The 60,643-nt window shown below is 46.0% G+C and overlaps 2 protein-coding genes across 2 annotated transcripts; one reads left to right on the top strand and one right to left on the bottom strand.

Annotated features, from left to right (window-relative positions):
• Window positions 1-4,475: 4,475 nt before the first annotated feature.
• LOC123391768 (intraflagellar transport protein 172 homolog) lies at window positions 4,476-27,727 on the bottom strand. Its single transcript, XM_045079267.1, is given in 33 exon segments — window positions 4,476-5,571; window positions 6,450-6,592; window positions 6,910-7,026; window positions 7,111-7,246; window positions 7,374-7,471; window positions 8,059-8,148; window positions 8,695-8,745; window positions 8,748-8,826; window positions 8,828-8,906; window positions 9,086-9,164; window positions 9,345-9,593; window positions 10,415-10,507; window positions 10,795-10,843; window positions 10,845-10,871; window positions 12,248-12,355; window positions 12,522-12,658; window positions 15,682-15,849; window positions 16,682-16,713; window positions 16,716-16,796; window positions 20,342-20,424; window positions 20,600-20,703; window positions 20,920-20,974; window positions 21,340-21,500; window positions 22,837-22,932; window positions 23,330-23,453; window positions 24,344-24,555; window positions 25,601-25,685; window positions 25,898-25,980; window positions 26,192-26,260; window positions 26,775-26,814; window positions 27,250-27,362; window positions 27,585-27,634; window positions 27,637-27,727. Coding segments are annotated over 33 exon segments (3,315 nt in total). The 5' UTR covers window positions 27,704-27,727; the 3' UTR covers window positions 4,476-5,414.
• A 2,726-nt stretch (window positions 27,728-30,453) lies between these two features.
• LOC123391792 lies at window positions 30,454-60,216 on the top strand. Its single transcript, XM_045079332.1, is given in 23 exon segments — window positions 30,454-30,484; window positions 30,876-31,009; window positions 32,727-32,882; window positions 33,052-33,120; window positions 33,722-33,793; window positions 34,160-34,200; window positions 34,202-34,231; window positions 34,582-34,648; window positions 34,832-34,885; window positions 35,845-35,939; window positions 37,544-37,616; window positions 37,698-37,912; window positions 38,149-38,246; window positions 38,791-38,867; window positions 39,251-39,347; window positions 39,530-39,627; window positions 39,725-39,746; window positions 39,749-39,807; window positions 55,151-55,193; window positions 55,855-55,909; window positions 56,122-56,217; window positions 56,743-57,149; window positions 57,152-60,216. Coding segments are annotated over 23 exon segments (5,154 nt in total).
• The last annotated feature ends 427 nt before the right edge of the window (window positions 60,217-60,643 follow it).

Below are 60,643 nucleotides of genomic sequence, written 5' to 3'. Positions count from 1 at the left end.
CATGAGGGGTGTCTTTTAGGTTCTTGCCAATTTTTTCAGCAGGCGAAACTTAACTCCTTGCTGTGGATTGGGAAAACTAAGTCCTTAAGAACCAAGGCCTGGCTCCCCTCTTTGGGGAGGGCAAACGATCGTTGCTTTCCCGGAAGGATATATAGTGTAAATTCCTCAGTGTCACCTTGATACATAATTAATAAAATTTCTTAGTACATATATATGTAAAAATAGCTTTTTTGTCAAATACACTTTTCAGTCAGGCATAACTATAAACAGCAAAATGCATACATCTTAAATGTACAGTTTGATGAGTTTTGATAAATTTATACACCTATTAACTAGCACCCCCAGTCAAGCTTATAATACTGCCATAGTCCTAGAGAGTTCCTTCATGATCCTTTCCAGTCTGTTCTCCTCCCACCCAGAGGCAATCTCTATTCTGATGTCTACAGTCATGGATTAATTTTGCCTCGTTTGAACCTTATAAAAATAGAATTATACATCCATTGGGAGATGAATGGAAAAAAATATGATGTGATATACATCTCCAATGGAATATTATTCGGCCATAAAAAAGATTGAAATCTTGCCATTTGCAACAGCACAGGTGGATCAGGAAGAGTATAATGCTAAGCAAAATAAGCCAGTCAGAGAATGACAAATTCCATACGATTTCACTCATATGTGCCATTTAAGAAACAAAACAAAGGAACAAAAGAAAAAAATGAGAAAGACAAACCAAAATACAGACTCTTAGCTAGAGAAAACAGATGGTTACCAGAAGGGAGGTGGGTGGGAGGAAGAATGAAATAGGTGAAGGAGATTAAGAGTATACTATCTTTATTCTTTTGAAGATTTTTTTTTTAAGATTTTATTTATTTATTTGACAGAGAGAGATCACAAGTAGGCAGAGAAGCAGGAAGAGAGAGAGGAGGAAGCTGGCTCTCTGCTGAGCAGAGAGCCCGATGCGGGGCTTGATCCCAGGACCCTGGGATCACGACCTGAGCAGAAGGCAGAGGCTTCAACCCACTGAGTCACCCAGGCGCCCCTGAAGATTATTTTTTTTAAAGTAATCTTTATACCCAACACGGCGGTCAAACCTATAATCCCAAGATCAAGTGTGGCACACTCTACCAACTGAGCCAGCCAGGCACCATAAGAGTATCTTGATGAGCTCCGAGTAATCTATAGAACTGTTGAGTCACTGTATTATATACCTGAAACTGAACATAACACTGTATGTTAACTATGCAGGAGTTAAAATTTAAGAAATAAAAAAAAATTTTCCTTTTTGCATATTGCATTTCAAAAAGTCAGTTATTTTTTATAGTTAAAATGTATATAAAGTGTCTATAAAATGTAAGATAAAGTTTCAAGATGTTAATTGTAAATGATACGTTGTTGATGTGGAACCCTGTTTCCATTGGAAATATGCCTGGCCATGTGCTATGTATGTTTAATTTTAGTAGATGATACCAAACATACTCTAAAGTAATTCTACCAATTCATACTTCCATTAGTAGAGTATGAGAATTCTAGTTTCTCCACATTCTTCTTAACACTTGACAATGACCATCTTTTTAATTTTAGCTACTCTAGGTAGTATGTTTGGCATTACGTTGTGGTTTTTAATGTGCATTTCCATGTTTACTAATGATATCGAGAAACTTCTTATGTTTCTTGGTCATTTGAAAATCCTCTTTTGTGACCTTCCTGTTCAATGTTTGGGCCTATTTTTAACAGTTGCATTGTCAATCTTTTACTTACTAATTTGTAGGAACTCTTTGTGTGTGTGTGTGTGTAGGCACTCTTTAAATATTATGGACATGAATTGTGTGTCAGATATAGGTACTAAAAATAAATTTTCCCACTGTGGCTTATCTTTTCACTCACAGTGGTGTGCTAATGAACAGAAGTTCTTAAATTTAATGAAATCCAATGTATCAGTTTTTGCTTTTATGCTCAGGGCTTTTTTTGTCGTTTCTAATGTAAGAATTTTTTTCCTGCCCCCAGGCTGTGATAATAGTCTTCTATGTTTCTTCTAGAAGCCCACCCACCACCTTTTTTTTCATTTACATTAAAGCCTTTGATCCATCTCAAATTACTTTTTTCTGTATGGTATAAGGTAGGGATCAAAGTTCTTTTTTCCTCCCATAGAATTATCCAATCCCTCCAGGAAGGCAGGGATTGGGTAAAATTAGAGAGCCATTCAACTTGGACACAAAATTTAAGGGGCATCAAAAAGCTTAGTAAACAAGGTAATATTTAATACAATATTATTTAAAATAAAATTAATGTGTAAAATATACGATGAAAAAAATACCAAAATCTTAAAGGAATTTTGAATTTTTGAGATGGCTCATCTCAAAGGGACTGTGATGGCTCTTTATGGAAGGACTTTGAAGGCTCCTCTCAGAAAGACGGTGATGGGTTTTAGGGAAGGACTTTGATGGCTCCTCTCAATGGGGCATTGATGGCTCTTTAGAGAAGGACTTCAATGGCTCCCGTCAGAGGGACTGTGATGCCTCTTATGAAGAAGGCTTCGGTGGCTCTTATCAGAGGACTCTGATGTCTCTTTAGAGGAAGACTTTGATGGCTTCTCTCAGAGTAACGTGATGGTTCGTCTGAGAAAGACTTTGGTGGGTCCTCTCAGAGGGACTATGATGGCCCTTTAGAGAAGGACTTTGAAAGCTCCTCTCACAGTGTCTGTGACGGCTCTTTAAGGAAGGAATTTGATGGCTCCTCTCAGAGGGACTGTGATGGATCTTTAGAGAGGGACTTTGATTGCTCCTTTCAGAGGGACTCTGATGGCTTTTTAGGGAAGGACTTTGAAGGGTCCTTTCAGAGAGACGATAATGGCTTTTTAGGGAAGGACTTCGGTGGCTCCTCTCAGAGGGACTGTGAAGGCTTTATAGGGAAGGACTTCGATGGCTCCTCTCAGAGGGACTGTGATGGCTCTTTAGGTAAGGATTTTGAAGGCTCCTCTCAGAGAGATGGTGATGGGTTTTTAGTGAAGGCCTTCAATGGCTCCTCTCAGAGGGACTGTGATGTCTCTTCTGAAGAAGGCTTCAGTGGCTCCCCTTAGAGGGACTGTGATGGCTCTTTGGAGAAGGACTTTGATGGCTCCTCTCAGAGGGCCTGTGCTGTCTTCCCTCAAAAGGGCTATGTCCTCTCACCTCGAAAGGACTGTGATGAGTTTTCTGAAAGAGACTGCGACTGCTCCTCTCAAGGGGACTGCGACATCTCCTCTTAAAGGGACTGCAAAATATCCTCTCAGAGGGAATGTGACTTCTCCTCTCACAGGGACTCTGACGGCTCCTTTCAGAGGGACTGTGATGGCTCCTCTGAGGAGGACGTTGATGGCTCCTCTCAGAGGGACTGTGATGTCTCTTCTGAAGAAGGGTTCAGTGGCTCTGCTTAGAGGGACTATGTTGTCTCTTCCAAGAAAGACTTCGATGGCTCCTCTCACAGGAACTCTGATGGCTCTTTGGAGAAGGACTTCATGGCTGCTCTCAGATAGACTGTGATGGCTCTTCTGAGGAAGATTTTGGTGACACCTCTCAGAAGAACTGTAAGGGCTTTTCGGAAGAAGGCTTCGGTGGCTCCCCTAGAGGGTCTGTGATGTCTCATCCGAGGAAGACTTCGATGGTTCCTCTCAGAAGGACTATGATGGCTCTTGTGAAAAAGGCTTTGGTGGTTCCCCTTAAAGGGACTGTGATGTCCAAGGAAGACTTCAGCTCCTCTCAAGAGGGACTGTGATGTCTTCTCTGAAGAAGGCTTCAGTGGCTCCTCTTCTAGGGACTGTGATATCTCCTCCGAGGAAGATTTCAATTGCTCCTCTCAGAGGGACTGTGATGGATCTTCTGAGAAAGACTTTGGTGGCTCCTCTCAGAGGGACTGTGATGTCTCTTCTGAAGAAGGTTTCGGTGGCTCTTCTTAGAGCGACTGTGAGGAAGACTTCAGTGGCTCCTCTCACAGAAACTCTGAAGGCTCTTTAAAGGACTTCGATGGCTCCTCTCAGAGGGATTGCGATGGCTCTTCTGAGGAACACTTCGGTGGTTCCGCTCAGAGAGACTGTGATGTCTCTTCTGAGAACGACGTCAGGGGCTCCTCTCAGAGGGACTCTGAGGACTCTTTAGAGGAGGACTTTGATGGCTACTCTCAGAGAGACTGTGATGGCTCTTCTGTGGAAGGATTTGGTGGCTCCTCTCAGAGAGACTGTGATGTCTCTTCTGAGAATGACGTCGGGGGCTCCTCTCAGAGGGACTCGGAGGACTCTTTAGAGAAGGACTTCGATGGCTACTCTCAGAGAGGCTGTGATGGCTCTTCTGTGGAAGGTTTTGGTGGCTCCTCTCAGAGGGACTGTGATGTTTCCTCTGAGGAAGGCTTCAATAGCTCCCCTTAGAGGGACTGTGATGTTTCTTCCAAGGAAGACTTCAATGGCTTCTCTCAGAGGGCCTGTGCTGTCTTCCCTCAAAAGGGGCTATGTCCTCTCACCTCAAAAGGACTGTGATGAGTTTCCTGAAAGAGACTGCGACTGCTCCTTTCAAGGGGACTGTGACATCTGCTCTCACAGGGCGTGTGACATCTCCTCTCACAAGGACTGCAACATCTTCTTTCACAGGGACTCTGACGGCTCCTTTCAGAGGGACTGTGATGGCTCCTCTGAGAAGCACTTCGATGGCTCCTCTCAGAGGGACTGTGGTGGCTCTTCTGAAGAAGGCTTCAGTGGCTCCTCTTAGAACGACTGTGATGTCTCTGCCGCAGAAGACTTCGATGGCTCCTCTCAGAGGGACTGTGATGGCTCTTCCGAGGAAGACTTCGATGGCTCCTCTCAGAGGGACTGTGATGGCTCTTCCGAGGAAGACTTCGATGGCTCCTCTCAGAGGGACTGTGATGGCTCTTCCGAGGAAGACTTCGATGGCTCCTCTCAGAGGGACTGTGATGGCTCTTCTGAAGAAGGTTTCATTGGTTCCGCTTAGAAGGCCTGAGATGTGTCATCCCAGGAAAAATTTAGTAGCTCCTCTCAGAGGGAAAGTGACGGCTCTCTGAAGGCAGCTTCGGTGGCTCCACTTAGACGGACTGTGATGGCTCTTTAGAGATCAACTTCTAAGGTTCCTCTCAGAGGGACTGTGGTGGCTCCTTTCAGAGGAATTACAGGGGTTTCTCTCCCTTATGAAGTTGTGGTGGTTTTGCTTCTGGGTGTGAGTTTCTCTTTAATGTGACTGTGTGAGGTTCTCTTAAGCAACCATTTAGATTTCCCCCTTGGCTTGAACTCTGGTTCCTATTTTGGAGCTCTTGGACTCCTGGCTAGAGATGTTCTTTCTGTAGGAGTTTCTCTTACCTGCTATTGTCTTTTTGAACAATAACCACAGGCTGTCCGACTGAATTGGTTATGACAATAGCACTGCTTTAGGAAACTATGGGCTTGGGTAGTTGGGAATGTCTAAGTTGGAAAGAGCTAACTCTTTTTGGTTGTTGTGCTGATCTGTATTGCTGTATTTATATCGGAGATGCATCTTAGGGGTTTTGTGCTTGAGGGCCAGCCGGGAGAGTTCAAAAGCAAATTCAAATGAGCTGAAATGGAAGGTGTAGGTAAGGTCTGCCTACTCAGTACCTTCATTTTATAAGAGGGGGAACAGGGCAAGAGAAAAAACCAAAGGGTAGAGACAGGGCCCAGGGGATGGAAAGGACAGATTGAGAAGACAATCCATGTGAAGTGATGCAGAAGCACACACAGACATGTAAAGGAGGACGTGGGTCAGGGGACACTTGGAAAAGCCTGTGCTTCCTGCGACCAGTGGGCATAAAGGAATGGGATGGGCGCGAGGCAGGGGACCGCAGTGAGCCTCACAGCACTACTCTGCCTCGGGAGCGAGGGCTCCGGGTTCTTCACCACTTCCTCCTGAGCCGCATTTATACTAGCAGAAAAACAGTCTCTCTAAAACATTAAGACTATCCTCAGCCATCTGAGTCAATGCAGGATTACTACTGATCTTTACAACATTTGCTTAAGAAAAGCTCTTTTTGCATTTAACAGAAGCCCACTTCCGTTACTCAGAAGTCAATTACTGGCTTAGTGCACCTTAGCTTTAAAAGCTCTTCTCTCTGGGGCACCTGCCTGGCTCAGTCTGTAGAATGAATGACCCTTGATCTTGGGTTGAGTTCAAGTCGCACACTGGGTATAGTAATTACTTAAAAGGTCTTTTTAAAAAAGAAGAAAAAAAGCTGATCACTTTCCATCTTCTTAGAACAGCTAAACACTGTTCTGAGCCCCCGGGGAACAGGGGCAGAGCTACTGATTCATTCCTTGCCTCTCCATCACGTTCTTCCAAGGATTTCTTCACTCCTGCCTCCGTTTTCAGAAACACTTCTCAGCTATACAGCCATTTTCCTTGTCTATGTAGAGTCTCTGTCTCGAAAGGGTCCAGGGGAGAGAAGCCGTGGGGCCTCACCAGTTGTCGGCGGCGTGGTCCACGGCAGCTTCCAGGAGTCCGAGCTTAGTGAGCAGTCTCACTGCGGACTCTCCTCCCAGGCTCTTTGCCCACAGATAGGCCACGTGCTTGTGGGCATCAGCTCCTCCGTGACCCTGGGCCACCTGTGAAGCAAAGCCATTTGGCAATCCTCCCACACAGGGCCACAGGGCTGCTCCCTTCCCCCGCTGACCAGACTGCAGCTTTGACAAGGGTCAGGTCTTTCTACTAGAACAGGGAGAGGGCTCAGTTTTGGGGTCTGTTAGCCTGCTCAGGGTCCAAGGATGGACTTCAGGTAGTCCACAGACCCCTCCTACCGCATGTGAAATTTTGCCTGTTGGTATGGACATTTTTCAAAGAGACTCACGACCAGTTCAGAATGCGTCACTTGAGAGTGGGGAAGAGGGACGGGCGTGTCCCCAGAGTGACCTGGACTCCTTACCCGGTAGGCCTCCTCCCAAAGCCCATTGGACTGGTCCATGTTCACTGTTGCCTTCCACTCCTGAGCCTCGAGGTAGTGATACTCGGCCTCCTGCAGTCGGCCTTCAGCCTCCAGCTCCTGGGGAAAGGAGGGTCAGGATGGGGCGAGGGGGACGTGGGGCCTGTTCGGGGAAGAGATGGCCGAGACCGGAGAAGGGCTCACCTTGCCCAGGTGTAGGTGTGTGTCACTGAGGAGATCTGGGTGGTGCTTCCCTACCAGGTGGATCATATCATCATACAGCTTGTGCTTTTTGAACATGGTGATGGCAAGATCAGGCTCTTCTACTGTCACGTAGAGCCTGGGGAGGGGAGAGACACCAGGGGTCTCCTAGACACAGATTCCCGCATCACTGCACTCTAGGCAGACGGCGCGCATCCTCAGACGCACCTCTCTCCTTGCATGCCTCCTCTGGGGCCGCGGCTCACCTTTCCGCCTCCAGGTACTTGCCCTGCTTCTCCGTCTCCTGAGCCTGGCTGATGTACAGCACCGACATGTCTTCCGGCCTCATGCACTTCATCGCCAGCTGTGCAGACACACAGAGCCCCAGTAGCCTCGGGCGCGCTTCCGAGGGAAGCAGGGGGGCTGCGGAGTAGCCAGGGAAGCGCGACTCGGGGGTGACCGGTGTTCCCAGCAACTCTGAACCTTCCCAACAACCACAGGGGTTTGTGTACGGATGCTTTCCTGGTCAGTCCAGGGAATTCCAAGACCATAAGGAGCAGAGTCAGGACTATATTCTGCTCAGGCAGAAAGGCCAGAGACGCCCTGTGCTGGGGCACGTGTTCCCACTCCCGTGCTCCCGCCGTGCCCACCGGGTTCTGGGCGCAGGCAGGGAACGAAGTTGCCGCTGTGACTACAGCTTGGGGAGGGGCATTTGGGGCTCCCCAGCTCCCAAACCCTTCTGCTCGCTTCGGAATTACGGGTTTGGAGCAAAGGCCTCTTCATCCTTGCCTTTCCCTGCGGCTAGGTATCCAAGCGCTCCCGACTTTTCTATTTTGGTGCTCTTTCTCAGCTTTCAAGGAGCCCGGTGAAGAGGGGACATCAGAGCCCAAGGAAAGTGGGGATGGCGCCAGAGAGGTGGAGCCCTTGGACGAACCGCGCCCTGCTCTCTACCTTGTGGGCTTGCTCCCAGCGGCCGGCCCGAGTGTACATGTCTATTGCATCTTCTGTTCGGTCTCCCTTAACGTAGAGCTCCTCCGCAATCTGTGCTCGAAAAAGCAGATACAAAAGGCCGGGAGCAAGAGCGTTAGAGCGGCCTGCAGGGGGCAGAGCAAACCTCAGCTGGGGTGGCGGGGAGGGGACGGGTCCTTAGTCCACAACACAGAACACAACACAGAAGACAAGAGGGCTATGGTGTCTCACACCCTCCACTGTTTTGAAAACAAAAACAAAAACAAAAAAACAGGCAAAACCAGAATGGGGACAATACAGCCAAAACCAGAATGGGGACAATACAACAGGCAGTTTAAAAGGACCGAAAAGGACCTCGTACTTTGCAACACAGGGCAATTCCACATTGGAACAGCTCCATAGGAAGAGAGCTGGAAAATTGCTTTATAGGTCTGGGAGAGGGCTCTATGTTATGTTGGAATAAAATAAGGGAAGTAAACTGCTTTCTTCTTGCTCAGGGTGGCTGGTGCTGCTGGACCCAGAAAGAAGGATTTGGTGAGGGGCCCCCACTTCCGGTTCTGGGTTCTCTTCTCATTCGGTACTGCGTTGCCTCCAGCTCCAGCAAGGGACTTTCCTCACCTCATACTCCTGCAGAGACGCATAGTGTTGGGCCCCGCGGGGATAGTATATGGTGTTCCGACAGTATTCCGGTCCGGTAGATCTAATACATAAATGGCCTTCTTCCAGGGCAGCAAGAGGCACCTTGCATCCCTGCTGCATCAAGGGATCCCCCCAGGCCTCTTCCAGTCTCACCACTCCCACTGGGAATGCCAACCGAGCCAGCTCCACCGCTGCCAGGGACAGAGAGGGCACTCAGCTAAGCCTTCCAGGGATGGGACTCCGGGAAATGGGCGACAAGTGGAGGGATGGAGAACTGAGCCGATCCACCAGAACAGGTGCACAAAATTGGTGCAGGGGGACTATTCGGGCAAGACTCTAACAGGGAAGGCTGGGTTGTCCGGGGCAGTACCTTTCATGAATGCGCTGCCTTTACAGTAGCACTCCAGGGCCCGCTCTGGGTTTCGAATCTTCTCAAAGAGATCACCTGCCTGTTGACACATACCACGTGACTACAACAACAACCCTACTACACTAAGAATCAAGTAGCAGCCCCCAAAGGTGGAGACTCAGCCACCAGTTCTGGGGGGCTATGCACTCCAGGACTCCCCTGGGTAGGAGGGAGCGCTGAGTCCTGGAGAGGAGGGACGGGAACGGGAAGCCAGCCATACCCTTTCATACAGCTCCCCCTTGATTAGGGCTGCAGTGATGTTTTCTACCAGCTCGGTGTTAGCTAGCAGTTCCTCCCGGGCCAGCACCAGTCGGGCAGCTTTGGCAGGGAGCCCGGCTTTGAGGTAGAGGCTGATGGCTGCTAGTCCATCCCCCTGGCTCTCCTGTAGCTCACCGGCTCGCTCCTCTTGCTATGTGTCCATCAGCCACTGGTAGTAACTCCGGCGCAGCTTCTCCAGGGCTGGGTGGCCCTGGACATGAAAGAGAGGCAAGACAAGTCACCTCCCTCTTTCCTGTGCTGCTTCCCAAGCTTCTCCAATCCCACTGTAACAACAGAAAGCCTCCTGGTCACCAACGTGCCAACTCCCAGCCCAACCCTGTTCCAGTTCCTATAGCCTCATTGGTAAGAAGAGGCTTCGGATATTGGTGGAACTGAGCTGCGAGCACCATGGAGAAGACAGAACTGCTAGTACCTTGGCCTGAGCCACAGCGATACACTCATCTCAACGCTGCAGCTCATGCTACATATCTATAGCCTCCTCAACGGCACTCTAGGGGAACCCGGGCAGAGGAGAGAGGGACACCAAGAAGTGAGAGGAGCATCAGGGATCAGCAGGCTGTCCTCAGCCCGGGTATGATGCCAGCCCTGGGGGACTGAAAGCCTCACCCTTGACCTATGCAACAAGCAGTGGATTTATCATGAAAGCAGAAGGAGGTTAAGCCCCAGGGCACCTTATTTGCATAGGCCCCTTCCAAGGCATTAATTCTTAAGGAGGGCTCCTCAAATTCTATCCGCTTCGGGCCCCACAAACCCTGGATTTGCCTGTGTGCACAAGCACGGCCAGGGCAGGCTCTGGGGTAGGGGGAGGCGGCAGATGGGGAGGCAGCAGACAGCTTATAAAGACATAGCTGTAAGGACTAACGCAGAGTAGAGCCAGAAGGAAGGAGTGACATTTTAGCTGCATCGACCTTTCTAGAAGCTCTCCCCCAGAGCTCTCTCCTCCCCTCAGGCTGCCTCACTCCCCCTCCCGCCCAGCTCCCCTCTTGAATCTGGCCCCTCTGCTCCCATCACCTGCTCCAAGAAGATCATCTCAGCCAGCTTGTAGTTCTTCTCCAGCACGGTTAGGCATGCTCGGACCTGGTAAAAGTCCATTCCTTCTCCACCCTGTGGGAGAGGAAGAAGGCTCTGGTTATCCTGTCAGCACTGCAGGAGCCATTCTGACTATGAGAGCTTATTAGACAGGAAGGCCACAGAGACGAGGAAGCTAAAAAACCAGAAAGCTGAAAACCTTCATGGGGCTTAAAGGATGAGGTCTGGCAAGCCATTCCAGAGCGGTCTGACTCGAAGGTGGAGGCGCGCGAGCCATGGCTGGAAAGCCAGGGGTCGTGGGGCTGCGCATGAAGAGAAATCTCAGCTTGAGAGACTGAATAATTCAGGAGGATAATACTTGCATATTCCTGAGACACTTGGTCTGCAATCTCACTGGTCTCATGCAGGAATTGCTCTATGGCCCCAAGCAGAAAAGCACCTACAGGGCGGAAGCAATCATAGTAACAGCAGCATCACTGCAGGATCAGTGTGGACGCGCCGGCCCAGCAGCCGAACACTGAGCCTCGGTGAAGTGCCGCGCGCCATTTCTGCCCCTAGAGACACAAGGGGATACGGCAGCGGATGAGGGCCTCACTCTCAGGGAACTTACTTTCTGGGGGACACAAGTAGTTAGTACGCAAACAAAGATATTCCAGAGAAAGAAGAGTGAAATGGAATAGCTTGACAGTACATATAAACTGTAACGGAGGGGGCTAGTTCAGCTGGAACTCAGAGAAGGCCTATCTGAGGAGATGACATTTGTGCCAAGACCTAAGTACAAGAAAAAGTCAGTCACGCAAGATGGGGAAAAATTATTCCAGGCAGAGGGAAGAGCGCATGTAAGGTGCCATGGCAGGAATGAGTCTGAGATACTCAAAGGGCCCAAGGGGTGCCAGTGTGGCTGGAGACTAACGGGCACATGGGTACCTGGAAGATGAAGGGGGCAGAGGCCAAATATTATAAGGAGTTAGGACATGCCATGGGCTGTGGATCTTATACTAAGTAGAACAGTAAGCTACTGGAAGGTTTGAGCAAATAAAGGACACAATCTGATTTATGGTATAACACATGATTTCAGCTATTGTGGGATGAATGGATGGTAGGTGTGTAAGAACAGGATCCGTGAGACTAAGAGGCTTTTGTGACACTGCAGGTAGAGGTGTGGTCTGTTCTGGGCTGGACAGTAAGAGCTTCAGGATGTGTTCTGAAGACACTGGGTCAGGGCCCTATGACGAGCTGGTCGTCTAGCTGTAGGGCCATGGGAAAGGAAGCATCCAAGAGGACTCCTGGCAAAACAGTAGCAGCTGACATTTACTGAGCACTGAGAATTCTCCTACTTTCTTCACTGCCCCTATGATTCTTCTTTACCACCCCAAGAGGTAAATGCTATCATTCCTCCCATTTACAGAGAGGAAATTGAGAAACGAAGGTTTGGAAAGGTTCACTTAACCCATGGTTATACATGCTGTTAAATGGAGCCAGGAAACTCGAAGGAGTCTAAAATCCCAAGACTGTCCTACTAACTACACCCCTATGCCGCATTCGGAAATACACGTCAACACCTGGACTGGAGGGCATGGGTGTTAAAACTCTGAAGGGGGACCTACATAGGGGAAGCAAAAGCAAAAAAAAATCTTATAAACTGGGATGGAAGAATGTTTGGAATAACTACCTGGAAGGTATTACTGGTTGTAAGGGCAGGGGACTGGTGCCTCAGCACTGGGAAGAGCCTCTCACACACCCCGCCCCCCACACCGAAAATGGCCTCTGGCCATCCTTCCTAGCTGCCCGCACCTCACTTCTGGTCTGCCTCACCTCTCCGCGATGTGGAGCTGCCTTGCCTCGAGTGCCAGTTTGCTCAAGGTTTTCCACATTGCCTCTGTTTCTGGGGTCATTTCCAGAGTCTCCAAGAAGGCTGTGGCCCTGAAGAGAGAAGGAAGGAAAGCAACAGTGCAGGCGCAGCAGGGCGCAGAGGAGTACTGGCGATGGGCAGGGGTGGCGGGGCCAGTTGTCTGGCCCATCCCAGCTCCTCCAGCCTCAGAACCAGCCTCTCCCACCACCTCCCGGGGCTGTCAGCCCAGCCCCTCACCGGGTGTAGTTGCCGTCATCAATGGCCGTTCCAAACTGGATCAGGCCCTCATCCAGCATGTAGGCAACAGTCGTCACACCTTCGGTCACCATCACCTCGGTCTTCCCACCGCCCCGCTCCAGACCTACCCCATCACCCTGTAAAATTTCAGTCCCCCCACCCCACCCGAATTCCAGGTTAGTGTCTCCACCGACTCCACTGCAGAACGGACAGGCCTTACCCCCCCCCCCCCCCCCCAGCGCGTACACGCTGAGGGAATCCCAGTGGCCCTTGTTTGCCCGGCGTTTCGTTTCCTTCAAGCAGGTAAGAAGCCCTTATCTACACAGACGCCCTCAGCTTCCGGGACACTCAGAGCTGTGCCCGCACTAATGCCTGCAGGTAAACTGACAAAGTGGGCAACCACGTCTGCTTCCGGCTTGAGTCCTGTTAAAATACAACTTTAACCTGGGCCGTACTTTTGCATACCTTCGTTGCTTAGGTCACCTGAAGAAATCGCTCGGCTTGCTTCCTAGTCTCCCGCGGGGAGGAAAGGAAAGGAAAAGCAGGAGGGAGGGAAGAAAAGGAAGGAAGGGAAGAAGAGAAAGAAAAGGAGAAAAACAGAAAAGGGAAGGAAAACATAAAAAGGCAAAGGCCGGTAAGCTAAACCCCGAGCAGGAAAAAACAGGGGAGCAAGCGGAAAGGGTACAGTTGCCCTGATGCAAACACAGCAGCGGGTGAATAAAGCAGGGGTGCTCCAGCAGGATGAGGGGGCGATTCTGAGAATCTGTTAGTCATGAAATCTGGGATCCTCTCTTCAGGAAAGGGAACAAAAGCCATTAGTCTGCCCGATTCCTGCAAAAGCAAACACTGATCATCTCTAGAGGAAAACATGCCCATGTTAGGCCCTTGGGATTCTAAAAATTATATCCAATGTAACGTCAGCCCCCCAATAAAAAAAGGTACCAACATAGAAGTTAACCACCATAAAGGAGTAAACAATAACAAGAACTACAGCACTTGTGGCCCTCCAAGGATTTCCAATATTAAAAGTAACAGTTACGGAAGAGGAGCACCTGGGTGGCTTAGTGGGTTAAGCCTCTGCCTTCAGCTCAAGTCATGATCTCAGGGTCCTGGGTTCGAGCCCCACATCGGGCTCTCTGCTTGGCAGGGAGCCTGCTTCTCCCTCTCTTTCTGCCTGCCTCTCTGCCTACAAGTGATCTCTCTCTCTCTCTCTCTCTCTCTGTCAAATAAATAAATAAAATCTTAAAAAAAATAATTACGGAAGAAACCAGTTATGGAATATGAAAGAACTCTAAAATGTTTAAAGACCTAAGAGATGGAATGAAAAATTAAGCAAGAGACAAGAGACTCTAAAAAATGGCCAGGTTGTTTCGCTTCAGCAGCAAATATACTAGAAAAAATGACCAGGCAGACTAGAGAAAGAACCAAATAAAACCATATGAAAAATTCAATATTTGAAGTAAGAAAACTCAGTGGGTGATTTCAATAGCAGATGAGACAATGGTGAAAGTGAAACCCTGACTTGCAAGATGTTTCTTTTTTTTCAATAATTTTTTAAAAATTGTATTTATTTATTTGACAAAGAGAGACAGAAACAGGCAAGGGGATGGGAGAGTGGGAGAGGGAGAAGCAGGCTTCCTGCTGAGCAAGGAGCCCCATGCAGGGGCTCGATCCCAGGACCCCAGGATCATGACCTGAGCCAAAGGCAGATACTTAAGGGCCAAGCCACCCAGGCACCCCTTGCAAGATGTTTCTTAAGGAATTATCCAGAATGTAGCACAGAGCGAGGAGGAAGGAAGAATAAGAGGTTATAGAGGCACAAAGACAGGACAAGAAAGGGAACACATACTAATTAGAGTTCTGAGGATGAGAAAGAGAGTTTGAAGGGTGCCTGTGTGGCTCAGTGGGTTAAAGCCTCTGCCTTCGGCTCAGGTCATGATCTCAGGGTCCTGGAATCGAGCCCCACATCAGACTCTCTGCTCAGCAGGGAGCCTGCTTCCTCCTCTCTCTCTGCCTGCCTCTCTGCCTACTTGTGATCTCTCTCTGTCAAATAAATAAATAAAAATCTTTAAAAAAAAAAAAAAGCAACAAGACAACACAAGGAGCTGTGAATAAACTTCTCAGAACTAAGAGGGTCAGTCAATGGGAAGACAGTATTTGCAAAAGACTAAGAAAAACTGTCAAACTGTTCTTTCAAGAACACACCAAATAAAAACATTTTCAGATCATTCCATTTCGGTAATTTTCAGAAACGGAGTGTTCATCTTCGAAACACTTTCTCTCAAGGAGGTAACTCCAGAGCAAAGGTCAGCAATGCAGAAAGAGTGAGCGGAGAAACTGGCACCATGATGGCAAATGTAACCATATTCCAGCTGTGTAAAAGAATAACGTCTCACTTTGGGGATAAAAAAATACTGGGCAATAATGGCAGAGGGGAGGTAATCAAAGTTCAGGTCCTTGTATCACTTGCCAGGGGTCAGATGCTAAATAAGTTGAAACTATTCAGAATAATTTAAGGGTATGGTAAACTTCCAAGGGAAACCACTATAGGAATCAAATGTATGACCTCCAAAGCAAAAATGTGAAAAATGTCTTTAAAAAAGGACAAAACAACCCCCAAGTGCCAAACTTAATTTCTAAAATGAGGAAAGAAAGGAGGGAAAGAAGAGATATAGAAAAAAGACAAAAAGAACTATCACATGCTCGCTCTGTACCCACACCAGTCATCCTAGCCTAGCACAGGGGCCTCTCTTGTTTTCCCTCCCAGATTCTGGAAGGTCACTGGAATGGGACAGGTGACTGATCTTCAGTCTGATTTTAAAAAAAGGGCTCTGAACAGCTTACAACAGAGAATCCTCACCCAGGAACTGAAAGAACTGCCTCCACTATGGGGGCTCTTCCAGCCCAAGAGAACTCATTATGACCTGGTGAATTCCCAGGGCCACTGTAATAGAGAGGACAGGACACAATGTCAGGAATCTGATCAAGGACGGTTCTGGGGCCTCGCGCACTGTAGGGAAGGATGTAAGTTTTACTTGCCTACTCTAACACAGAGATGATGCGTGGTAAGCCAGAGAAAACCAAATAACCTTTGGACCTTCCTCAGGGTCCTAACTGAGTGGTGGGACACTATGTCTGAGGTCCCCTGGCACCGACGTACCCTAAGAGAGGATGTGGTGACCCTCTCGGGTGCCTCAATGTTGTACCACACACACAGGCTGTTTCGGTTCTGAGCCACCAGCACATCACCTCCTGGGACCCACTGCACGCAGGAGCAGAAGTTGAGGATCATCGTCTTAAAGCAGCTTTCGATATCGTATAGATGCAACTGTGGAAGGAAGAGGTGGACAGCGCAATCAGAGGGGGCTATGGGGTGATTTCTGATATCAACCATTTCTCTAACGAAATGTGGTGAGCTGACCAACCAGTCAGGCAGATGCTGAATTTCAAAGCTCACCAGCCTGCAATGCTCGATGTTTATGCTGACTTGGTACATCCTGACTCTGGCCTTAAGAGATGACCAAGTAAACCCAGAGCTACACCCCCAGAATTTAAGTTAGGTGAAGGCCAGACTTTCGTTCTTCGAGTTTAACTCAGGGCCAGAGTTGCCAGACTGGATCACAAAAGTAAGGCCACCACGCACATTAAATGGTCTGGAAATCGGCGATGTGGCTTTCACCTCACAATGAATATGAAATGAAAAATCACCAGTCTCTTTGCCCTCGAGGTGGAGCTCTTTGGTGATACCATATTGAGATCAGAGTCAATAAAGAGTTCGGGGGAGACTATCCAGCCAGCAGTAATGCTGTGGGGTACGTGTAGCTGACGAATGCTGTGGTAAAGTTCAGCCAGGCAAGCGGGGGGGGTGAGGCAGTCTCACAAGGGCACACAGACTTGTGAACAGTAACAGAGAAACCAGCTCCCAAATTTCCCTCTTGGCTTTGATGCCATCACAATACCATCTTCTTAAGGTATGGGCTACAGTAACAGATGGGCTGTGATTATCAGACACAATGTTGATTCTTCTGTGCCTTTTGCTATGTTAATGGCATACTGAACCAAGAAATTATGCCCATCCTGCCCCCGCAATCCCTGGCAGCAGGTAGTACCAGATCCTCTAGGGACTACTCAATTGCTAAGGCCTTAGTAACTCTTCTTACACGAAGTTTCCAGTCCCTGAAGAGAAGCTTGGCCCCGTTTCATTAAGTTCCAGCCAATCCACACGGCTCTTGTGGCTGATGGTGCCAGTGTTGTAGCCATCAGTCAGATCCACGACAGAGTAAAGGAGACAGGGTTAAGAGGACAGATTCCACATAATCATATACAGGACACAAAGAAGCCTGCAAAAGTCATGTCTTTGATGATTACGTTGGGCTTTAAGAATGATATTACATCATGGGACGCCTGGGTGGCTCAGTTGGTTAAGCAGCTGCCTTCGGCTCAGGTCATGATCCCAGTGTCCTGGGATCGAGTCCTGCATCGGGCTCCTTGCTCCGCAGGGAGCCTGCTTCTCCCTCTGACTCTGCCTTCCACTCTGTCTGCCTGTGCTCTCTCTCTGACAAATAAATAAATAAAAATCTTTAAAAAAAAAAATGGTATTACATCAGTGTAGAGTATGAGGAATATGACATAATTTTACTAAGATGCTTACAATACTATATCTCTACTAAAATTGTAGAGATTTGTTTAACTCTGTAGCTAACTCAAAAGGTCCAGATCCATCAAAAATGAGATTCCTGGGGCGCCTGGGTGGCTCAGTGGGTTAAGCCGCTGCCTTCGGCTCAGGTCATGATCTCAGGGTCCTGGGATCGAGTCCCGCATCGGGCTTTCTGCTCAGCAGGGAGCCTGCTTCCCTCTCTCTCTCTCTGCCTGCCTCTCCATCTACTTGTGATTTCTCTCTGTCAAATAAAAAAAAAATTTAAAAAAAAATGAGATTCCTCTCTGGGATCTTGGGAGTTGTCTCATAGCAGATCAGAACACATCAGAGCAACGGGCATCAGTTACTCAAGAAATCCTTTGGAAGGCAGCACTGAGCACTTTAAGGAAGAGCCCCAGTTCCAGCACAACCACGAAGAGAAAGCTGATGGATGAAATGACCTCGATGAATGTGCAAGGAGCTCCCTGCACTTTGAGTGTCAATGCTGTAAGAGCCTTGAGGGGCAAACAGTGGAGAAGGCACAAAGACAAAACAGAAGGAACCTCTGATTAAAGTCAGGGTGAGAGTACTGAGGATAAGTCTTTTAGTTTGGTGTGAATTTTGCAGACAATGTAAGATAGGATCACACTTAAGAACTGGCTAGGATGCTTTCAGGGAGTCTCCTGAACACGGCGCATTCACAGCTCTTATTTGTATATGTTACCGATGCGCAACGTCCCGCCGTGATCCGTGCTGAAGCTCAAGACCAAATGCCAGCTGATGTCTACAACTGGGAAGACCAACTTAAAAATAAAACTTCCTTTAATTAAAAGCCAACTTGATAAAGCCATGTTTCAATGTCTCAATTTATAAGTAGAATCACAGAATACTAGAGCTGTGGGACCCTATCTCTGTGGAAACCTTGAAATTATACACAAAATTATATGTTTATGTATATTCTTCTGGGAAAGGATCTATGATTTTTTAAAAAAAGATTTTATTTATTTATTTGAGATGAAGAGAGAGAGAGACAGAGCATGAGAGGGGGGAGGGTCAGAGGGAGAAGGAGACTCCCTGCCAGGCAGGTAGCCCAAAGTGGGACTCGAGGATCACAACCGGAGTTGAAGGCAGTTGCCTAACTAACTGAGCCACCCAGGTGTCCCAGGATCTATCATTTTAATTAGATACTCAAAGGGGTCACTAACGGAAAAAGGTTAAGAGAAGAACTCTGTCATTTTATATGCTATTGAAGATGAGCTCTGCATAGTGGGATGACTTGTCCAAAGTCTCACAGCTCATTACTGCTGCTGGAACATGGGCCGCCACACTACACCATTTCCATTACAACTCAACAATCGCTTGTGAAACATATAAATATCTTAAGAACAGACCCATATGTATTTGGAAACTTGATTTATAAGATGTGACATTATGAATCAGTGAGTACAGAACGAATTTCCAATAAACGGATGTGACATTATGAATCAGTGAGTACAGAACGAATTTCCAATAAACGGTTAAACATGGAAAAAGTAAAATTTGAGCCACAACCACATAATGCACAAAAATTAATTCAGGTGACAAGCAAAATCTAAAAATATTAAAATATTGGAGGGAGTAGGAAACTTTTTCTTTTTAAAAAATTTTCTTTCTTTCTTTCTTTAACTCTACACCCAGCTTGGGGCTCAAACTCATGATCCTGAGATCAAGAGTCACATGCTCCTCTGGCTCAGTCATTCAGGTGTCCCAGGGAAACTTTTTTTTTTTTTAAAGATTTTATTTTTTTATTTATTTGACAGACAGAAATCACAAGTAGGCAGAGAGGCAGGCAGAGAGAGAGGGGGAAGCAGGCCCCCTGCTGAATAGAGAGCCCAATGCGGGGCTTGATCCCAGGACCCTGGGACCATGACCTGAACCGAAGGCAGAGACTTTAACCCACTGAGCCACCCAGGCGCCCCACCCCAGGGAAACTTCTTAACGAGACCTCAAAAATCACAAACTAGGGACACCTGGGTGGCTCAGTGGGTTAAAGCCTCTGCCTTCGGCTAAGGTCATGATCTCAGGGTCCTGAAATCGAGCCCTGCATCAGGCTCTCTATTCAGCGGGGAACCTGCTTCCTCCTCTCTCTGCCTGCCTTTCAGCCTACTTGATATCTTCATCTATCAAATAAATGAATAAAATCTTAAGAAAAAAAACTAGGAATGGGTACACAAGTAATAATAATATTATTAATAGCTAACATTTATTAAGTGCTTATTATTTGCCAGACATTAGTCTAAGTGCTTTTCATATAAGGTAGGTACGATTTTTATCCCCATTTTGTGGATGAGGAAATTGAGATACAGAAAGGTTAAGAAACTGACCTAAGATCGCACAGGTATAATTGCAGAAGTGAGGAAGTTTGACTCTAGACCCTTGTTCTTAACGACGCTATATGGATATGCTATTCTCTATACATCATAGGGAATACTGTGCTGCTCTAAATACAGTTTTCTATGCTTGAAACATTTCATGATACAGTTAATTTTTTTTAAAGATTTTACTTATTTATTTGTCAGAGAGAGTGAGTGCACAAGCAGGAAGAGCAGAAAGCAGAGGGACAAGCAGGCTCCCTGCTGAGCAAGAAGCCTGATGTGGGACTTGATCCCAGGACTCTGGGATCATGACGTGAGCCAGAGGCAGGCTCTTAACTGACTGAGCCACCCAGGTGTCCCCAGAGTTAATTATTAATATGTAAAATAAAATCTATTTATTTATGTGAACACTTGTGAAATTCAAATAAATTTTGTCCTCACTGGCTACCAATGTCAAACTCTACAGAAAATAAGTCCCCTTCCGGTTCAAACAGTCCATTATCCTATGTCCTAAGTCTAAACAGGAAAGTTCAAAAATTTACTGATGGTTCTGCTCTACAGTTCACAATTCCTAGCCCTAAGATACATGCCTAAAGAACATGAATAATTACAGGGACAAGCTGTAATGCCTAACAATGTATCTGTATCTCTACAGCTAGACACAGACTAGCACACGTGGATTAGAACACTTCCCACATCCTCTGTGAGAGCAGGGCCATACATTTACCTGGTGCCTCTCAGATTCCTGCATTCTCCACTCTACACACCCCTGTGATATGGAAGCATCTATAAATATCTGTTTTGTTATCAAATTATAAGAGGCTTACCTATAGCAATAGTCTTAACATCAACAAGGTAAGCCAATTTCTTATTGTCTTCCATCCCTCGTTGATGCCGCTCATTAATACGGACACTGAAACACGAAGGGTGAGGTAAGGCAGAATGGACTTGGGTCATTGGGATGTTGAGCAAGGGCCCAAAGTACCATAGGGGATGAAGTTTTTAGATTAGTCTTGAGGATACAGGAGTTAGAGGTTAGAAGGGACTTCTTTTGGGTTTCAAAAATTTAGAGAACCTTGTGGGGTTACCTGATGAGGTGGGGGTTCATGAATTCAGTACGCACAGAACCCAAGGTATCATGACGCCCATATTCCACCGGGGTTAGCTCTCCAGCATTGAAGATCATGCACACCTGGGGATGAAGGGACTGTCACGTGGTGGGAAGTTTGCATGAAGAAGTCTGCACGGTCAACAGTAGTAGAGGGAGATGTCTCGTCAGTGCAAAGTGACCCCCACTTTTCTCTTTATTCTGTTCCTCTGCCTATCTCACCCTCCTTTCTTTCTCTGCTCTCTCTTAACTAGGAGGTTGACTGAGATGGTGATGGTCAGTCAATCAAGCTCTACTCACATTTTCATTTTCAAAGAAATACTTCTCATTGCCACCAGATCCCTGCCAAGCCACCCGTAAAAGAGGGAGAGGACATAAGAACAATGTGGGTAAGTATCCAAGACAACGCTGAGAGAAGGGCGGGGTAAGGGGCAAAGAGAAGGAGTGTAGGAAGGCCCTGATGTTCCACAAGTGGGGTGCTGTGTCACATTCTGCCCTAGGCTTCTAGGTTTCTGAGAGATGCCGTAAAAACAGTCCAACAGTGGGAATTCCCATTCCAGGATTCTAAATCTCCAGGGTCTCACTCCCAGGTCCACCAGGTCCCCAAGGCCAGCATCTTAGAGCTTTTCCTTAGAGACCTTCCCCCTTAGGGACCCAGGCTCCCCGGAAGTAGCAGCTCACGATGCTCCATTCCCCGCCCCTTCTCCTGGGGTTCCTACCTCACTATGGCGATTAGTGTTCAGGTCCCCCAGCAGGAGCGTGTCTGACGTGTGGGCCACCAGGTAACATTCCCTTCAGAGGATTTTCACCTCTTCCACCTTGTAGCCATAGTGTGACTTGAGTACCACCCGGGTCCCTGATGACAGGTTCTTCACAATCACCTTGGTAAGGTACAAGTCTGAGCTCCCTGAGGCTTCCCTCAACCCTAAAGAGGGGTGAACCTGCCGTGTCCACCTCTACAGTGTTAAACAAAGGTAGTCTCTTGTTTCCTCACCTAGCCTAGGCTATTGTTGGTAAAAATGACACCTCCCATTCACACAGTGCTTTACGATATACAAAATGTTTTCAGAGATTATGTCCTTCAATGCTAATATATAATACATACGGGGTAAAACTAATCACTATCCTTACCTTCCAGTACCTCTTGTGAAAATCTTTGTGATTACTTCATCGTGGTGTATATTGATCATACTGTCATTTCATATACCTCTTTGCTAAAATGATTCTGATTAAGGAACAACAGAATACAGACAATTATCTTTGTATTCTCGGTCCTAACAGTGCTCATGTATAGAGAATGGACAGAAAATGAAAGAACTGGGGTGCCTGGCTGGCTCAGTCAGAGGAGCATGCGACTCTTGATCTCAGTTGTGGGTTTGAGTCCCATGTGGGGTGTACAGTTATTTAAAAATAAAATCTTAAAAAAAAAAAAAAAAGAGGGAGCGCCTGGGTAGCTCTGCTGATTAAGCACCTGCCTTCGGTTCATGATCTTGGGGTCTTGGGATCAGGCCCCATATTCAGCCCCACGTCCGAGTGCTCCCTCTCCCTCTGGCGTTCCCCTGCTCCTGTGCGGACACTCTGTCAAATAAGTGAACAAATTTTTAAAAAGAGAAAAAGAATGAAGGAAACAATGAATAATAAATGGAAGGAAAAGAGGACAGAGGGAGAGAAAACAGAAAAGTGGGCTCAAGAACTAAGAAATTACCTTGCAATGTCATACACGGTGAGTTCAGAGGCCCTAAAGTAATGTCATGCACCTGCGTAATTCTAAACTCCCCAGTTAACAACATACAGGTAATAAAGCTTTTTCTGTTTTGTTTTAGAGAGGGATGGAGACACGGGTGGGGCAGAGGGAGCGGGAAAGAGAAAATCTTCAACAGACTCCATGCCCAGCGTGGAGCCCCTCGGGGTGCTTGATCTCACAAGCCTGAGATCATGACGTGAGCTGAAATCAAGAGTCTGACACTTAAGACTGAGCTATCCAGGCGCCCCAGGTAGTAATGTTTTAAATCAGGAAGATGTAAGTGGCGATCTCTGTACCCCTTCAATTTGGTGTTTAAATCTTCTTACAATAAGCTGGAAGGGCTACAGCAGGAAAGTTGCCAAAGAGTTGCCTGATACACTCTGTTCTCCAGAGCAGCTCTGCCAGGGGTTCAATTTGGCACTGTGGCAGTGTCCAGAAGGAGATTTTGGTGCAGTAGGCTATCAGCTGCTTACCTGGCTAGGTCCCACACATGTCAACTCAAACTTATTCTTGTAAACGCTTCTCCGGAGGCAGCAGTCAAACTGTTCCACTCCACCACAGAGTGTGCCCTAGAAGGGAAAGCGACAACATAAAAGGTAACAGGCATCGGAAGGATATCTGGAGACACCCATGAAACCCACGTTCTAGAATCTAGGAAAGAGTTGGCAGTAAAAGGGCTGGCAGTTTGGGGAAGTACCAGATGGAAAGAGGTGGCACTCACAGGACACCAGGATAGTGATGGGAGGAAAGGGAGAAATCAGCCCCGCCTACAGAATTCTTTGTCTCTTTTGGCTTCCCATAAAGTGTGAATTTCTCTTTCCTGCCGTTAATGTCCTATTTTTAGGTTGAAGTCAAAAGGGAAGAGGAGAGTCTCTAGTTTCAGGGAGAGTGCTTTAGGCTAAGGCCGGATTTTTCCTAGTTTGGAGAAAGTCACCCAGGCAGAAAGGGATTACTAGTAAAATGCACCGCACAGAGTCATGAGCCATCCCGTTTCCAGGCCAAGGCAGTGACGGTATATACGTTGGCAATCTCCTTGGGCTTTGCCTCTTCCCAGATGCTTCTTCGAGGGCTCCAGTTGAGTACCCGAAGTCTGAAATTAAGGAGGTGGATTTCAGAAGAGATGGAGACTGAGCAAAAGGGTGGAAATGGGTGTGTAACAGAAGGCAATGAGTCTCGCTGTATTAGAGAAGAGAGGAAGTGAGAGAGAACACACATGCTAGGGAATCTCATAGGAGAGGACACAAAGGTTCAAAGGAAGGAAGGTGGGAAAATCAAGCCAAAAGTAAAATGGGGTGAGAGCGATAGGAGTGGGGAAAACAAAAGGAGATCATGGCTGGTGAGAAAAATGAGCTGTTAGCAAGGGAGAAAAAAGGAAAAGAAACAGAAAACAGAAGGAAGAGACCCAGATGACATCGAAGGGGATAAAAGGACAGGACTAATAAAGCTGATGTGAGGGGACCGGGGCCCTTTATTTATTTTATTTATTTAATTCACCCTTCCATCATCCATCCCTTCCTTCCTTCCTTCACCAAACACTTAAGCATACATTATGTACTGGATGCTAATTTAGCCACCGGAGATTTCAAAAAAAAAAAAAAACAAAAGCGAATAGGCCCTCTTCTCATGGGCATTTCAGTTTAGCCAGTTAACTATAAACACCAAAGTGTAATATCATGCGACAAACACTGAGCCAGTGGTCTGAAAAGAGGCAACGGTAATACAAAGAGAGTGGAGATGAATTCCACTGTGGAGTCCCAGGCAGAGGCACAGAGACACAAAATCCTGGTGTATTGTGGAACTGCCAGAGTCCCAACAGATGGTGGGAGCAGGAAAAGGGAAGTGAGTGAATTAAAAACTGAGGATCTCTTTCAACCTACACTTGCTTTCCAACCATTCTCCCACTCTGGTTGAAAATAAGTGGGCTAGAGCAAGGTGTACACAGGGAAAGTAGGCAGAAGATGCACATGGAAAGGGACCCACCTGTCATAACTTCCCAACACAACAGACTGGCCCCCAGGGTTTGCAGCAGCGGTGGTGAACTCCCGCGCCTGAGGGTCACGGCTGTAATCAAAAGTTTGTAACACGCGGGCGTTTCCATAGGCTACAATTCTGCAATCACAGCCTGCAGCCATGATGCTGTTGGTTGCCCAAGCCAAGGCATAGGGCGGGCATGGGTGGCTAACTGACTTCCCCTGAGACAGAAGTAAAGGGTTCCAATCGCTCTGACTCTGACAGCCTCAGCCAGAGGTTCTTCCTTTCTAGGAAAAATTTATACCCTGTATAAATCTTCCAACATTTTCCCACCCCAACACATCCTAATCTAGAGAACTTCACAAACTGTCTTTAGGTTTTATACTCTTACACACATATGTATGACATACACACACACGTCTGACATTGTCCGCAAAAGGAAACCTCAAAAGGCTTGTATGTTGAGGTCTTTAGTAAACACCTATAAGGCCCCCAAAGGGACATATCCTACATTATCTAACACTGGGTAGGTCCACATGGACCTTTCTTTACAGAAGAAATAAATTTAATTATTACATGAGTAATTCTTTTTTTTAATCTCTTTTGGCTTCCAATAAAGTACAAATTTCTCTTTCCTGCCTTTAATGTCATATTTTTAGGTTGGAGTCAAAAGGGAAGAAGAGATTCTCTAGTTTCAGGAAGAGAGTGCTGTAGGCTAAGGCCGGATTTTTCCTAGTTTGGAGAAAGTCATCCAGGCAGAAAGGGGTTACTTTCTTTCTTTCTTTCTATTTTTTTTAAATTTTAGTTATTTAAGGCATCTCTACACCTAATATGGTACTCAAACTCACAACCCTGAGATCAAGAGTCACATGATCCACCAACTGAGCCAGCCAGGCACCCCTCTAAGAGTAATTCTTAAGGAAAGTTACTCAAACAATAGAGAATTACATCAGGTAAAACATAAACATTCCTTTTATCCCCCACCCTTTCCCTTTTCTCTCTTGAGAATGACTTTTTAAAATGATTTATACACATAAATACACTTTTTACATAGATAATAATTTTCACTTTCCCCTACTCTCAGAATCCTATCCCCTCGATTCCTCATTGCCCACAAATATTAAGCTGTGGCCTCCCGAATAAAAATCTTCTCTGTGAATGCATCTAAATGTGCCCCCGCCAACCACCTCAATCTTAATGTTCAACCTCCCCTAGGAGGGATCTTGGGTTTCTTTACCCCCATCTCACAGCATCCTTTCGTCATACCCGTGACTCTCCAGAGCCTTCATCTTCAAAGAAATACCTAACAATGGTGCCAACTGCATGACCACAGAGAATTCCTTTCCCAGAGGAACGAAAAAAGTGAGTGAATTAAAAGGAAGAGGAAGAGGAAGAAAGAGATTACTCTGTCTCACCAAGAAATCACACTTCTATGTCAAAGATTACCCTACCTGGGCTCCCTGCTACCAGTCCTCCCCATCTTCCATATTATAGTCTCCCAGTCCCGACTTCCCCATCGCTTCTTCCTACGTCTCCAAGCTTGGGATACTGCTCTTCCTTACTCACTTTGTTGTCAGTGATACCACATAAGAATCTGTCCCATAGATGGTAGATGATTTATTAGTTTTAGTGTTTGCTAAAGAAACCTGAAAATGGGAAAATGGATACAAGTCTGGTTAGGTTCCTTTCAATCCCACCCAGATCCTAAGGAAAGAAAAAGAAATAACAAAAAACCGGTCCTTCCATTTTCTCCCCCAATATATAACTTGACCCTAAGGGAGACATTTAACTGTATTTCTCTCTCCAGAACCGTTATCCCCACCCACAGCCTCTCCTGTGTTTCTCTTCCTCCTTTACCTTCCCTTCAGCCAGTCCAAAAACAATGATGTGCCGCTCTGCTGGCCACTGCAGACAGGTGACAGCACTCTGCAAGGAGGAAATCATGAAAAGGATAATCCTGTCCATGTCACCCAGCGCACTTATAACAAACTGAACCGCCGCCACATGCCACCGCCCCAGTCGTCTACAGCGGAGAAGAGGACACAGCCAGGCTCACGGGGGAAAGCAAGGAGGAGGGGCAGCCACGCAGCACCATCCTCCATCCTCTCAGCTGGAAAGGTCAGATGGACACGTGAAAAATGCAACTTCCGGTTACATTTACAGGTAGCTATATATATTTTTTTTTTTTTTAAAGATTTTATTTACTTATTTGACAGAGAGAGAGATCACAAGTAGGCGGAGAGTCAGGCAGAGAGAGAGAGAGAAGCAGGCTCCCGCTGAGCAAAGAGCCCGATGCGGGGCTCGATCCCAGGACACTGAGATCATGACCTGAGCCGAAGGCAGCGGCTTAATCCACTGAGCCACCCAGGCGCCCCTACAGGTAGCTATATTGATATATGTTTGCTCATCCAAATATCCACGAGACAGGTCTGAACTTTACCGTCTGGATGAATTTCTTACAGATGACTTTCTTGTCACCCCTGCCAAATAAAAGGAGGGAAAACACATTAAAAACACTTTCATAAAGAAAGTGCCACACGTGATGCTGGGGGAAGGGAAGAAAGACCTGATACGTTCCCTGCTCTCCCTAATGTTGCCTACCCTGCCATAAGAGCCTTGAAAGGAGGCATAAAATGGAGCCCGAGCAGTTTTAGAACAGGAACAAAGATGCTGTGTCACCCAGGGCTCCCATCACAGGTCCTCATGCTGACCTTAGGCTGATTCCCCCAGGGATGGGATCTCACAACACGAGGCAGGCACAGATAGGGAAGCAGCAACAGACTCGGGAAGGCCTTTGCTCTCCACGTCCCAGCCTGGACCATCATCTTCTCTTCTCCCCTTTCCCCAGTGAGACATTTCTTCCTGCCTTCCCCTTCTTTTCCAGGTCACCCCCACCTCCCAGTCTCTATCCTCACCAATCTTCGCCAATCTTGTACACATAGATGATGTTGTCGGTCTGTCCTATGGCAATTTTAGTGGAATCGGGAGAAAAAGCCATGGCCTTCACCATATAGCTCTTCCTGCCATACTAAGAGATAAAAAAGGAAATGAAAAAAAAAAGTCATAAGCACACATGGTAGAGAAAAGAGAAGAAAAGGTGTTTGTGTGACTGTATTGAGCGTGAGGGATTTATCCTGAGAAAAGATGGGGCAGGCCATTTCCTAGGCAGATGGCTGGGGAAGTTAGTTAGGAAGTTTTCCAGATTCCTAAGACCCCATGAACAGGTTGACACACAGAGTACTCTCTTCACCTTCAAGTTAGCTGGTTTGGTGGAGAATTTCTCTCTCCACTCCCCATGTCATCATATAGCAACACCACTCGGTCCACTGTGCAGACCGCAAACTTGGCATTGTTCTGGGACCAAGCCATGCAGGTCACCTTTGAAGCTCCATCCTGCAGAGGAAGAGGGGGTAAAAATAAGCCCAGCTGTTTGTCTAGAGTGACAAAAGCATTTTAGTTCCTTTAGCTCTACTGTGACTTTGGTCAATTCTCCACATCATAGTCCTTAAAACAAAAGATGCATCCTGGTCTCCAAGGCTATAAAACTCTGGCCCAGGAGAACAAGGTGCTTTAGAAACCCATAATGCAAATACACTTCGAGGTGACACGCAGAATCAAGCGTACCGATGTGCCCTTGCAATGGCCTTGCTCCTTCATAGCTCAACTGAAATAAATTCAATTGGTCTGATAAGTTTTCTTTTTAATAGGTTCTGGTCTTCGGCCATTCATTCAATATATACATTTTTTTTCATTCAATATTATTTTTTAAAGGTTTTATTTATTTATTTGACAAAGAGACAGCGAGAAAGGGAACACAAGCAGGGGAGCAAGAGGGAGAAGCAGGCTTCCCAGTGAGCAGGGAGCCCAATGTGGGACTCAATCCCATGACCCTGGATCATGACCTAGCTGAAGACACTTCATGAGTTAGCCACCCAGGCACTCCTCATTCAATATTTTTTGAATACCACACTGAGAAAGGCATGTAGTCAGGGGCTGAGAGGAAGACAAAGAGCAAAATACGGTCCCTGCCCCCAGGCTAATAACATGTGCAAACAGGAAAAATCCCATTAGAGAGGCCTGTACAAAGCACGATGATAGTTTGGAGAAGCCTGAAATCTGAAATCGTTTTATGTTTAAATGACCAACTTTAAGGTTTGAAGAATTGGATGTAGTTAAATGGGGGAAGTTATCTGAAGTAGAAGGAATGATAGGAGCAAAGGCAAATCTCATTAAGAGACAGTAATTTAATACAGCTGAAACTATCTTGCACATAGAACAGAAGAAGTAAGGCAGGAAAAACAGGGAGGCCAGTGCAAAAATACTTTGAGAGTTGGCCAAGGGGGTTAGACTTATTTGGTAGCAAAAAGTTAGTGAAAGTTCTGGAATGGGGAGTAAAACAATCAGAGTTGAGATTTAAGATGAAATTGCCACCAGCTTATTTTTTTTTAATCACCCCCCCCCAAACAATGCACTGCTCAGAAGTACAATTTTGAAGTGATCATCTCCCAGTCGATTATTCTCTTCCATGTCTGTCCACCACCTGGTCCTCAACGGTTCTGCACTAGGGACTTCCCTCCTTGAAATAAAACATTTAGCCTCTGCTCCAATTGTGTGATTAATTACTAGGGCTCCAGAGCTCTGGTTTGAAACTTTGTTACTTGTCACTCCTAACCCAGGTACCTCCAAAGTCCCAGGTTTAAAAGGCCTTTTTTTCCCCCTCCCCCCATCAAAATCCTCAGAGTCAGAAAACAGCCTCACCACCACCTTTACCCCCCCATCCACCGCTTGATTAAATTAGGTTTGAAGGCCTGAGGGTTCCTCATTTTCCTTGCTCATCATCTTCCTTCATCATTTTGCCAATCCTGGGCCTTTGCCCTACCCTGCATCATGACATCTTATTTTGAAAGACTGAAGGGGATTTTCACTTCCAATTATTCCATTAGGGTAAAGGAATTTTTAAATTACAATTTCGGGGGCAGTTTCCTGAGCAATGAGCACTTCTCTCTTTTGTGTTCTAATTTCCCTCTATTCTCCTAATACCACATTCGCTGTGAAGCCTTCCTCATTCCTCATAGCACTGCCTGAGGATTCAATGGGGACCGGGAGTAGAATAATAACTAACCTTTAACAAGATCTTTCCATAGACTAGGCAGTTTGATAGATGCTCAATATGCATTGTCCTTTTACTTCATAACGCTGAGACAGAGATGATTATGCATATTTTACAGATGGGGAACCTGAAGTTCAGAAAAGTTAAGTAATTGGCTCAAATTTACATACACAGTTCATGTTTACTGTAATATAGTAAGTCAGGGGCCCCTGGGCATCTCCCATGAAGAACTGATTTCCACAACCACAGCCAAGACCCACTGAGAGCCGCCCTGCTTGTGTGGCTCGTGTGGCTGCCCCGCAGCGGGGGGACCAGACCGGTGTGTCAGCGCCTAAAAGTGTCCGTATCCAGAGCCCTGCCGTGATTTTATTTCTAAATTCATGTACTGTACATCCTTAAGTGAAAATAAATGTCATACTCTTTTCTAACCACAAAAAAATAAAAGATTTATATCCCCGTATGTCTGACTCCACAAACCACAATCCTAACTCTTTAAATGATGCTGTCTGGCTACATAGCAAACATTCACTAATGGCAGATACTATCATTAGCTTTGTCTGAGTCTATCCTTTTTATTTTGAATGTTCTCTCTCGTCTATCAGATTCTACGGGGCTTTTTAGTTCGCGAAGGCTTTTGCGAACTCTTCCTCCAAACTCCCTCAGGTTGCTATTATTGTTACTCCCATTTTCCCAATGAAGCCGCTGGGTGGGCGCTCAGAGACTGTGTGCCGAGGGCTTCAGGTCAGCGGGATTGGACCATTTATTGAAAGTGCAGCTGGCACTAGCACTTGAGTGCTGGTCTCCTAGCTCCAAAACCCAGCCTCTCTTCAGCATGGTTCCTCTCCCGGTGCCCAGCCTTTTCCGAATCTGAGATCTGCATCATCAGAACGAACGGGAGGTCTTCCGCACTCCGTCTTTGGGGCTTTTACCTAAAGCGCTCGTTTATCCGGGCGCAGACTTAGGTTCGCTGTTTCCATGTGCGCCCAGCACCGGGCCTCGTACACAACGGATGTCAAAGGAAACGGACGAAAGCTACCGCGGTTAGCGGTCCGTCCTGCTACTGCACACTACCGACCGAGCAGAGATTCCGCATACAGTAGGCGCTCACCAGCGTGAGATTTCAGTTCCCCCCACTTCTCTGGGAACGTTAAGGCTGGCGGGGGAGGGAAGAGGCACGCAACTCCTCACCGGAGGGCTCAGCAGGGTCCTCAGGTGCTTCAACTGCCAGACGAACACCTGTCTCTCGGATGCCACCAATCAGCGACAACTCCCGTGGTTACCTGGACAACCCGTAACGGTGCCGCAGCGACTGGTGCTGACGCGCTGTCGCTGACGCTAACGCTGACGCGAGTACAGCGAGACACACTTCGCAAAGTCACCACAGAACTTCGCTGTGAAGCAGAGAACGTGCGCAGGCGCAGTGAGGTCTAGGGCGGGGCCGAGTGGACGCGAATCCTCTCTTCAACCAATCCTGTCGCACTTGCAAACTCAAGCTGAAGCCACGCCCACGAGCCCTCCGCAAACTCGAGGTCCTATGGCATCGCTGTCTTCCTCCTGCCTGGATTGTGAGTAAAGTGTGGCTGAATACTTCTTTTAATCCTTACAACCCTGGAGGAAGGCCGGGCGGTTGCTTTCATACGTTTTGCAGCTGCCCGGGTTGAACCCAGATAGGCTCTATGATGTGCACGTGGTATCACAAGGCTAGTAATGATAGCTAACCGATTCCTCAGGATGCGTCTGCCAGGTACCGTGCAAAAGGTTGTAGATGCATTATCTCATTTAATCTCAAAGACAGCTTTTGAAGGGGATGGCACTATGAGTTCCATTTCACATGCCAGGAGACTCGGGATTAGAGGGGCCCCTTAACAAATGAACAGTAAACGATGTAACTGGGATTCATCCCAGAGCTGATGCATTGAAACAGCCTTTATATTCTGAACTCGTAGCTCCCTATATCTATGCCATGCTTCTATACCCCATGCCACTTCCATCCCAAGAGATGAGGTGTCCAGATTCCGAGATGTGAGTGTTTCCGTGCCAGTGGCCAGTGAGAGGTACTACTGCAGAACTGGGTAGCAGTGGATCAAAGGCTGCTGCCCAGATCTGGATGCTTTTGTGGTTCAAGGCAGAGGGCAAATGAGAACTGGGCTTATCTGATAGGATGAAGTTAAGTCTTGTGATACGTGGGGTTGGAGCTTGGTGAGGTAGAAAGGATGATGACTTCTTGATCTGTTTGGATTGGGGTCCCTTTCAGAATTACTGGTCTAAATTCTTGGAACATGCCAGAGAGGCTGAGATGCAGAAAAGGAGCATTCATACACCTCCTCTGGAAAGATCCAAAGTTGAGAAGACCTATAATTCTCCAGAGAGTATAGCATATGATGTCTAGATTCTGGGTTCTGCAGCTTTTCCCACACAGTGGCTTTTCTCTCACTGGCACCATCCCCCCACCCTTGGAATTTAGGAAACAGTAAAGGAAAGCCTCTACTTTCACAGGAAGGAAGTAGCCCCAGAGCCCAAAGTATAAGTCTTTCGACAGGGGAGTTCCAACCCTTCAGTTTTATTTCCATCATCCTCCTCTGGATATAGTGGCAGAGAGTGAATATAAAGTCATTTACACTTTACAGTTATTATTGACTTTGACCGAATCAGCGAGACAGAGGCAGACAGAAAGAAAAGGAAAAGTGAGTGCGGGGAAGACTAGGAGTACAGGAGTGCACAGGATAGGAGCACGTGGCACTGAAGGATCCATTAGCGGAGCTTCTCTTTCATTTGTCTCAAAACACCCTTCAGTCCCTTTCTGGAAATTAACTCGAAGTTGATGGAGGAGTCAGAGGAATCAATGGTGAAAAGCGTGGGTGTCAATGTGGGCAGTGAACTTAAAAAGGTTATCGGCCCCTCTCATGTGGTATGACCTTCGTTTCCACGGATGCAGGAGAATTTATATACCTCCCCTTCTTTTCCTTCTCCCCCGTTCCCACTGAACAAAACAGAAGGAACTAGGGCTGTAGTTCTAGGCACTGATTCCTAGAATCATTTCTCTTCTGGACTTCCCTCCACCCTGGGTTTCTGTTTTCCCTCTCCTCCTTCCCATCTTCCTTCCTGACCTTCCCCTATTAGGCCCAGAGTATCAAGTTCAGGCTAAATCCCTGGATGCTGTGTGTGTGTGTGTGTGTGTGTGTGTCCCCAAACCTTGTGCCTGCTGCCGCTCCCACCTCCAGATCCAGAGGCGTGAGCGAGGCCTGGGCTTCCTGTCTGCATCCTTGTGCCCCTTCCCTCTAGAGGCCTGGGTATGAGGCAGCCCTGCCAATCACAGAGGAGTCAAACGCACTGACCCAGGACCTCGACAAAGCAGATGCCGAGGAAATTGTTCTATTGCTGGGACAATGTGATGCTGAGATCTTCCAGGAGGAGGGGCAAGTCATGCCCACAGACTAGGTAACCTAGACCCATCCCCTGGATACTGAAAATAAAGATGCCAGCTCCATGCCAATGGTCCTTCGTGTTTGAGACCTGAGAGCCCTCTCCACCACACCATTCATTCCTCCCCCCCCCCCCAAATCCACTGCCCTTTTCTTGGCTTCTGATTCCCACCTGCTCCCTACAGAGACTGTATAGTGAATCAGTTCTGACCACCATGGTCCAAGTGGCTGGCAAAGTGCAGGAAGTGCTGAAGGTACAGTCTCTCTGTCTCCTCCCCTCCTAACATCTCTCCCTCCCCCCTTTCTCTTTTCCTGGCTTCCACTTCTCATTTTACTCCATCTCTATTCTCCTTTCTCCCAGTCCTCCCTCTGGTGTCTTTATTGTCATCTTATTAATCAACAGTAATTATAATAACTATTATCTACATCACACTCTGTAATTGACATTGTGCTTTCACACTCATTACCTTTGCAAAAACCTGTGAAATGAGTGTCATTGTCTCCATTTTTTTTTTTTTTTCAGATAGGAAAACAAAGGACAATCACAGTAGCTGGCCCAAATATATCCAGCTAATAATTGCTGGGTAGCTCTGCTTTTTATTGAGTGATTGGTGGATGACAAAGCTGCTCTTGGTCCTTTCTGGAATGAGTAAGGTTGGAGTAAGTAGCTCAGCCAGAGTTGGGAGTCAGACTGAAGTTTCGTTCTCAAATCCAGGCATCTTTCTGTTCCCTTTTGTGGTTAAGGAGGGTTAAGGAGTCTCCCCAGGAGTTCTTCTGCTGCTGACAAAGAAGGAATGTGCTTCCCCCAAGCTGAGCTAGGAGCTAGGCCTTGGCGACACTGGGAATTTTTCTCAGGTGACACCTGAGGGGGAGCTGGTGGTGCTGAGTGGAGGGGGCAACTCTGGCAGGGTGGCGTTTCTCATGTCGGTGAGTACCCTGATCCCCGATTTTCCTTCCTCTGCCTTCTCGGGGTAACCCTCAGGACCATAAAGCTCATCATAGCTAAGCTCCTAGGTGGCCCTCTTGAGGCCTGGCTCCCTCTCTTCTCAAACACAGATCTGACCACGGAACTCCGTATCTTCAGATCCGATCTGGGCCCCACTCCGTCTATTGAGTGTGTCTCTACATCCCATGCACCCCAAGCTGTCATCTGCAAGTAGCTTTCGATGTGCCAAATTCCAAGCTGGACTGGCTTAAGCACTGGCCTGAGGGAATCCTCACACTAGTTGACAAAATCCAAGGTTACCGCTCCCTTCATTTTCATCACTAACCCATGTCCTTCCCCGCTGGCAGGTCTCCTTCAACCAGCTGATGAAAGGTCTAGGACAGAAACCTCTACACCTACCTCATTGCAAGCAGTGACAGGTAAGCCACGTTGGCCTGTGAATATTTTCTTTGGCCTGGATAGTGTTTTCTAGAAATAGAATTTTAAGGCTTTCAGGTGGGGATCGTGCCCAGTTTGTGGTTGCCATTATTTCTTATTGCCTTATCCTCGGCCCACTTCACATACTCATGTCACCTGACTGGCCCTTGTTGGAATTGGAGTGTCCAGCCCTAGAAAGCATCTATCATGGTGTTCAGCAAATAGTAGGTGTTTCAGTCAATGATATCTTTCCCATCATTCCCTTCTCTTAAAGCATTCCCTTTTCTTCCCTAGTATACCATAATCTTCTGCTTTCCAACCAGTGCCACTGACTTTGAGTCTGTCCTCTTAGGTCTGTGGTGGCATCTAGGGAGGGGACAGAAGATAGTGCCCTGCACGGGATTGAAGAACTGAAGAAGGTCTGTGTTTTCCCCTGATAGTCAACCAGACGTCTCTGTCTGTTCCTTCTCACGAAGACACTAGAGTCCCCATCCAGCCAAAGCCCGTTCTCTTCCCCAGTCCTGACCCTGACATCTCCATGCAATAGGTTTGTATCCCAGAATCCTCCTGGTGGCACTGTGTCACCCACCCTCCTCTCCTAGGTGGTCGCTGGGAAGAAGAGGGTGATTGTCATTGGCATTTCGGTGGGACTCTCTGTGAGTGTGAAGACAGCCTGGGGGGATCCATTCTACAGGGAGGAAGGGGGTGGGGGCAGAACAGCATGGAAAATAGATTGCGGAAGTGGGTACTAGAAAACAAAAAGGTTTCACACAAGGAATTTTGATTTTACTCTCACTAATTGAGACCCAGCTGCATGAATGTGGAATGACAGGGAAAGGATCCGATTCCAGAATACCTGTGTATCAGTCCATTCAACAAGCAAGGTAGATGGACTAGTCCCAGGGTCAGCAAACCACAGTGGCCAATCATGCTGCTGCCTGTTTATGTAAATAAAGTTTTATTGAGACACAGCCATTTGTGTTTACATAAGATCTATGGCCACTTCATGTTACAACGATAGGGTTGAGTATTGCATAGAGTTCACAGGGGCCCCAAAGCCTAAAATACTTACTCTCTTGCTCTTTACATAAGAAGCTGACCCCTGGACCTGTCCTTTGCTACTTAAGCATGGTCCTTGCTTAGCAACATCAGTATCTCCAAAGATTTACTAGTAATGTAGAACCTCGCCCCCGCACCAAGACCTACTAAGTCTGAATCTGCATTTTAACAAGATTCCAAGCACTGGATTTGGTGACCCCAATTTTCTCTCACCACTGCAGTATACTGATTCTAACAATTCACTAAGAGAAACAGGTCGAGCAATGCTAGATGCGGAAGGAGACACACAAGGAGGGCAGGACACCGACCTTAAGGAGCATACAATTTAGTCCAGTAGTTTTGAAACTTTACCATACAGAGGATTTCCTTGGGGGCCCATGTTAAAAATACAGGCCTGGAGCTTTCCCCTTCCAAGGCAGATCCAGTGAATCTTCCCTGGGGCTGGAACTCTGCATTTCTAACAAGGACTGTGGGGATTATGATGCTCCTGGGCCTCAGGAAACCCTAGAGTAACCCCTCTGCTCTCATCATACCCTTTTTCACCCCCTGCCATCAGGCTCCCTTTGTGGCAGGCCAGGTGGACTCCGGCATGGACAGCCCAGGCACCTTCTTACCAGTCCTGGTTGGTTTCAGCCCCGTGAACATGGCCAGGTGAGCCCACTGTAATGAAAGGCAGTGACGGGCCAGGCCCCTGGGGGAGGCTGAGAGGAAACCTGTCAATATCTACAGTACAGGGGCCCCTGGGTGGCTCAGTGGGTTAAAGCCTCTGCCTTTGGCTCAGGTCATGATCCCAGGGTCCTCGGATCAAACCCCGCATCGGGCTCTCTGCTCTGCAGAGAGCCTGCTTTCCCTCTCTCTACCTGCCTCTCTGCCTGCTTGTGATCTCTGTCTGTCAAATAAATAAATAAAAATATTTAAAACAAAACAAAACAAACAAACAAAACCAAAATCTACATTACAGCCACGAAGAGGAGGGCATGGTGGCTATGGTCTTACTCACCACATCTCAGAACATTAGAGTAAATGCGGACTGTCCCTGAACTTATGAGGATTTTGTTTTTGGTGGGTTTTTGTTTTGTTCTGTTTTGTTTCTGTTTTTGTTTCGTTTTTTTGGTCCACTGGTTGATGTAGTCTCTTGTTTCGGGAAGGACTGAAGGCAGCTTACAGAGGCCACATCAAATACCAGAAAGCAGACATTCAAAACAGGAATGGAGAGACAAGGAAAACAAGGGCCAGGGGATAGAATAGGGTCGGGACGATGCGGACCCCAAAGAGAAGCATCTGTTCAAAGGAGCCGTGGGTGCTGAGTGGCCTCTGATTCCCCTTTGCCCAGCTCCCTTATTGTAGCAACCATTCTCCTTTGTCATCCTAGGCTCCCCTTGGGTCCCCTTCTGGCTACTCAAACCCCCACTCTGTCCCCCTTTTCTGAGGACTCTGTGCCACCCAATCACCTCCGCCTTATTCTCTATGTAGATGGCCGCTTTGATCCCAGAGGTCAGCGTGTGAAACCGATAGTGCTCAGGTGTGGTTCCCTGGATGTTCAGCCTCCAGAGTGTTAAAGCAAGAAGAAAGGCGATTCGTAGGCCCTTGTACGAGAACTCGGATGTTGTCACTTTGGGGTGAGGCCCTGAAATCCCTTATTTTTTGAGACCACCCCTGGAGACGCTGGTGCCCGGCCAGGTGTGGGGAGCTCTGCTGACTTCACCATTGGCGTGGGCCTCTTGATGAAGCTGAAGGCTTCTGTCGCTGGAATGTTCCAAGGAAGGCTTGTGGATTCCTCAAGAGCGGCTCTGCACATGCAGTGGTGGTCCTGGGGGGCGGGGCGGCCGGGTGCTTTCTGAGGACCTTTTCTCAACTCCCAGATTCCAGGCTTGTAGCGTAATTCAAGTGACGATATAAATGAGTCTGAGATACTGTTAGTCCTGCTCCTTTTAATGGAGGACTCTCCTTCACCAAAAATGTATGTGCCGCAGTGGATGCTAATTTCAGGGCCAGTCCCACCCCCACCGCACCCTGGGCCGTGGGAAAAGAGCTGGCCTGGGTTTCTTAGCACACAAAGTCTCACTTGTTTCCTGGGGACCCTGAGCTCCTCAGGTCCCACTGATCTCTGTGCCCACCTGGGACACCTAATCCCTGAGCCCACCTGTTACACCGAAAGCTCACCTCGTTTCAGAGAGTCTTTGGCTTGCGGAGGGCCCAGGTCGTGCAGGAAGAACTCCTTCTGCGGGGGCCTGTGTCTCTGGCCTGGCTCCCAGAATCCCCGCTGACCTCCTCGTCCGCTCCGAGCCCGTCCTCCTCGCCCCGCTCTCTTCATGTCCTTCGGCCTCGGTTGGGTCTTGTGTTCTGCTCACGGAAGTCCTTTCTGTCCTCTGCCCTGCGTTCTGACAGGACTCCCCGCACCTCCGCTAGGGACCAGCAGAACTTAGTTTTCAGGGAATTGTACCTTCCCCTGGACAGGGCTGGGTACCCATGCTGTCTAGAGGGGGCCCTGGGCCCGCCCCGGGAGCTGGTGGCCTTTCTCCCAGGTGCCTTCTGGAAATCCTGCGGACATTAGAGCGGGCTCATCAGGTGACCTAGAGTCAAAGCCCGAAGATCGCTGCCCTGACGATGCAAGCCAGCACCAGGTGTGTGGAAACTTGTTAGGAGTGGGGAGGTTGCGTGGATGGGGGACTGTCCTGAGAACAGCGGAGACTCTCAGGACTCCTTAACGCGGTGAGGGGAGCAGGTCTGCGTGGTGGAGGGCGCGGTAACCTTTCTGTTGGTTTGCACCTGTGCTTGGCCGTGTGCATCTTGCTCTGATCCCTGATCTTTTCTCACTTTCGTATCTCCTCTCGTGTCCTGACCTCTGGCCTGTGCTCAGCCTGGAGAAAAAAGGCGGTGTGTACCTGGTTGGCTGGCAGACCCTGGGCATCATGGCTATCATGGATGGAGTGGAGTGTATCTACACCTTTAGTGCCGGTGGAACCCCAGTTCAGACTTTCTTCCTGGCTCCTCCTGAATGCAAACCAATTTCCTACCCCCATCCCCAGCCCATGGGGGTTCCTCATTCGATGTCCAGACTGTCCTGTTTGAATAGGCATTTCAGGGCGCCTGGGTGGCTCAGTGGGTTAAGCCGCTGCCTTCGGCTAAGGTCATGATCTCAGGGTCCTGGGATCGAGTCCCGCATTGGGCTCTCTGCTCAGCAGGGAGTCTGCTTCCTCCTCTCTCTCTCTCTGCCTGTCTTTCTGCGTACTTGTGATCTCTCTCTGTCCAATAAATAATTAAAATCTTAAAAAAAAAAAGAATAGACATTTCAGTCAAATGCTCCTTGCTGTGAACCCCTACTCAGGCCTTGGTCCCTCCACTCCCAGCGCCGCTTAGCTGTGGCCTCCCATGTGTGTGACACCTCACCCTACACCCCTCTTGGCACATTCTTCCAAGACCATGAACGTTCCCCCAAGCCTAGATTCAGTCTTTCCTATAAAGCCCATGACACCTTTATCCCTGTCCTTAAATGTTCCAGACTACCGAGATGTCCGCGGCTTTCTCACTGCTGATCACAGTGACATGTTTAACCAGAGGACTGAGCTCCTCCACCAGGTGGGGGGATGACGGGACATGGGGCAGGTTGTGAAGGTGACAGGTGTGCAGGGAGTGGGAGGTGAGGGGCGCTGGGGACAGGTGGGGGAGGAGAGCAGGCAGACAGTCCAGGGAAGGGAATATGGGTTAGAGGTCGGGAGGCTTTGGGGAAGCACAGAGAGGGCAGAAGGCTCTGGATTCTCCCTCTAAAGCTGGCTCTAGTCCAGGGCTCTTCCCTCAACTTGCTGCATCATCTTGAGCAAAACACTTGACCTCGTTGAACCTCGGTTCTTCCATCTGTGTACAAACACGCTGCGTGAGAGGTCCTGTGAGGCCCTCTGTGGTCCCCAGGCCTGTGGGTGGGAGTTTTTCATGGGAGGGGCCCCCCATCTTCTCGTGCCCAGGGTCCCCAGTTCTCCTTCTCCCAAGAGGATCTCCTGACGTGCATCTTGCCATCCCTCACAGAAATCGGCACCGTGGTCTTCATTTTCACCCTGGATGGTGAGAGGGAAGGCAGGAGCGGGGGGGTGAGCAGTGGGAGGCAGGGGAGTGACTCAGGGGAGCTGCCATTTTTCTGGGTCTCAAACCACCTGCTCCGAGGGAGGGAGAGGGGCGCGTGTCCTGACAGGACCACAGGGAACAGGAAGAACAGCTTTCATCTCTGGCGCCCTCCCCTCTCCTAGACAACCTCACGGAGGCGCAGGTGCTGGTGGAGCAGGTGAAGGAGAAGACGGCCCACATCCAGGCCCTGGCGCATAGCACCGTGGGGCAGACCCTGCCGGTGAGGGTCCAGCCTTGGGGACGGAACCTGGGGTGGCAGTTAGAGCAAGGCCTTCCTGGGGATGCTGCTCTGGCTCATTCTCTCTCTGTTTCTCCAGACCCCTCTGAGGAAGCTCTTCCCTCCATCATCCGCATCACGTGGCCACTGCTTTTCTTCGAATACGAAGGGAACTTCATCCAGGTATGGGGAATGAGAGGGTGTTCTCTGTGCTGAGGGACTCAGAGGGGGAAGGGTTCCAGAAATTAGAAAACTCAAGGCTGGGATGCCTGGGTGGCTCGGTGGGTTAAGCCTCTGCCTTTGGCTCAGGTCATGATCTTAGGCTCCTGGGATTGAGTTCTGTATCAGGCTCTCTCCTCAGCAGAGAGCCTGCTGCCTACCGCTACCTACTTGTGATCTCTGTCTGACAAATAAATAAATAAAATCTAAAAACAAAACAAAACAACAACAAAAAATACAACCAAACAAACCTCAAGGCTGGAGGGTGGAAAGCTTTGTTGGACTCCCAGAAAGCCAGCTGGGCAAGTTCTTGTGTTACTGGGTCACTGGTCAGTGTTTCCAAGGAAGTGGCTCAGTTCTCCCCATGAATATATGAAAAAGACAGGCCAGGCCACCAGTCACCAGACAGATACTCATTTGTCCCTTGTTTCAGGTTCATTGTTGATGTTATAGTCATCCTCACCATACAAAAGTCTTTAAGGTATATCCTTGCAAGGTCACTATGCTGAATTCACTGCAGACAAAATACAGATATTCTCTGTAATATAATGAAATGATAATTTCACTAGTTTTCACTAATTATAATTGATTATATTTGTAATTATAATTTTACTAATTATAATTTCACTACTGAAGCACTGATAATGCTTTAGCAAGACATTATCAGTACAAGCACTGAAAATAATCATAGAAATAATTATCAATTTGGATATACTTTGCATTTTGGTCTGGAGAGGGCACTGGGACATCTGAATATTAGTTCAGCTGTGCTTTGTGGCCCAAGAAAGAAAGCAGTTTTGCATTTGTGGTTCCTCGGTTTTCTCACCTAACTCCTGCCCACCATCCACAGGGCACCATCAGGGCCCTGAAGGGTTGCGCTGGAGAGATGTGGTCTCATCCATTATTCAGATCACCTCTTCCAGGAAGCTTCCTGACTTGACCAAACAGCTGCCATGCTTTCTTACCTGCACTCAGAACTCAAAGGAAGCCCTTCCCCCTGAGCCACGGGGTCCATGCTCCTTCCAGTGCGTACCTTTGTCTTCCCTTCCAAATGGTGTTCATTGGTCACAGCTCTACTTTTTTGGCATACTTTCCACATTCGTTGTCTCCTTTGACATCTTGCATCTTCTGAGAAGTCCTCTCCGATGAAACCCACATTGTCTAGAACCCTCCTTGATGTGAGATGCCTCTTCCAGCTTCCACTGTGCCGTCATCATACCTAATACACACGTAGGACTCTGTACTTTACAAACTATTTCATTTATAATATCATTTCTCATAATGGGTTCATAAGGGATGTAGGATGTAGGTTATTCCCCCCATCTCAGATAAAGAAGCTGAAACTAAATGATTAAAGCATTGTAATCACAGCCACGTGGCTAAAGCAGGAGCCAGGACTCGAACCCTCGCCTGGTGACTCTACGTCCGCGGTTTATTTCACTTTACAGTACAAATTTCAACCATATCCATGAATTGAGCCAGATTCTTTTACTCATTCATTCATTATGTACCTATCACGTGCCTGGTCCTATTCCAGGGATAGGGGATATAGTAGGGAATGTTAACCTGTGATCTTTGAAAAAGATCTGTGTTTTTAAAGAAAATTATAATTATAGTAGCAATATTTTTATTGTAAACACTTTGGAAAATACAGAAATCAAAAGGAGAAAAGCATCCATAATAACCTTCTTCTAGGGGCGTCTGGGTGGCTCAGTGGGCTCACTGAGCCCCAGTGTTTTCAGGAGACTAAAGGATCTAAGGGATCGCTTATATTCCTTAAATTCGACCTTGACTGTGCCAAGGAAAAGAATAAATCTCAGATACAAATGCTTTTTTTTTTTTTTGTAGTGTTATGAAAACAAAACACCCAGTTTCCCATTTTAAAAACATATCCTTAGAATGGGGTGCCTGGATGGCTGAGTGGGTTAAAGCCTCTGCCTTTGGCTCAGGTCATGATCTCAGGGTCCCGGGATAGAATCCCGCATCTGGCTCTCTGCTCCACAGGGAGCCTGCTTCCTCCTCTCTCTCTCTGCCTGCCTCCCTGCATACCTGTGATCTCTCTGTCAAATAAATAAATAAAATCTGTTTAAAACAAAAAACAAAAAAACCCACCCTTCTTCCAAAAAGCCACTTAGACAAATTTTGGAGAATGTCCCTCTAGGCTTTTCTATGCATGTGTAAGTGTGTAAATATACTTATACAAAAATAGGACCATCCTTGCCATGCTGTTTGTAACTTGCTTCTCTTCACTGAAAAATAAGAACACTTTTCAGTATAAATATATCCATATCATCATTTTTTTAAATATTTTATTTATTTATTTGACAGAGATCACAAAACTCAAACATAATGGTGAGTGAATATTCAAGACACAAGGAATGTATTTTTTAAAAAGATTTTATTTCTTTATTTGAAAGAGATCGCAAGTAGGCAGAGAGGCAGGGAGAGAGGGGGGGAAGCAGGCTCCCCAGTGAGTAGGGAGCTTGGTGCGGGGATCGATCCCCGGACCCTGAGATCATGACCTGAACTGAAGGCAGAGGCTTAATGCACTGAGCCACCCAGATACCCTGAAAGAATACATTTTTAAACACATAGAGAAAAAAGTGGGGCACCTGGGTGGCTCAGTTCCTTAAGCATCTGACTTTGAGTCAGGTCACCATCCTGGGGTCCTGGGATTAAGCCCTGTGTCTGGCTCTCTGCTCAGTGGGAAGCCTGCTTCTCCCTCTCCCTTTGCCCCTCCCCCGCTTAGAGATTCCTCTCTCTCTCACTCTGTCAATAAATAAATAAAATCCTTTTTATAAGTGTTTGTCAAATTGTACACACGTGTTCTAAGAACCAAAACTGTACCTCGACCCTTAACCTTAGAACATCAGGCTGGCATATACTAGTAACGTGCCATGGAAGTTGTGCTCAGCCTATCAAGTATCATTCTTTATAATCTTTATATGACTGCAAAGTCTTTCATAATATGGACATATGTGTTTTTTAACCACTTCCTTGATGATGCGCTTCCTGAGAATATTACTTTGGCTTCCCCAGTGGGTTGAAAATTCTGTGAGGTGAGATACCATCATTGTCTTTTTCAAAAACAGTGCCTGCTATTCAATAGCTATTTAATTGAATTGATCTTCCAATTAGCATTCCTACAAGAAAAAAAAAAAAACCTGGCCAGTTTTATAGTATAGCACAAGTTGATTCTTTGTAAATGTTCTTTACAGGGAATTAACCATAGAGAATCCAGTTAGCTCTGGGTGTAATGACATAATAAATCTTCTAGAGACTTCTAGAGACTTCTAAGTCCATGAGACTATGGATTTTAGAGCTGAGTGTTCCTCTAAGATCATTTAATTTCCCTAAGTGACATCTCATCTCTGTTTCAATACTATAGCAACTAAGAAATGTGTCAATCTTTGGAGTTAGGAAACCATGTATAATCACAGTTCCTGAGAGTAATCTGTACTTACGATAGCCTAGCTTTCCTAAATGTACTTGCCTCAGTATTCTAATTTGTGGTTGGGAACATAGGACAGCAGACCTGGACCTCTAGGGAGTGAAAGGTTCCAGAGAAGATGCTTATAGGACAAGATAAGCCCTTTGGAGGGGCTGCTCCTTTGAAATCTTCCCTCCATACTCTCTGTGCCAACTTGGCCAACCCAATCCTAGTAGAATGCTAAAGGAGGTCTTCCCTGAGCATTGGCTGCCAAGCTGCAGGAAGGGGCCTCTGATGGACACATCTCAGAGAAGAGACCCAAGGAGCTCGCACATTGGCTGGGCCCTGTCAGGTTGACATTGCAATGACCATTGTGCTGTCATATGGAGTCACAGCCTTGAGGGGTAATATTGTTTGGCTGAGAGAGGCAGGGGGTTGAGAAATGGCACCGATTTGGCGGCTGGCCATACCTCCTCCGTCATGTGTCAGCCTTCTACTACTACTTGGTTTATTCCTTTGGAGGCTTTGGCTGCTCTTCTCTGGAAGACAGAGCAGGGAGCAGGTGGCAGCCAAGAGAGCCTCAGAGGTATGTGATGCAACCTTCCCTGGAAATCCACTGCTCCCCGTCCCTGCCTCTGAAGCACTGGAAATGCCTACCTCTTGGGCCAGGGGAGGAACTGGGTGGGGGAAGAGGGGAGTTGAGACAGTGCCTACGGATGTCTTCCTAGAAGTGTCAATCATGCTCAGTCCTGTTCCTTTCAGTTTATTTCAGCAAACCTTGAGCTCCTATTATGTATGGTGGCGCACTAGACATTGAGGAAAAATAAAACCCCAACCCCACCCTCTAGGAACTCTAGGCGAACCTGGGGAGACAGATGGATATATACATAATGAAAGAGAAAATGATAAGAGTTAGTAGAAGTATAAATAGTGCTGAAGAGGTTGGAAGCAGTCTTTTGAAGTAGGGGGATCTAGAAAATGCCTCTGGGGGAGCTCAGGATTGAATTGTGCTTCAGAAGAAGGGAAGGGCTTTGGACATGGACAGGGTGGATGGAAGACAGTAGGGACGACTTTCCAGTTGGAAGGAATGGATTGGGGAAAAGCGGGGGAAACTGAAGAGTGTCGGATATGTTTGAAGAGAGGACACCTATGTGGTTGGAAGGTAGAAGTATAGGGAGGTCAGTGACAGAAAAATCTGGAAAATTGACAGAGGTGACATTGTAGAGGGCTTTCAATGCCAGGCTGAAGAGTTCATACATACATAAATATATGTATGTATATGTACATATATATATATTCATTCTATATGCAATGGGAAGATGTCAGGGGGCACCTGGGTGGCTCAGTTGGTCTGTGACTCTTGATTTAGGCTCAGGTCATAATCTCAGGATTATGAGATCAAGCCCTGTGACCTGCCTTGCGCTCAGCAGGGAGTCTGGCTCTGTCCCTTCCTCCTTTCTCCCTCCCGTCCCCCTGCTCCACGCTCTCTCTCTCTCAAATATAAATAAATCTTAAAAAAAAAAAAAAAGATGTCCAAGGTGTTTTTTGGGTTTTTTTTTAAGATTTTATTTATTTATTTCACAGACAGAGATCATAAGCAGGCAGAGAGACAGGCAGAGATAGAGGGGGAAGCATGCTTCCTGCTGAGCAGAGAGCCCAATGCGGGGCTCGATCCCCGGACCCTGAGATCATGACCTGAACTGAAGGCAGAGGCTTAATGCACTGAGCCACCCAGATACCCTGAAAGAATACATTTTTAAACACATAGAGAAAAAAGTGGGGCACCTGGGTGGCTCAGTTCCTTAAGCATCTGACTTTGAGTCAGGTCACCATCCTGGGGTCCTGGGATTAAGCCCTGTGTCTGGCTCTCTGCTCAGTGGGAAGCCTGCTTCTCCCTCTCCCTTTGCCCCTCCCCCGCTTAGAGATTCCTCTCTCTCTCACTCTGTCAATAAATAAATAAAATCCTTTTTATAAGTGTTTGTCAAATTGTACACACGTGTTCTAAGAACCAAAACTGTACCTCGACCCTTAACCTTAGAACATCAGGCTGGCATATACTAGTAACGTGCCATGGAAGTTGTGCTCAGCCTATCAAGTATCATTCTTTATAATCTTTATATGACTGCAAAGTCTTTCATAATATGGACATATGTGTTTTTTAACCACTTCCTTGATGATGCGCTTCCTGAGAATATTACTTTGGCTTCCCCAGTGGGTTGAAAATTCTGTGAGGTGAGATACCATCATTGTCTTTTTCAAAAACAGTGCCTGCTATTCAATAGCTATTTAATTGAATTGATCTTCCAATTAGCATTCCTACAAGAAAAAAAAAAAAACCTGGCCAGTTTTATAGTATAGCACAAGTTGATTCTTTGTAAATGTTCTTTACAGGGAATTAACCATAGAGAATCCAGTTAGCTCTGGGTGTAATGACATAATAAATCTTCTAGAGACTTCTAGAGACTTCTAAGTCCATGAGACTATGGATTTTAGAGCTGAGTGTTCCTCTAAGATCATTTAATTTCCCTAAGTGACAACTCATCTCTGTTTCAATACTATAGCAACTAAGAAATGTGTCAATCTTTGGAGTTAGGAAACCATGTATAATCACATTTCCTGAGAGTATCTGTACTTACGATAGCCTAGCTTTCCTAAATGTACTTGCCTCAGTATTCTAATTTGTGGTTGGGAACATAGGACAGCAGACCTGGACCTCTAGGGAGTGAAAGGTTCCAGAGAAGATGCTTATAGGACAAGATAAGCCCTTTGGAGGGGCTGCTCCTTTGAAATCTTCCCTCCATACTCTCTGTGCCAACTTGGCCAACCCAATCCTAGTAGAATGCTAAAGGAGGTCTTCCCTGAGCATTGGCTGCCAAGGCAGAGCCCATGGGCAGCTGCAGGAAGGGGCCTCTGATGGACACATCTCAGAGAAGAGACCCAAGCAGCTCGCACATTGGCTGGGCCCTGTCAGGTTGACCTTGCAATGACCATTGTGCTGTCATATGGAGTCACAGCCTTGAGGGGTAATATTGTTTGGCTGAGAGAGGCAGGGGGTTGAGAAATGGCACCGATTTGGCGGCTGGCCATACCTCCTCCGTCATGTGTCAGCCTTCTACTACTACTTGGTTTATTCCTTTGGAGGCTTTGGCTGCTCTTCTCTGGAAGACAGAGCAGGGAGCAGGTGGCAGCCAAGAGAGCCTCAGAGGTATGTGATGCAACCTTCCCTGGAAATCCACTGCTCCCCGTCCCTGCCTCTGAAGCACTGGAAATGCCTACCTCTTGGGCCAGGGGAGGAACTGGGTGGGGGAAGAGGGGAGTTGAGACAGTGCCTACGGATGTCTTCCTAGAAGTGTCAATCATGCTCAGTCCTGTTCCTTTCAGTTTATTTCAGCAAACCTTGAGCTCCTATTATGTATGGTGGCGCACTAGACATTGAGGAAAAATAAAACCCCAACCCCACCCTCTAGGAACTCTAGGCGAACCTGGGGAGACAGATGGATATATACATAATGAAAGAGAAAATGATAAGAGTTAGTAGAAGTATAAATAGTGCTGAAGGGGTTGGAGGCAGTCTTTTGAAGCAGGGGGATCTAGAAAATGCCTCTGGGGGAGCTCAGGATTGAATTGTGCTTCAGAAGAAGGGAAGGGCTTTGGACATGGATAGGGTGGAGGGAAGACAGTAGGGACGACTTTCCAGTTGGAAGGAATGGATTGGGGAAAAGCGGGGGAAACTGAAGAGTGTCGGATATGTTTGAAGAGAGGACACCTATGTGGTTGGAAGGTAGAAGTATAGGGAGGTCAGTGACAGAAAAATCTGGAAAATTGACAGAGGTGACATTGTAGAGGGCTTTCAATGCCAGGCTGAAGAGTTCATACATACATAAATATATGTATGTATATGTACATATATATATATCCATTCTATATGCAATGGGAAGATGTCAGGGGGCACCTGGGTGGCTCAGTTGGTCTGTGACTCTTGATTTAGGCTCAGGTCATAATCTCAGGATTATGAGATCAAGCCCTGTGACCTGCCTTGCGCTCAGCAGGGAGTCTGTCTCTGTCCCTTCCTCCTTTCTCCCTCCCGTCCCCCTGCTCCACGCTCTCTCTCTCTCAGATATAAATAAATCTTAAAAAAAAAAGATGTCCTAGGTTTGGTTTTTTTTTTTACGATTTTATTTATTTATTTGACAGAGATCACAAGCAGGCAGAGAGGCAGGCAGAGATAGAGGAGGAATCATGCTTGCTGCTGAGCAGAGAGACCCATGCAGGGCTTGATCCCCTGACCCTGGGATCATGCCCTGAGGTGAAGGCAGAGGCTTTATCCCACTGAGCCACCCAGGTGCCCCGTCACATTTTTTTTTAAGAAAGGAAATTTTTATATTATTTTATTATTTTAAAATTTTAATTGCCGTTATTGTTAACATACAGTGTTATATTTGTTGCAGGTGTACAATATAGTAACAATTCCATACATCACTCAGTGCTTATCCAGATTAGTGTACTCTTAATCCCGTGCACCCATCCCCCACCCCCCACCTCTGGGAACCATGTTTGTTCTCCGTACTTGAGTCTCTCTTTTGATTTCTCTCTTTGTTTTTCCTTTGTTCATTTGTTTTGTTTCTTAAATTCCGCATGTGAGTGAAATCACGAGGAATTTGTCTTCCTCTGACCAGCTTATTTCACCTCGCGTTATATTCTCTAGATCCATGCACGATGTTGCAAATGACAAGGTTTGGTTCATTTTTTTCAAGATTTCATTCATTTTTATGACTGAACAATATTCCATTGTGTGTGTGTGTGTGTGTGTGTATCACATATTCTTTATTTATTCATCTGTCAGTGGGCACTTGGAGTCCTTCCATAATTTAGCTATTGTAAATAATGCTACTCTGGGGACACCTGGGTGGCTTAGTTGGTTAAGTGTCTGCCTTCGGCTCAGATTATGAATCTGGGGTCCTGGATCAAGCCCCGTGTCAGGCTCCCTGCTCAGGGGGAGCCTGCTTCTCTCCCTCCCTCTGTCCCTCCACCTCACTCATCCATTCTCTCTCTGTCAATTGAATAAATAAAATCTTTTAAAAAAATAATGCTGCTATATACATAGTGGTACTATATCCTTTTGAATTAGTGTTTTCAACGTTTCTGGGTAAATATCCAATAATGCAATTACTGGATAATATAATTCTATTTTAAATTTTTAAAACTATTTTACTTATTTATTTTAGAGAGAGACAGAGAACACGAGTGTGGGGGAGGGGCAGAAGGCGAGAGAGAGAATCTCCAGGAGACTCAGCCCTGAGTGTGGAGCCCAACGTGGGGTTTGATCTCATGATTCTGAGATCACGACCTGAGCTGAAATAGAGAGTCGGACACTTCGCTGACTGAGCCACCCAGGCACCTCTCTTCGGCCCATTTCTAATTGGATTACTTGGTTTTGGGGGTGTTGAATTGTGTAATTTCTCTCTCTCTATTGGATAGTAACCCTTTATCGGATATGTAATTAGCAAATATCTTCTCCCACTCAGTAAGTTGTTGTTTGGTTTTGTTGGTTGCTTCCTGTGCTGTGCAGAAGCTTTTTGTTTTGGTGTAGTCCTAACAGTTTATTTCTGCTTTGCTTTCCCTTGCCTCAGGAGACATATCTAGAAATATGTTACTGTGGCCAATGTCAGAGATCTTACTCCCCCTGCTCTCTTCCAGGATTTTTATGGTTTCAGGTCACACATAGAGGTCCTTTTCCTGTTTTGAGTTTATTTTTGTGTATTTTGTAAGAAAATGGTCCAATCTCATCCTTTTGCATGTAGCTAGTCAGTGTTCTCAACACCATTTGTTGAAGAGACTTTTTCCCATCACATATTTCCTCCTTTGTCAAAGATTAATTGACCATATCATCATGGGTTTATTTCTGACTTTCTATTCTGTTCCATTGATCTGTGTGCCTGTTTTTGTGCCAGTACCATACTATTTTGATTGTTATAGCTTTGTAGTAGTATACCTTGAAATCTGGGATTGTGACCCCTCCAGATGTGTTGTTTTCCTCCCCCAAGATTGTTTTGGCACTTTGGGATCTTTTGTGATTCTGTACAAATTTTATGATTGTTCTAGTTCCATGAAAAATGTTCCCTGACATTTAGTAAGTGCTCCCTGGGTGTTTGTGAAATGAATAAATGACTTTTCAATTTTAACCCTGGGTGACTGACAAGATGATGGCATTTTGAACAACATAGGAAACATTAAGCAGAAGTTGTGTGGTCGGAGGCTGAAAATGAACTATGCCATTTGAAGTGCTTATAAAATCTATACGGAGATGTTCACCTTGCCGCTCAAATTAATTGTCTAGACCTGTGCTACCCAGTCCGGTATCCACTGGCCACGTGGGGCCATTCAAATTTAAATTAACCAAAATTACATACAATTTAAAATTCAGTTCCTTACTCGCACTGTGGACATTTCAAGTATCACATGTGGCTAGAGGCTATCACACTGGACAGAGCAGATCTTGGATATTTCCATCATCATAGAAAATTCTATTGGACAGCATTAGCCTATACTCTAGATCTTGGAGGTAGATCTAGTTATCAACATATTTGGCCACAAAGTTCCTTTCAGTGTTTTTTCTTCTCATAAACATCTCTCAAACACAGCAATCCCACTTGAGTATTACTGTCCTCACTAGGACTTCATCTATTTATGGTATGCTGGCTGGTCTCCTACCAACTTTTTCCAGCCTAGAGCGTAGAACATAGCCCTGGCTTTATGGAAGAGAAACCACACGCACAGAGCTTACCGCGGCTGACTGTGTCACTCCGCCAAAACTGACTGAGCCAACAAACAAAATCTCTCAGCACCCCACCACCTGCAGCAGCTTTTCCCAGCCTGTTTGGACCCTCAAAACTTTCGTTGTCAAAATTTGTCAACCCCTTGGGAGTTTATACATCGCTTTATCTCTTTTTCATAATACATGATAAGTGACATTAGGTATATAATATTTTCATTTTAAAGCAGCATGTTTTTTAAAGTTGCAAAGTTCATTTTAACATTTTTAAGAGGAAAAGACGAATGCCCACTTTCCCCCATGTAACAGGTGAGGCATGAAAGTTAATTGACTTTAACAGGTGTGCATTGTTCCAGAACACTTAGATATAAGAAAGGGCAAATATAGTTCCTTGTCTACATTGAGTATAACCTGCTTTAAGCCTTTTAGGTTGGCTAAAAAGCCCAGGGTCCGTTTTTCCTCCCCCAACCTTTGTACTGTATGGGAATTCTGGAGCTTTTGCAGTTTTTTCAAAATGGTGGAAGGTCATGTCCTTTTTTAAAAGACAAAAGATTTTATTTTTATTTATTTAGGGAGAGCGTGTGCGCAAGCAGTGAGGAGGGGCAGTGAGGGGGAGAGAGAGAGAGAAACCTCAAGTCGGTTTCCCACTGAGCATGGAGCCCAATGTGGGGCTTGATCCCATGACTCTCAGATCAGGACACGAGCCCAAATCAAGAGACACTCAACCAACTGACCCACCCAAGTGCCCAGATGGTTAGGTTCTTAAACCATGGGAGTAACTGTTGCTTTTCATCTTGGGCATCTGAAGGCAAAAAGCGGTGGCTCAGGGGCACCTGGGTAGCTCAGTGGGTTAAAGCCTCTGCCTTTGGCTCAGGTCATGATCTCAGGGTCCTGGGATCGAACCTTGCATCGGGCTGTCTGCTCAGCAGTGAGCCTGCTCCCCACCCCCCTGACCCCCGCCTGCCTCTCTGCCTACTTGTGATCTCTGTCTGTGAAATAAATAAAAAAATAAATCTTTAAAAAAAGTGCATAATGAATCTTCATGATTCCATAACCCACCTTCAACTCTGATATTGTTTTGACAAGGCAAATGTCAGGTAACATAATTTCATTCCTAATTAAATATGTGTTTCTAAAAGGTAAAGACTCTTTTAAGAGAAAATACTTAATCACAGTATCATTATATGCCTAAAAATTTAACAATAATCTTTGAGTACCATCAAATATCCATCAGTATTCAAATACCAAATGTATCATAAATGATAAAAATCATTTTTTACAGTCTGTTTGACTCAAGATCTAAATAAGGTTCACATATTGAGATTGGATGGTGTGTTTAATTTCCTTATAATTTGTAGATTCCCTACCTCCATATCTTTCTTTATTCTTTCCATTTATATGTTAAAGAAATGGATCATTTGTCCTCTAGAGTTTTGCAGGCAAGATTTTACTGATTAAATACCCATGTTGTTATTTAATATGTTCCATTTTTCTTCTCTATTTCTTTAAATGGGGAAGTTGGATCTAAGACTTATCAGAATTACTTTGGAGGGATGGGAGACAATTTCAGAGGTCATGATGATTATTAGGAGGGACACAATTCTGGTATTTTATTTTATTATTATTATTACTTTTTAAAAGATTTTATTTATTTATTTGGCAGACAGAGATCACAAGTAGGCAGAGAGGCAGACAGAGAGAGAGGGGGAAGCAGGGTCCCCGCTGAGCAGAGAGCCCAATGCGGGGCTCGATCCCAGGACCCTGGGATCATGACCTGAGCCGAAGGCAGAGGCTTTAACACACTGAGCCACCCAGGTGCAGAGGCTTTAACACACTGAGCCACCCAGGTCTGGTCTTTTAAATGCCATTTTCTAGGGGCATCTGCCTGGCTCAGTCAGTAGAGCATGTGACTCTTGATCTAGGGATAGTAAGTTTGAGCCCCACACTGGGTGTAGAGATTATTTCAAAAAAAATCTTAAAAAAAAAAAAAAAAGTCCCGCAGCAGGCTACCAGCTCCATGGGGAGTCTGCTTCTCCCTCTGATCTTCTCTCCTCTCATGTTCTCTCTCACTGTCTCTATCTCAAATAAATAAATAAAATCTTTAAAGATTTCTTTTTATTCAATTATTTGACAGACAGAGATCACAAGTAGGCAGAGAGGCAGGCAGAGGGAGAGAAAGAGGAGAAGCAGGCTCCCTGCCGAGCAGAGAGCCCGACGTGGGCCACCATCCCAGGATCCTGAGATCATGACCTGAGCTGAAGGCAGAGGCTTAACCCACTGAGCCACCCAGGCACCCATAAATAAAATCTTTAAAAAATAATAATAAATACCTCAAAATAAAATGGACTTTTCAAAAAAAGGGGGGGGGGTTCCTATATTGACCTTTTATCTAAAAATCTTGCTTAATTTGCTTATCAATCCTGAAAATGGATCGGTAGATGCTTTTCCAAAGGCATTTTGTGATTCCCTACACAGTCCCATTGTCTGCATATGATAACTTTATTTCTTCTTTTCTAATCCTATGACTTCTATTTCTTTTCCTTGCTTTATTGCATGGAGTAAGATTCCCAGTACTGTGTTGAGAAGATAGTGGGGATTTTTATCTTCTTTCTTTATGTAGAGGAAGGTTTTCTTTAACTTACCATTTATGCATAATGTTTGCTGTGTGGCTTTTGTAAATATTATTTAGCAAATGAAGAAAGCTCCCTTTTCTGGTTGCTAAGAATTTTAGCATGAATGGGTGTTGAATTTTATCAAGCACTTTTTCTGCCTCTATTGAGATGTTCATATGATTTTTCTTGTTTATTCTATTAAAGTGCTGAAAGACAATGAATTTTTAAAGTATTAAACCAACTGTGAATTCCTGAAACAGATATAACATGTTTGTGACACTATTCATGATCCTTGCCGATACTAAGTTTAGGAATTTTGCGTCTGTTTCCATGAAAGAGACTGACCTGTGAGTTTTCCTTTCTAATAATGTCTTGATCAGATTCTAGAATCAAGGTTAATTCAGCCTCCCAAAGTAAAGGGAGAAGTAACTTTTCTTTTCTACCTCATTAGCATAACCAAGACATTCCTATCACTCAGGAAATTCCCAGTGTTTTTTTTTTTTTAAACAAAGCACCAGACAAGTGTCTGACCAGGCTGCTTTTTTTGTTTTTAATAGATTTTATTTATTTACTTGACAGAGACAGACAGATCAAAAGCAGGCAGAGAGGCAGGCAGAGAGAGAGGAGGAACCTGCTGAGCAGAGCGCTGATGCGGGGCTCGATCCCAGGACCCCCGAGATCATGACCTGAGCCGAAGGCAGAGGCTTTAACCCACTGAGCCACCCAGGTGCCCCCCCCCCAGTGTTTTTGAAGCTATGTGTCAGGAGTCTGGGACAAACACCAGATGTGTTATTATAACACCACATAGACACACACATATATAGACACACACACACACACAGAGTTGGGGGGGGAGATTGAAAAATTAGCTGATATTAATATATTTCTGGAGGCTGATAAACCCCAACTTCTTGAGGCAGGCTGGAAACTTAGGCAGGGTTTCTATTTTCAATCTTTTTTTTAAAAAATTAAATTCAATTATTTATTTTTTAAAATATTTTATTTATTTGACAGAGAGAGAGACAGTGAGAGAGGGAACACAAGCAGGGGGAGTGGGAGAGGGAGAAGCAGGCTTCCAGCTGAGCAGGGAGCCAGATGTGGGGCTTGATCCCAGGACCCTGGGATCATGACCTGAGTAGAAGGCAGACGCTTGATGACTGAACCACCTAGGTATCCCTAAGCATCCAACTCGTGATCTCAGCTTAGGTCTTGATATTGATCTTTATCTTGATCTTAGGTCATGAGGTCAAGCTCTCCATTGGGCCCAGTATGGAGCCAACTAAAAAAAACAACTGATTTTTGTGTGTTGATACTGCATTCTGTAACTTTGCTAAATTCATTTATTAGTTCTAATTGGGTTTGTGTGTGTGTGTGTGTGTGTGTGTGTGTATTCTTTATGATATCCTGTAAATAAGATTATGTCGTCTGTGAATAGAGATAGAGATTGTTTAACTTTTCCTCTTCAAAGGAAAGGATGGTTTTACTTTTCTTACCTAATTGCTCTGGTTGGAGTTTCTAGCACAATGTTAAAGAAAAGTAGTGAAGGGGCACCTGGGTGGCTCAGTGGTTTCAAGCCTCTGCCTTCGGCTCAGGTCATGATCCCAGGGTCCTGGGATCGAGCCCCACATCGGGCTCTCTGCTCAGCGGGGAGCCTGCTTCCTCCCCTCTCTCTGCCTGCCTCTCTGCCTACTTGTGATCTGTTAAATAAATAAATAAATAATCTTTTAAAAATATAAAAAAAATAAATAAATAAAAAATAAAGTGACTTGGAACGTGCTTGCAAAAAACTCAGGAATTTACGTTACTGATCGGGAAATTCTGCCCTAAAGGATAAAATTAAAATTCCATCATTTGGCAAAATCTGGCTTCCACTTCTATTTTCAGCTTTTGTCTTAGCAAATGTGCACCTGACACTCATGACTTTATAATCTTCTTGGGGATGTTGCCTTGGACTTGCCTGGAATGCTCCTTTTTCACCTAAAAACTTTCTGCTGATTCTTCAGACTCCAGTACAAATGGCCACTTCTTGAGTAACTTTTCCCATCTCTCCCAGGCAGTGAATCCCTGTCCTTTTATTCTCTGACGCTTGTATTTCTGTTATATATTTATTTATTAATGTACCTATAAATTTAAATTTATTTATTAATATATTTAGATGTTTCTGTTCTATATTTATTTGCATGTGGTTTATGTGCTCTATATTTACCACACTGTATTATAACTTAGGTGTTTAGACATCTGTTTTCCCTATTAATGTGAATTCCCAGAATACAGGGGTCATATTTACCTTTGTAGTCCTAGCACCCAAGCTACTGCCTAGAACTTAGTAAGCACTCATTAAATGATCAATGAATACATGAATGTGGTGCCAGTTGTGCTGTGGTTATGGACACCAACTGGATCAATATTTGTGTCTGTAAGAGGAAATGTGCTCTTGATTCTCTAACCTAGAACATTTTCTGATTTTATTCTTTTCTCTTTGTGCCTCTCTAGACTTCAAAGAAGCATAAATTCAAAAAGATCCAGAAACTCACAGGTCAGAAAGATCCTATCCTTGATTCTTCAGCTCAAGGCTACTGACAAATCAACTGTGGGTCTGCTTTAAGACTCCAGACTTTAATAACAGGTTGAGGGAGGGAATTTGAAAAAGATTATGTAAATGAAAGAAATGTGCTTATTCTTTCTAGCATCTCCAAAGATGCTAGATTCTTTTGAGCAACTTCCAAAGAGATGTAAACAGATTGATAATTCTTCCTATGCTTCCTTTCCCCATGCTTTCTTGCCTAATTTTCCTTTTGTGTAGAACTCAAAGTATCAGGAAAGAAATTGGGTGAGATTAATGTTTGGTGCAGGAAGTTCCAATAACTTTTTCCCCTGTCATAGGCACTGGATAGAATCCTTTGGGGGAAAAAATATGTGTTATGAACTTTGGTTCCCCTACTCCCAACTCCCTACTCGCATGATTGTTCCTGCTCTTTCCAACAGCTTCATCTACTCCACGGTGAAGGCAGCATAGTAGAGTTCAAAATATAAAAAACTTGAGCTGTGGGTTAAGTCTGAGCTCTACCACTAATTAACTTAATGATCCTAGGCATGGTTTCACCTTTGTTTTCTTATGTGTACAACAAGGGGGTGGAACAAGGTAGAGGTGGTATCAACAATTAGGGTGCTAAAAGCTTCTTTATCTCTGCTCCCAGCTTCCCAGTGGGAAGAAAATCTTAGGATGAGCTGCTCCGAAGCTAATGGGACACAGTGAGTAGAGTTGACCTTCACTATCTATTCCTCCTCTCTTCAGCTTACTCTACTGATAAACTCTGTAGCAATTAAGAGAAAGGTACCTAGTACTGTTTTACTTCCTTCAGAATAATAGCTGTTCCTTTTCTAAGTTAAGTCACTATTCTTACTGGTTTCCTTACTAGTACTTTAATATCACTTCAGTGACATTGACCTACTCTTGTATCCAGATTTTCAGGTCTCCCTATGGGATGGGCCCAGGAGTACGCATTCTGGTCAATGGAGAGAAGTCTTCAACAGATCTTCCAACATCTGGAATGTGCAAGGTCAGGGAAGGTCGTTTCTGGGAGGAGGTTGGGTGGTGGAAGTTTTTGTTTTTGTCTTAAGTAAACTCTACTTGAATTGAATTGAATTCTCGAGATCAAGAATTGCATGCTCTACCAACCCGAGCTAGCCAGATGCCCCAAAGGTGGTAGAACTTTTAAGAGGGAGAGGGAGGAAGAGACCGAAGAAGGGAGGTGGGAAAGAGGGAAAGAGGGAGGGAAAAAGAGAGGGAAAAGAGAGATTGTTAGTTGGTTGCTTATTTACTTAGTTTGGGCAGTGGGCATAAATTCTGGGTCCAAAGGTTTAGTCCATGGATCATTTCTGATTGGAATGGAGACCCATACCTTCCTCTCCTCCTCGTAGAGGAATTCTTTACATAAGTAATTGAGATTGGGGAAGACAACCTCTTTTGTTGTTATTGTTCTCCCTCAGGACAAAATATTTCACATATGAAATAGCCATTACCTTTCCCTTTTCCTACTTTTTCCTGCCCCAAAGGCAAATGGAAACTTTTCTTTATTTCCTAGATCAGCTCTTAAGGAATTCTGTTTGCCTGAATCACAGGACACGATTTCTTCCTCCACCTCCTCTGTGCTTGTGCCTCAGGAGCCTGTTCTACCCTGTTGTGGCTGTAAGAAAGCAAAACTTTCTCCTAAGGACAGCAGCTCCTCCGGATCATTATGCAGCAACTCCAGACTGTCCCACCTTCCCGTCTTTTCTAAAGGAACAACCCGGCAAATCCAGAGCCATAGTTTACCTATTTTACCCAAAAAACAGTCTTCCATGTTCAGGAACCAGGGCACAGCCCAGCCTCCTTTTCAGCTCTCAGGGTTTGGGAAATCAAAACTTTTACAGAATTTGGCAGCTCCTTCGCCCTTAAGATCCCAAAACTCTTTGATCAACTCTGTGTTCGAATCCCCAGATCTCTGCCAACAAGAAAAAACAATGAGTGGGGGAGAGAGAGCAAGAGTCATTTGACATTGGATCATGGGCCAGATTTTATTTTCACCAAGGCAAGACCAAGATTCTCGGGGTGGGCTCCAATCCTGCTCTCTCCTTTGGCTAGGTGGGAGTTAGAGGGACATATGGCTTGGAAGGTTTATACTTTGAGGGAACAAACAGTGCCTCTGCCGGTGAGGGAGTCATGGGCAATGCTGAATTATTTAACTGAGGCACAAGGAGGAGTTCCCGAACCACAGAAACCTCAAATCCAGGTATCTATGCCCATTCATCAAAGCACTGAACAAAGTCTCTACAATAAATTCCCAAACTGTCCATCATTTCAGCTCCATTTGAATATTGGAGTGGAATCTGGATTAAATCGAACAGAAACAAAAATTTCACAGTCACTTATCCCAGGTAAGCAGTCACAACTTGGGGATGGCCCGCAAATCCTTGAATCCAGGCCCTTAGCTACATCATTGGGCACTCCGCTTCCCAAAAGTTTTGGAGCTGACGTAATTCCAGAGAAGACCACTGGACTGCAGGAGCAGCCAAAACATGTTCTAGAACTTAATATAGAACAGAGGGTCCTAGGTCTTCTGGAAAAAGGGATTCAGCAGCATAAGTCCCACATGACTAATGTGGAATTGACCCCAGGGCTACCATGTCAAGTTACAGAGAGCATCAAGGTAACTCCTTTAGCATTACTTCAAGTCATGGATGCAATGGGGATGATCCCAGAATCACATTCAGAAGTGATAGAATCTGTGGGCTTGTTCACACAGCCACCAGACAAAGTTGGGAAACCAATGGAAATGACCAAAAAAGTGAGTGTAAGCACTAAACCATCATATCAAGTCACTAAACCAAGTGCTCAGCATCAAGTTATGGGATCCAGGATGACCGCCAGTCCACTGAATCAAGTCACAGATAATGTGACGGTAAATCCTGCAGCATTGCTTCAAGTCATGGATTCAAGTCATAGTCCAGTGGCACTATTACAAGCTATGGATTTCGTGGGAATAATTCCACCAGCACGGTCACATGTTATAGAATCTGGAGATTCACAGTCTGAAATTGCAACTTTGGCCCCAGGAGCAGCTCGATCAGTTGGTTTGACATCTTCTAGCTCTCCTCCTACTATTGATCCACCTGGAGTTGTAGGATCTGTGGGTTTACCTCCAAAGCGACCACTTAAAGTCACAGAATCAGTAGGGACGATTCCAATGTCATCACATCAATCCATACGTTCTTTAAAGGTAAGTCCAGTAGCACTGGGGTCATCCATGGGAATGATCATAAGACCACAATCACAAGTTGCAGAAACTCAGGATTTGACCTCGAGGCCAGTATCTCAAGTCAGGAAACCTCTGGAGTTGACTCCTGGGTCATGGATTCAAGTGCGAGACTCTGTGGAGTTGACTCCAGAACCATATGTTCAAGGCACAAAGACTACAGCATTAACCCCAGGGCTACCTCATCAAGTCATGGAATCTCCAAGTTTGACCCCATGGCATCAGATCTTAGAATCTTCCGAGACGAGTCCAAGGCAAAGCCATCAAATGATGGAAACTATGGGGTCGGCTTCTGACCCCATAACCAGAAATCTGACTGATTCAAAATTGTCACATCATCAAATAATGGAACATTTAGGGACAGTCCCAAGATCACTGGGTCAAAGAAAAGCATCTAAGGAAATGAGCCAAAAGTCACTGCATCAAGTCACAAAATCTGCAGTAATGACCACCATATCTCTACTTCCAGGTGCAGAATATTTGGGGGAGAAGCCAGTGCCACAACTTACGACTGTGGATTCTATGACGTTACCCCCAGCACTGCACAATGTAACATCTGTAGACATGACTCCAGGTTCGGTCCCACAGATGGTGAAATATGGACAGCTGATCCCAATTGTGAGCCCTAGAGAATTGGCCCCAGAACTTCAACTGCAGATTGTAACATCTAATGAGTTGGCTCCTATTTCACAGCTGGAAAGTGGGAATTCTGTACAGTTAGCACCAAGGTCTCAGCTTCAAGGTGTGAAATCTATTCATTTTACCCTAGGAACACAACAACAAAGTCGAAAATCTGCTGAGTTAGCCCAGGCACCACAGTTTCAAAATAGGAAATCGCTAGATTTGACCCACAATCCACAGTTGCAAGGTCTGGAATATGTTCATTTGGCCCTACCGCTGAAGTTTTCAGATACAAAAGCTGTGGAGCTGATCCTAAGACCAACCCAGGAAGAGAAGAAATCCATGGAGTTTGCCCCAAAGCCATGGTTACAAGATGAAAGATCTCAGGAAACAGCCCCAGTACTATTGCTTAAAGATGTGAAATTTCCTCAAATGGTAGAATGTAGAAATGTGATTCCTGAAACACAGGTGGAAAGTATGAAATATGAGGAGCCGATCTCAAGGGCACACATTCAAGCAGTAAAATCTGCAGAGCTGAACCTCAAGTCAAATCATCAAGCCACAGGACCTGAAGGATTAACCCCATGGCATCAAGCTTTGGAATCTTCAGGAATGATCCCAGAGCCAGGATATCAAGGAGCAGAAGTAGAGTTGACTTCCGACCCTTGTCACCACAGGAAAGAATCTCTGGAGTTGACACAATCATCTTTAAGTACTCCAGGGCCATTGAACCAGACTTCAGAATCTATGCAGGCGAACTCAGTGCCATTCCAAGGTGCTCTTGAGACAATGCTCCAAGGCGTAAAGGCCTTGGAGACTCGAATGCCTCAACACATAATAAAAGAATCTCCAGAGTTAGTACCAGGATCAGAGATGCAAGGAATGAATCCAGACGTGTTGAACCCAGAGTCCCAAAGTATGAAGTTTGTTCATCTGGATCTAGGGCCGTATTCAGAATTTATGAACTATAAGAAGTTGGCCCCAGAACCTCAATTTCAAGGTGTGAAATCTGGGTCGCTGACCCCAGAACCACAGCCCCAAAGTACAAAACCTGAGGAGTTAACTCTAGGTCCGTTAATGCATGGCAATAAAGTTGTGGATTTAAGTGTACCACTGGAAGTATCTAAGAGGTTGGTTCCTTGAAACACACGTACATGTTGAATCGAGGAAACTAAGCTTGGAACCACATTTACAAGCAACGGCGTCTTTGGGTCCAACTTCTAGACCACGGCGTCAAGACACAGCATCCATAAAGTTAACTTCTGAGACCTGGCCACAAGAGGAGGAATCTGTGAAATTAATCCCAGAGCAAGTCACAAGAACTACTGGGATGATGCCCAGGCCATGTTTTCAGAATATTTCAGAGATGACTCTGGGGCCAGGCCATCAAGACACAGAAACTGCACGGCTCTTTTCTGGGGCTTTGCTCCAAGTGGCATTAACACCAAAACCAACAGGTCAAGTTACAGAATCTACAGAAATGACTCTAAAGCCACACCTTCAAGTTACTGAGCCTTCAGAGATACCCCTAAAGTCAGAATACAAAAACACAGAACCTTTTGGGTTGGCA

This window comes from Mustela putorius, unplaced genomic scaffold (assembly GCF_011764305.1).
Source record: "Mustela putorius furo isolate JIRA1106 unplaced genomic scaffold, ASM1176430v1.1 tig00000281_pilon_pilon_pilon, whole genome shotgun sequence".
Lineage (NCBI taxonomy): Eukaryota > Metazoa > Chordata > Mammalia > Carnivora > Mustelidae > Mustela > Mustela putorius.
Note: the sequence above shows the minus strand (reverse complement) of the source record. Positions and strands in the feature narration are given on the sequence as shown.